The sequence below is a fragment of the Pipra filicauda genome, unplaced genomic scaffold (genome assembly GCF_003945595.2).
Source record: "Pipra filicauda isolate LSUMZ 115617 unplaced genomic scaffold, ASM394559v2 scaffold406_size631624_pilon, whole genome shotgun sequence".
Taxonomy (NCBI): domain Eukaryota; kingdom Metazoa; phylum Chordata; class Aves; order Passeriformes; family Pipridae; genus Pipra; species Pipra filicauda.
The window spans coordinates 561,465-631,580 of NW_024104539.1; the positions used below are offsets into that span (position 1 = coordinate 561,465).

The window sequence follows — 70,116 nt, forward strand, 5'->3', positions numbered from 1 at the left end:
TAAACTCTCTTTGAACTTGATGACCAAAGCCCACCAGAGTAGTTAAACAACCATCTACTGCAAACCTGCGTGCAGGTGGGGAGTGTCTGTCCAGCCACAGGGCAGGAGCAGAGCTGAGCTCTGGAGCTGCAGCAACAGGAGGAAAAGCCTCATCCCGACAGGCAGAGAGCTCTGCACAGACTGCCAGTGACTCCCCTCTAACCTGTGAATGCTCACTGGAGGCTTTTAACCCTCTGCTACAGCCCATCACCCCGATCCATCCCTTCCATCAGCTGCCGTGTGCTCCTTTCCCAAGGGCTCCAACACAAACACATCCCAGGTGTCCAGGCCTCCTGTGCCTCCTCCTGGGCAGAGACTGCCCAGCCACCGAGTCTGGCTCTGCTGGGAGCTGCTGGAACAAACCTGCCCTGCCCACCCAGCTTTGGTTTAACAGCACACTGCGGGGGCTCCGGGGACTGCAGCCACTGCAGGACCAGCCTGAGCTCAAAGCCCTGAAATGCAGAGAACACCAACAGCCTCACCCCGCAGCTGAGCCCCCACTGCCCCACGGCACCTCACAACCCCCTGACCCCTGCCAGCACCCCGGGGAAGGGACAGAACAGTGGGCATTTATCAGCACTTCCTCTGGTTTAAAACCAAAACTAAACCATCAAAGGAGCCTTCACCTCTGTCCCAGCAACTCTGACACACATCAGCCACCTGCAGGCACAGAGCCTCCCCAATCCCAGCAAATGGCACAGGAGCAGCTACACACCCTCCTGGAACCTCACAGCCCCCAGAGCACCAGGGAACAGAAAATACACCCAGTGCAGAAGGAGCAGAGAGCAATCCTCCTGAAATGACTCCATCATTTTCAAAGCACAGGCCATCGATGACAAATGTTTATTTTCTAATCTTAAACTATTTTATGGTTTGGAACCCTGTTATGTTAACTGACTCAGGATATTTTTATATTAACTATTATCTTTGAGATTGAACATTATCAAACCTTTTCCAGGTATATAATAAACCAATTTACTATCAAAAGAGAATTATCTTCAAATAAGTCCAACAGGGTAATTACAGCTAACAATTAAGCCTGACACCTCTTCACCCGGACCTGGATCTCTGCAGCCCATTTTTCCAACTGAGCTCTCGCAGATTTTTCTCTTAAGAGTGCCAGGGAGCTTTCGTGTCCCTAAGCAACACAAAAATAAAGGGCTCTAAACCCAGTTATTACAGTGTTTTAGGAATATCACGTTAGCTACACTGAAGTCTTCAAAAGTTTCTTCCAAATCTCTATTTTTAAGAACATAAAAGCATCGAGATTACACTAACTTAGTTTTCTTCTATAATATTCACCAGTTCTGGCTTGATAAGCAAAATAAACAAGCTTTTCCAAGCATCTTTAAATTGATTTAATTACAACTGCTTGGCCTTGACAAGAGTTTAAGGTGTCAGATAAACTGAGGTAAGTAACTCAATCAAATACATTGTAGTTAAATCCTGTGTACACAATGCCTTAAATGTTCTGGTAGATATTTCTGCTATCTTTAAATACTTTCTGTACCTTTTGTATACTGTTTTCCCCCTCTGAAAACAAACCCTAAAGCTTGAGTTCACACTATGCTTTCCTTTGACAAGGACAGACACAGAACTGTTCTCACAGAGCTAATAAGGAGCTTTCTCTTATTCTCTTTCTTTCTTAACTCCTGACAGAGCCTCTCCATCGTTTCCCAGCCACACCCAGGGCTGCAGCACATCCCACCTGGACACCCTGGCAGGACAGGACAAGGGGCTCAGCCCTCACCCACAGGATTTCCCTCCCTCCCAGGGGATGGATCAGAATCGGGCGACCAGCCCAAAGGATTACTCCATATAAAAGGAAGGCTGCTGCACCTAAATGAGCTCCCCCAGGACAGGAATAAGAGAGAAGTTTCTGAGAAAGGGAGGAAACAGAAGCATCTAAGGTGGTGTTATCTCCTACAGAAAGGGTATTGGAGAAGGGAGCTGGCACTTGGAGCCAGCCCTCTCCTGCCTGAACAGAGAATACTGCAAACACACCAGCTGTGGGATGGAACCTACAGAAGAGTTTACATCTGGAGCCTGGAGAAAACTACACTGGATGAGGCAAAACCCAGCTCAGGGGTAAGAAATACACGTACCTGTGCTGGTCTCTGCTTCAGCACTGCAGCCCCTCTGTGCTGAGCACAGACACCCAGTGCCCCTGGAGCTCTGTCTGGACCAGGAAACCTGTGCTGGGCTGTGCCTAAACAGCAGCTTTCCCAGTGCAGTGCTGTTGGAAAGGTAAAGGGAAGCCCCAGCCAGGGTAAGGAGGCTCCAGAGAGGCCTCGTGCAGCCGTGCTGGCCAAGGAACCCCCGCCTGGGGTTCACCACTAACCAGGCTGGGGCTGCTGTGCCGGGGAAGCCCTTGTGGTACAGCCTCATCCTCGGATCGAATTACCTCCCTTCCTCTAATTAGCACCTCCTAAAATACAGGGTGAATCAAAGCAATCACGGGTTGGAATGGCCTGGAGTAAACTGAGTTATGCTTTAGACTGAAGTCGGTGCAGTAAAGCGGAATTGCCCCAAACAACTGCTCTGATTTGATCCGAGTTCCCGTTCATTTATTAACTTCAATTAGCTATTCCTAAACACAGCCTAAATAAGGACAAGTTCCTTCTCTTCCCTCTGAGGCTTGGAGGATGCTAATGTGCCCTACAGCATCACCCTGTTCTGTTGCTAATGACACTCCTGCTGTGTTGTGTGTGTTTATTAAAGTAATTTATTTACAGGTAAATTCTAATCCAAATGCTTTAGAGTCTTAGATTCCCTTCTCCTACTTACACTTGGAATACTGGCAATGACTAGTAGGATATATTTTTTAGCACTGTGCCATGTTAAGTATCCACAGCTTATTTTCCAGATGCTGTGGAGTTAACAGTTCCTTTTAGTTAAACTTATTTTCATGGTAGTGTTACAACAAAAGCTACACCGCTACAATAAATACTATGAACGGAGAACTAGAGATGTTTTGTGACTCCTGATTAGATTCCTCACCCACCAAAAAGGACTTGTGAAGTCAGACAGGAGGTAGGACTGTCAGGGATCACTTTGATTTCTGCCACCTCTTTCTCTGTCATTCCAGCAGCCACATCACTCGGCGGGCAGGGGATCCTCACCGATCTAATGCAGCAGATGGGCAATTCCTAAATGTTGGCTTTAGGGTTATGTTCAGCAGCATGCACAGAAACCTCACTGATGGGGCTGGACTTTCCAAAAACTCTCCCCATGGTGAGCTGTATTTTTAATGTGACAACAGAGCAGAGCTCAATGTGCTGCTGAGGGAATCCTGTCCACCTGCGGCTCCTTCCCCTGGGCTTGGCCACAGATCCCAGGATTACCATGAGCACTGACCCATCAGATAGGGAAACTGAGGCAAGAAAGGCCAGATCTCCTCAGCTCCCACAGGGGACAGTGCTGGCAGAGGTGGAAGGACACTGGGATCATGCTCAACTCCGTTTCCCAACAGCAGCTTGTCCTGACAAGGGTTTTCCTTGGATCACAGGATGCGACGAAAGAACTTCTCATTTCAGAAGTTAAGAGTACCTTAATCAAAGTAATTACTGCAACTGATCTGATTGGGAAGTAATCTATTTAGAAAAAGTTAGGAGTGCCAAGGGGGAAGCTCCGACCCGAGCCCTGAGCTGATTGCGTTAGATGTGGATGATTTCCCACTTAATTTTTCAAGTGCCATTGAAAATGTCTTCATCTGTGAATGTCAAATATTTATTTTTCTAAAACACCAAATAATGGCCATCCAGGCATCTCAACACGTAAACAACATGTTAGATGGGCTTTCAAGTACCTGGTGCATGGGAGTTTCTCTGGAGCAATCGGGAGAGCCGCACTGAGCTGAGCTAACGGCACTCCAGGAATTCCCCCGGGACAGAGCTCTCTGGGCTGGCACTGTCACATCCTGCCGGGGAGAGCTCCTCTTAAACCAGCTGCTGAGAGCTTGCTCTTCCCTCCCAGCATCACAGCAATGATCCCACCTGAAGAGTCTGCCCCTAACAATCGCAATCCACCGTGGATTTGATTAATCAGCTCTGCCCTCGTGGGGTGTATCCGCATTTTCTCAACATTTCACTGGGATGGACAAACATCAAACCCGAATCACAGAATGGCCTGGGTTGGGAGGGACCTTAAAGCCCATCCAGTGCCAACCCCTGCCATGGGCAGGGACACCTCCCACCAGCCCAGGTTGCTCCAAGCCCCGTCCGACCTGGCCTTGGACACTTCCAGGGATCCAGGGGCAGCCACAGCTTCTCTGGGAAACCTGTGCCAGGGCCTGCCCACCCTCACAGGGAACATTTCTTCCCAATATTCCTTCCAACCCTGGCCTCTGGCAGTGGGAAGCCATTCCCCCTTGTCCTGGCACCCCAGGCCCTTGTCAATAGTCTCTCTCCATCTTTCCTGTCGGCTCCTTCTGGCACTGGAAGGCCACAACTGGCCTTCTCTTCTCCAGGTGAACAATCCCAATTCTCTCAGTCTTTCCTCACAGCACAGGTGCTCCATCCCTCTGATCACCTTGGTGCCTCCCTGGACTCTCTCCTCCCTGTGCTGGGGACCCCAGAGCTGGAGGCAGCACTGCAGGAACTCTTCACACACAACACATGGAAAACAATTTTCCTTTCAAACGTACAGGACGTGGTGCCAAGGCTGCAGTGCCGAGGTGAGCTGCCAGCAAGTGACGGGATTTCATTCACATTTGGTCCTTGACTTTCTGGGCTGAGAGGAGTAAGAATCATCATGTCTGATCTACTCACGCTAACAAATGAGAAAGGTACTTGTGGAAAGGAATGATCCCGAGAAAGGATGGAATAAGGATGCAGTCACAGGGGGAGTGTGTGCGGGAGGGGGCTGCCTGTAAATCTGGGATGATCTTAGTGGTCCTAAGCTGACAGCAAAGCCCAAACCCCATCATACACAGGAACTGGCTTCCCTAGGGAAACCAGGCTGAAAACACGTGGATGGGGAAGAACTTGGACAGGGTTTGGACAGGGAACAGCTGCAAACCCATAACCTGGAAAAGGTGGTTTTAGGGTTATACAACTACACTGGCTTCAGCCGCGACCCCAAAATGACCACAGTGATGCTCTGGAACCCCAAGTTACTCTCCCAAAAGGGCAAGAAGTCTCAAGCTTCTGCCAGAGCACACACATGTCTAGAAACACACAGTAATTTAAAATTCCTGTCAAATTCCAGTCCTATTTGATGCATTCTTCTTTTACAGACTCCCAGAATGGTTGAGGTTGGAAGGGAACTCTGGAGTTCCTCTTGTCCAACCCCCTTGCTCAAGCTTTTCTTGCAAGTTCTTGCCAAAATACTTCAGTTTGACTTTCAGAACGGTTTTTACAAAAATGTGCAAGTGTTCCAGGTTATTCCACCACTTACACCTGCGAAAAAGTTTTTTCCATCGGAACGAAATATGTGCACAGAAATTTATCAGAAGAGCACATGTGACTCCTCAAGTCTCCTGCAAACACTATTTCTGTTGGTGTCAACCTCACAGTATCACAAGAGATCAAAGAAAAGAAAAGCCAGTGCAATGTGGAAAATCTTGGGACGGCGAAGACTCAGTTTCCTTTTGAATACAGATCACTTTTTCTGGTTTTTTAACTGCTTAATGCTCCTGAGCCTCTGCCAGCATCACATCCCTGTCCTGGGGAATCACCACCATGGAAGGGAGTTACCAACACTTGTGGAGTGAGGCTGAGGATGGAAAATCACCTTTAAATTATGAAATGCACGTACAGCCCCAGCATGTGTGGAATGTTTACATTCCTAGAAAAATGATCCAACTGTCCCATTCAATCTCTGGGACGGACTGACAGGGGAATTTTTTCTTTAATAAAGAACTTTGATGGAACAGGAATGTCAGCTTTAGTTCATGCTGCACTGACTGGAACAAGATCAAGTCTTAACTAAGTTCCACACGATGTTTTCAGGGGAAAAGTGGAGAATGTTTCATGGAATTTAAGTCGGGATTTGGCTTGCATCCTAGAACATATATCTTGTTATGAAAACTGCTGAAACACTTTTAAGTGGGCAAGCCACAAGTGTCCTTGGAGCTCTCCAGTCAACTGGAAGTCACACAGGCAGAACCTCCTAAAGTAGAAAAGCCTGAAATTGGGAGGGGGATGAGGGAGGGGCAAGTAATCTTGGAATCCTATCTGTTATCCGGAACCGTTTGCTTGTGCCTACAGCATGAAGTAGTTACAACTTGTTTTCTGCTATTGTCACAGATCCAGGACGTTACTCTGGCTAAATCATAATCTCTTCCTGCCTCAGTTCATCCATGTGTAAACCTGGCTCGCTAACTCTTACCTTAATGTGTCATGGGGCTTAATTAATAACACTTAGGTCTTTTAAGTCCTCTACAAACATTAACTACTTCTTGTAACAACTCTCCAAGGTATTATTATCCCCATTTTACTCCTGGAGAAACGGCAAAAGAGGTTGTCACTTGCCCAAGGCAACAGGGTAATAGTTATACTTAGAGATCCTCTTCACGGACTAGTCTAACAGTGGAAACGGATCAAGAAAGGCAAAGACAACAATGACAAACTCGAAATTACTTTTAGAAGCGCACCATAAGCAACTGGAAGATGATGAAAAATCCCTCCCAGAAACAATAGGCTTGGGATCATAAAAAACACCACAACTGTCACCGCAGAGAAAGAAATACCCCAGGCAGACCTAGGCTAGAGCTCCCCAGCACAGCCACACAGAAACAGCCAGACCTGTCCTCTCGAGTGCTCTCAAGTACCATAAAATTGAGCAACAGGCTCGTACGGTGCTCTCCAGTAACACGGCGCGGGCAGATAATCAATGTGGTATGCAGCACGCTAATTCCTCCCGCCGCCGTCCCAGCAGGGGCCGGCAATGCCCAGAACGGCTCCGGGCGCGGGGGTCCCGCTCGGTGCCGCCGCCCCCGCCGCCGGTGACAGCCACAAACTTGGCGTCCCCCGTGCCCGGCGCTGACACCGCCGAGCCGCCCGCGGGGCCGTGCCCGGGCAGCCCGAGCGGGCACGGCGGGGGGAGCGGGACGCGCACCCGCCCCTTCCCCGGGGCCGGTGACAGGCGCGTCCGGCGGCCACAACAACACCAGCAACAGGCGCGTCCTGCGCGGGACCCGCGGGCTCGGCCCGCGCTGCGCCCGCAGCGCCGCGGCCCCGGCCCGGCCCCGGGACCCGCCGCAGGCCTCGGCCTGGCGGGGCGGGCGGGGGGTGTCAGGCGGGGTGACACCGCTCCGCCGCTCCCCGCGCCAGGGCCGGCCCGCCGGGGGCTGCGGCCGGGGCTGCCCGCGCCCCGCGGGGCCGCGGCGCCGGGCGGCGGCCGCGGGGGTGGTCCGCGGGCGGCGGGGCCCGGCGCGGGCGGGCCCCGAGGGGACATCCCGCCGGTCACTCGGGGCGGCCACCCCGCGCCCCCCACCTGATCCCGCGCCGGGACCCGCGGGGGGCTCCGGCGCGTCACTCACCTGCGGGAGCGGGGCCGGGGAGCGGCGCGGCGGGGCCCGCGGGCGGGGCCGGGCGCGGGCGGGCGGGGGGCGCGGGCGGCGGGTCCGCGCTCGGGGCGCTCGGCGCTCAGCGCTCAGTCGCCATTTCCCGCCTACCGACCCGCTGCACCGCACCGAGGGACCCGGATGGCAGCGCCAGCGCCGCGCACGCGCACCCACCGGGGGGGCGGGCCGGGGCAGGCCGGGAACGAGCGGCGCGGGGCCGGGAGGGGGAGCGGGGCCGGCACCGGCACCGGCACCGGGAGCCGCCTCGGGCGCCGCGGCCCAGGGGCCTCGCGCGGAGGAGGCGGTGGCGGCCGCTGCTGCGCGGTCTTGGCTCCGGGCCGGGCCGGGCCGGGCTGAGGCGCCGCGCCCTGAGGTGAGGGGGGAGCGGGAGCGCTGAGGGGGAGCGCGGGACGGGCGGGGGGGGCGCGAGCGGGGGAGAGGAGGGGGGGGAGTGAGGGCAGGGCAGGGCAGGGGGCGGCGAGAGGGGGAAGCCGCGGGCGGACCAGCGGTGCTGCCCGGGGCCCAGCGGCGCTGCCCGGGATCGCCGGCGCTGCCCGGGGCCCAGCGGCGCTGCCCGGGGCCCATGGCGCGGCGGAGCCTCGGCCCAGCCCGGCCGCCCCCTGCCCGTGCTCCCCGCGGGCACCGCCGGTCCCGCCCCGGCCGTGCCGGCCCTTTGCCCGGGGCCGCTCGGCTCGCCCGGCCTGACCCGTCCCCGGGGCGCAGGGCACTGCTGGCTTGTGGTTTCGGTTGCTGTTTTAAGTCGCCCGGTGCGAAGTTTTATTTCCACTTTCTCTTTTCTTTTTTTCTAGGCGGCCTCTTTGGGTGCGAAATGCTGAGGACGCTGCATGTGCTAATATGTGAATGGCTTAATGAAGCAGCGTGACCATCTCATGCAGTATAGGAGGATGTAGTGCGGTTACATTTATCGTTTCTATGCTACTGATCTTGGATATCTTGACTTTGCCCTTGATAATCACTTTTACTCACCAGTCTCTTTCAAACAGAAATCTTCAGTTCTCAGGTTAACCTGTGTTATGACAGGATAAGTTCTCACAGTATTGCACAGAACAGAATGTTTTTATAAGAGTAGCTGGCATCCACATTCTCTAATTTAGCAGTAGAGAAACCCACACAGGTGGTGTTTCCTTTCCTGGTACCTGTTGACTACCTGCTTACCTTTTGAACCTGGGTCAGATTATAAAAGTCTCAGCTCTCTAGTCACCGAAAATATTTACTGGTTTGTTAAAAAGAACTACATCTGCTGCTGCGAAGCCAAGATCTGTTATAGAATTCTGTCACACGACTCTAGTGGTCTGTCTTTAGCAGAAAACACTGTAAAGCTAATTTTACCATCGTTTCTCAAAAACAGAGGTCATAGAAAGGCACTGGAAACAGTGTAGCCCTCCTTCAGAACAGGTAATAGTTATTCCTTTAGAGCATTCAGTTATTTCTAAACACTTAACAACAGCACCCGAATGTTTAGCGAATGATCAGTGAATGATCAGCTGTGAAAAAGGTCCATTTGGACATGTTAAAGCTTAATTAACACCATTTGGCAGTTCCTTAGGAGGAACTAGTATGGCAGGATAACTGTGTGATGTCTCACGCTGTGAGCCCAAAAGGACATTCACTGATACTTAGAAAGTGGGAGTTTTGGGAAGTGGTGGGTGGAAATACTCTCTCAAGCCATGTAATTAAAATGAAATGAGCTGCCAGAGGAAATCATCCAGCAAGAGTCAAAGCAAGCAGGTATTTGTGAGAGCACCAGCACGGCCAAAAACACACTGGGAAGATATTAAATGTGTGACTCAGGGTTCAAACTGATCTTTTTGGCAATGAGAACTGTACTTTTCTGTGTTACAGGATATCAAAATATGTTTTTCACAGTGTCTTGTGCTCTCCCCGAGTACCCTGGTGCTGAGTTAGGGAGGGGGTTGGACTGGCAGGAAAGGGAATATGTAAAATGCTCTCACTGACTGTGTTGCTGTGCAGGCAGCAGTTCAGAGGTCCCCTGCTGTCCCCTGCTCCCAGGGTGGCATGTGCAGGTACCTGAGCAGAGCCTCAGCTGTGTGTGTGCAGTGTAAGAACCGCAGCTGGTGCTGTGTGTGCCGCACACACGGAGCACTGGGAGCTTGGAATGTGGGTCTGGGCCAAGGAAAAAAGGCCCATGTTGGCAGCAGTGGGTTCTCCCCTGCCAGGGCTGTTGGGCTCCCTGTCACACCGAGTTTGCCTCACTTCAGAGACACTGAGGGAAACGTGCCATTGCCTGCTCCTGCAGTGGGATCCTCACTGCTCCTTCAAAGGCCGTTCCTCCTAGTTTAGGATTTCCTTCCCACTCTTCTCTCTGAGCCTTGCAGAGCCCTTAGCTCTGTGTCCATACACTCCTGTAAACCCACATGCTCAGGAGCGAGTTCCCTGCTTGTGCAGAGCTGAAGAGCTGGGGGTTCCCCGGTGTCCTGGGGAGCTGTTTGCAGGGTCTGCAGCTCAGGGCTGGAGTTTATTCCAGTTTAACTTCAGCATCTGGCGCTTCCCAGGAAATTCAGGAGTTGTGCACTGCTAGAGTTGCTCTCCCGTGTGTCAGGACCCACATGGGATCAGGGCATCCCTCAGAATTCTGTTTCATAAGCTAAAATCCCAAGTCTTGCTTTTGCAGGGGGAAAGGGTTTAATTCCCTGGATAATTTGGGGAGGAGGGGTTCTTCCCTTAAGTTCCTTAAAGAGACCTTAGAGCCCTTCCCAGTGCCTAAAGGGAGCCTGCAGGAAGGCTGAACAGAGACTTTGGACAAGGGCCTGGAGGGACAGGACAACGGGGAATGGCTTCCCACTGCCAGAGGGCGGGGTGGATGGAATATTGGGAAGGAATTCTTCCCTGGGAGGGTGGGCAGGCCCTGGCACAGGTTGCCCAGAGAAGCTGTGGCTGCCCCTGGATCCCTGGAAGTGTCCAAGGCCAGGTTGGACGAGGCTTGGAACAACCTGGGCTGGTGGAAGATGTCCCTGCCCATGGCAGGGGGTTGGACTGGATAAGCTTTGAGGTCCCTTCCCACCCAAACTATTCCATGATTCCATGATTCTCGCTGGTATTCCAGCTCCTTTCTTGCAGGTAACACCGTGAACCCCGAGCACAGGAGCTCAGTGAAGTTTATTTTGCCAAAGTGAAAGCAACTGTGACAGGACTGTAGAAACAAACCAATTCTTGTTTGGGTTTATATTTTACTATTGCCCATTTCCAGTGTTGTTTCTTTTGCTTATCTGAAAGGAATCAATTCCTGGATGGGTGACCAAAGCCATCCATGCATGTGAGTTAAATAAAAAGCAGCTCCCAGGCTCTGCTGCTCCTCCATCCCCGACGTCTGGGAGCCAATCTGGCTGTCCAGGAGCAGCTCCAGACTCACTGTTCTCACTGCTGACACTCCAGCTGACAGCAACAGGGATTCGTCTGCTCCCAGATCCCCACAAGAAACACACGGGAATGAACCTTGTGTTTGATCTGGCACAGTCAGCACTGAGAGGGGCACGAGACCTTCCTCCAGGGATGGAACTGCACGGCCACGAGTGGCCAAGCCCTGTTCTGGGAAGTTAAACTGTAGATTATCCATACCAGTAATCCCAGTGTGGCTACTTGGGGTTTGCTATAGGTTGAGGAATTGGAGTGTTATGGTTTCCATGTTGGCATGAAGAAGTTCAGGCATAAATATGATTACTGTGTTTCTGGCAGGCCTGAAAATTCCACTGTACTCTCATAAATAGGGAGAGATGCCCCCAGTTGGTTTTGTGGGTTTGTTTTCCTCTTTTATTTAAACGACAGGAATCTGGTCTCCTCAGTCCTGGAGCCAGCTGGAACAGCAGGACACTGTGCTCCTTCTCCATATAAAGTGCCCAATCTCTCATTTTCTAGTTCATCACAGCAAGATTTTTGATCCTATTAAATATTTTGGTCAGTCTCCTCAAGGAAGGGTCTCAGGTTATTTTAACTGGAAGTTCCATACTTGGGTCCCGTGTTACTGAAAGCTCCTTGGAATAGGGATTGCAGCAGACAGATTTATGGCAGGCTGAAATTGCCCTTTAATAGGGATAAAGGAGAAAGGTGTCAGATAGAGAATTTCTTTACAGACTTGTGTGAACAGTGAAATGGGTCCTGATGAAAATTTGGGATATCAATGCCCTTGTTTTAAGTAAACTAGTACTGATCAATGCAGCTCTTCCCCAGGGTGCAAACTGTAAACAGGGGGAGTAAACAGATTTACAGAGAAGAAAACCTTTTGTCTTTTCTGTAGGTTCTTTTGCAAAACACTCACTCTCAAGCTCTTCTGTCCTGCAGGCTCTGGGTTTCCCACTGTTGCTGGGTTTGCCTACATGAAAATGTAGAAGAACATTTAATAAAATCCACAAACCATTTCTCTCATGTCTGTTTGCATCTTGTCACTTTGAACTGGCTCTTTGCAGCCATTAAAACGATGAAAAATGTGGACTTGGTTTCATCCAGAACTGGGGTTTCCCCTTTGGTGACATCCTGCCCATCAGTTTGGTTTTCCTCATGTTTAATCTAAAATGGGTTCATTGATGAGTCTTGGCTTTTGTGGGGGCCATGTGACTTTGGGAAAGCTTCGGCAGAGTCTGTTTGCCACAAACCTCCAAAACTGGGCAGCTGGGACTGGCTGGAATAACTGGAGTTGTTTCTCTGGCTGTTGGGTGCAGGTGCCTGTGTTTCTCACAGTGGCTGAACTCACCCCTCAGCCTTGGCAGCTGGATCTCAGCTCTCTGCTCATTGTTAGAAATCCACGTGGATCCAAAGGGCTTTCTCAGTGGAGCCTCAGCCCCAGGACTGGACGCACTGTGGAGCTACCTGGGGGTGTTGGGTGAAGATCTGGGCTGGGCTGAGGTGGGAAGGGCTGTGCTGGATCCTCCTGTGAGCCCCAGAATGTGGGAGCAGGGTTGATTCCAGGCTCGCTGGGGCTGAGGGAAGCAGCTGTCAGCGTTGTGTGTGCTGCCATTGCCATGGAAACAGGGACTGGCTCCGCACAAACCGCACAGGGATGTCAGAATTGCATTTTCAAAACAAACCCGAGCTGGTTTGTCATTTCTGGTCCTCAGAGCCCGAGTGGTGCCACACAGCTCGGGGCAGGGGTGGCCTGTGAATCCACAGGGACTCATGTTTTCAATTCATGTTTGGAAAAGTGAGCTGGTGTTTGATTAGCAAAGTGCATTTATTGTATTCAGTGCATCACATGCTCTTCCAGACACCTGAGGCCATCCCAGAGTTCTCCTCCCTTTGCCCACCTTCCTCCAAAGAAGAGGAAGGGATCCTGGATGAGAACTCCAGGTGTCAGCCAGTTGGCAAAGTGTCCTGTTCTTAAAAAGGCTCATGAAACACACAACTGAAAATTTGTGAGTTTGTATCATAAGCCACTTTATATTTTTTACTCATGAAAATGAAGGGAGATCCATTTTGGGGCTCCTTTGTTTGCCCTGGGGGACACTGGCTTTGGGAACAGTGCCTGAGAGCCAGAGCAGCTCCCCAGGTCAGCATTGCTACAGCAGGAAACAGGATTACACTGGTGGGACTTGGTGCTTCCCAGGGTATTGTACAAAGAACAAATCACACATGAAGTTCAGAGAAACCTGGAATGACTTGGGTTGGAAGGGACTTTAAAGCTTATCCAGTGCCACCCCCTGCCATGGGCAGGGACACCTTCCACTAGCCCAGGCTGCTCCAAGCCCCGCCCAGCCTGGCCTTGGACACTTCCAGGGATCCAGGGGCAGCCACAGCTTCTCTGGGCAACCTGTGCCAGGGCCTGCCCACCCTCCCAGGGAAGGATTCTGAGCTGTTTTCATGGATCTGTCAGAGCAGCTGGGCAGTGTCACACCCACTTGAGATGTGCCTTAGCCGTGGTACTGAGCGAGGACAGCAGGGCAGGGAAAAGCAGCTAAAGCTGTGAGTGCAGAATGGTTTCATCTCTACATTTAAGTAGCTCTTTAATTTATCGGTCTTCCCAAGCTGTGCCACGTGATGCTGCACTACAGAGAACACTGGCTGGTACTGAACCAGAACACAGCACTGAGCTGGACCTTCACTTTTTGAATGCAGCCGCTTTTTTTGCCATTGACACCTGAAGCAGTAATAAATTGTCTTAAAGCCCCGCCAATAATTGTATGAGCGTTGAACTTTATTTAAGAGGTTCACTGAGCTGGCAATGAGCAAACCTGACCCGTTACTTCAGCCCAGCACCTGAGCACAGGGATGGGTTCAGTCACCCTCATCAGGGCCTACAGCCTGTGTCCCCAGGAGCCCTTTGAGGAGCAGGCAGGACAATCCCCATTATTCCCACACTGCAGAGCCATGGAATCATCTCCATAAATTCCGACGGTACTTAAACACAGAACACAGAGGAGGGTCTGACTTACAGATCCCATGGAGAAAACCAGACCGTGGGACGTGGCAGGTGTTCTGAGCTGTGTAGCAAGGATCAAACTGGAAATGGGCTGCAGTGGCTGGACCTGGGCTGGACAACCTGGGACAGCACACCAGCAGCAAACCCAGGAAGGGCTGGTCCTTCTGTCGAGGGCAGACAGACGTGTCTCACTCACACCCTTGCTGTCTTTAACACAAAGATTTCCTACAAGCTGTGAATTATTTATAATTATTTATACCAATTTATAATCTTTTAAATCAAGCTATTAGTCGCACAACTTTTTGGGGATGAACCAAATTACTGAAGTCCTACTACAGATTTGCAGCTCTAGCTATGAGATGTGGTCACTGTACAGGAGCTCAGTGGTGCCGAGGGCTGCCCCAGCCTGGGTCACAGTAGAGGAGGGAGCAGCTATTGAACCGTTCAGTTCTCATTCCCAGCTCGGGGCTCACCTGCTGGACAAACCCAGCACTCGGGAGAAGCAGTTCTGCCCACACAGGTGGGACTGTAGAAAAGGAGTCCTTGGCTGTACATGGCTTCCACAGCAGCTTTGTTACATCAGGTACAAACTGTACAAGTCCTCCAGGTTCCAAAGTGTTGTACATGGCAGAAACAGTTCAGCCTGTGTTTATAGACTGGGCTTAAGTATAAAGATTATTTCAGATAAGGACCAGGCTGAGTAACCGGCTCCATGTGACAATGCTGGTTTAATACAACCTGCAGCAGTACAAGTATGTACATATGTACAGTGGCTCCTCTTCACCTGCTGGCTGAGCACACTCGGCACTTTATTCTCAGCTTCCTTGGAAGTAGGATACACTGGAGTAGAACTGGTTCAGTTTTGCAGCACCTCAAGTCCTTGGGTTGGGCTCTCTGTGCCCCGGGCCTACAGGACCCCGTCGCTGAAGCGGGACTTGTAGTCCCCCAGGTCGTTCTGCAGGTCTCGCTCCTCATCATCTGCAATAAAATCACAGTTCAGTTCCAGCTCAGGCACTGGATCAGAGCTGATGTGAACACTGACTGAGCACCCCGGTGCAGTTCCCCAGGACATGGGCCATGGGCCCAGCAGGGACCAGCCCGGAGGAGCAGCACGTGGTGCCAGCGCTCGGGGTGGCAGCTCTGGCTGCAGTGCCACCCACCAGCTCTGGCTGCAGTGCCACCCACCAGCTCTGGCTGCAGTGCCACCCACCAGCTCTGGCTGCAGTGCCACTCGCCCCACAGGCTGGCTGCCCCCAGGGCCTGCACCACTTACACTGCTGGCTTTGAGACTCCTGCTATCAACACGGCAAACTCTCCCACTGAAACCCAACTCCTGTGGAAAGTCCCATTCCCAGGTTTCACCCATTCCAGAGTTCACTCAGTAAGGCTTCACAGAACCTCTGGGACTAGCACCCCTTCCAGACCAAGGGAATAGTTTTCCCACCTACTTCCCAGCTGGTACCTTCCACACGGACATGGCATGACACATTTTTCCCTGATGGGATGTTTCCTGATGCTGGAATTGACTTTGCTGTCAGTGTTTTTCCAAACTGCTGTCTTGTATCTCAGACTCCTGGGTAAAATTTGGAGAGGCTTTGGAAAACCTTTCCCAGCCTTTTATCCACAGAAATCCCTGTTCTCTCTCAGCACACTGGGCCAGGGAACACAGGCAGGGGCTCGGCGGGCAGGGGCTCTCTCAGCCCCCAGCTGCCTTTGGTTCCTCTTCCCAAGGGAGTCCCAGCTCTGTCCTGATGGGCAGACGTGGATGTTTCACCTTCCCTTCCAGCCCCACACACTGTCTGTCTGTCTCCACATCTCTCCTCTGTCCTGCTTCCTGGCTTTGCTGCTTGGGGTTTGGCCTTTGAGCCTCCTGAGAAATGGTAAAATAACCCCCCCAGAGTTGTGCCCCCTCAATGTAACCACTGACTGCAGCACATGCAGAAAATCCACAGAGAAAATGCACATTCAGTATTATTTTATGTGATATTTTAAAATATTCCACATTCTACCTGCCACAATCCAGCTGTCCCATGTGGCTCCCTGGCCTCCTTCCCTCAAAGAGTGAAAACCCCACAAAACTTCCATTTGTTCCAATTAATGAGCTTCTCCTGCACCTCAAAGCTGTTCCCTCATATTCAGGAGATGGTTGTTCACAGGAATGGAAACCACAGTGTGAGCTCACCCATCTCTCACCAGCTGCCTGGAGCTCTCCACACACCCACAACCCATCGCCCCTGGGCCAGGCAGGGACCCGCTGGGCACCTGCTCCAGCAGCAAAGGGCTGGAGTTTCCCTGCATGGCACATGAGAAACTGCCACACAGCACCTGGACATCCTGGAGTTCCTCCCCCTCCACCACCCGGGCACCACAAACACCCTTCCTGCAGCAGAAGCCGCTGCCTTCAAACACACCCTGGCCTTCAGAGGGCAGGGACACCAGGCTGGGGCTGCCCCTCCCCAGCACATCTCCCACAGGGGAGGATTTTCCCTGGATAATTTCAATCTAAGCCCACACATTCCTAGTGGTAACAGAAACCACGTGGAATCCAGTGGCTTTGTGGCACGTGCTGCAGGCTTTGTTCAGCCTGATGCAATCCTGGGTGATGTTTTCCTGACAGTTTTTAGACAGAAATTCTTATTTTTTCCCATCCCTAAACAACTGTAACTAGCCTCCCTCCAATGCCACCAGTTCTCCCCTCTCCTGCCCTGCAGAGAAATCAGTGTAATGCCTGAAGCAGACACTTTTCCTGGAATGCTGCCCCTGGAAGCACCACTGGCCGCATTCAAATCACAGCTCAAGCCAACTCAACAAGTTATTAGGGAACAACAGAACAAAGGGCTTGGGAACTGCAGTTGGAGGTAGTAACACACTCTGCTCACACCATCCCTCAGTAAAAGGCTCCCAGAAGTCACCCTTTAACCTTCACTGACTCTCATCAACCCAGTCTGTCTATACAGAGACACAGAGGGGTTCACCAGGAAAAGGATTTTCCCCAAGTCCAAATTCCAAGCCACCAGAGCAGGGACCCCATGCAGATGGGAGATGGTTTTATGGGGTCATTGTCAGTCAGAGCACTGCTTTTTCAAACACCCCTCACACTGCAAGCCACACAAGCACAATCTGTTTTTTAACAACCTGGCACCACTTGTCACTGCCTCACACCCACCCTTTCCTAAGTGGCACATGGGAATGCTGTCCATGCCACTGGGAACTGCTCACAGCACACCTGGCACTGACTCCTGAAGCCACACTCCCTGGGAAGGCCCCCCAGCCAGGTACTGGTGCTGATGGAGCAGCAGGAGCTCCGAGGGACAGGGCCAGGGCACTGCATCCCCACAAGGGCAGCCACCTCCAGCCACCTGCCAGGAGGGGGGAGCCACGAGGGGGTCGGGCTCTGATTCCAGGGAACAAGGGACAAATGGGGAAACGGCCTCAAGTGGTGCCAGGGGAGGTTCAGGTTGGATACTGGGAACAATTCCTTCATGGAAAGGGTTGTCCAGCCCTGGCACAGATGCCCAGGGCAGGCATGGAGTCTCCACCCCTGGAGGGATTTAACAGATGTGTGGATGTGACACTTGGGAACACGGGTCAGTGGTGGCCTTGGCAGTGCTGGGGAAGCTTGGACTCAATGGCCTTAGAGGGCTTTTCCAACCTCAGTGACTCCGTGGTCCCACGACCTCCCCCCACCCTCCCGGTGGGCAGCACAGCCGGGCTGTGGGCAGGCACAAGTGCCAGGCTGAGCGAGGCAGAGGGCACAGCCCAGCACAGCCTCTGCAGCACTTCCATGGCCTTGGTCAGAACTTCCAGAGCTGCATCCTGAAGCCCAGGAAAGGAAGCACTGCAGTGAGGAGCTGGCCATGGCCCGCTGCTGACTGAGGGCAACGGGACTAAAGCAGGAACCCCCCAGGCACTGGTGGGGTGTGCAGGGCACAGGGACACACGGGACACCCCCACTCCCGGCTCAGGACACACCAGAACCGTGAGGAACACGGCTCCCACTGCCCCAGCACCAACAGGAACACCGGGAATCACAGAACCACGGCGTGGTTTGGGTGGGAAGGGACCTTAAGGCCCACCTCATTCCACCCTCTGCTATGGGCAGGGACACCTTCCACTACACCAGGTTGCTCCAAGCCCATCCAACCTAAATCCTGCTGTGCCTTCCTGCAGCTGCCAGCTGGGATGAGCAGATGACAGCCCAAGGATCCCCCTCTGGAGGGACAGGGGTGAGCACACAAACCCACTGTGAATTCTGAGCACAAGGGTCACAGAAAAGGCCTCAGCTGGAGCAGAGGGTTGCAGTTCATCAGTCAGTTAATTAATCACTCGGGGTTCTGATCCATCCTTTTCTTTCCCTTGTTCATGAGTTTCACACTCCCAGCCCAGCCCAGCCCAGCCCAGCCTGCTGACACTGCACTTAGTACATGCCCACACAGCTGCTTTTTAACAGCTTTGCCCATTAATTATGCTTAGATACCAATTAAATACGTGTCTGAAAAACCTCCAGCTAAAAACTTACATTATGAGGGTCAAAATCAGGGGGCTGATTTACCATCTCCTGTTTTTTCCCCCTCTTTATTTTACACTTTCATTTAACTGGAAATACTCTCTATGTACACAAACATTCTCCCCCTACAGACATGCAGGCCTGTCCCAGATGTCCCCACAGCTGGATGGAGAATGGCAGACAAGGCAGGCACATGGCAGACAGCGGCAGGCACAGGCAGGGACAGGCAAGCGAGGGAGGGGATGCAGGAGCCACATGCAGGAGGGGTGGCCATGCACACACAGGGGCATTAGGCAGCACTGGCTCAGGAGCTCGGAGGCTGGTTAGCAAGAACACCACAAGCCTGTTGAATCTGTGTATAATGCACAGGAGTGACACCTGGAATCGCTGCCTGAGGCCCCACTGCACAACAGCTCCAGGCAGGTGTGACCAGAGCAGCACCCAAAACACCACATTCCTCTGTTGGACAATTTGGGAATGTCAATGCCCACGGGCCACCCAGCCAGGGGCCAGAGCTGGGGGTTTGGGTAAAACCATGGCTGGAATTTAGTGCCTTGCTTTTCCTAGCAGGAACTATACCCAACTGCAGTGAGGTGTCAACACCCTCTCCCTGAAGACTGGTGCTCTGTCTGAGCAATTTGTGATCAGCTAAACCAGCGAGGCTTTACACAAATTCAACAAGTAACTCAGCGTGGATTTATCACAATGGGATGGAGATAAGGCCCAAGCTCACCTTGGACGTCTTCTTCTCCACCATCACCATCCTCTTCCTCATTGTAAGCCAGCTCAGCCTGTTTGTCTGCCTCATACTCACCCACGTTCCCATCATCCCCATTATAATCTGCCAGTTTAGAACCCTGCTGCGGGTCCACAGGGGATTCATTCTCATCAAAGAACCGGCCTGTGGAGTAGGAAAGGAGTGAGTCAGCAGCAGAGAGGAAAGAAACAGGGAGATTCTACACGAGAGCAGGTCACGGGTGGAGGCAGTTGGGTCTGGGGTAGTTCCAGCTGGAGAGAGAGGAGGGAGAAGGGAGAGGGCTTGGACAGGGGGAGAACAAGGCTTATGGAGCACCCCCGTGTGGAAAGGACACGCTCTGTCACCCAGCACTTGGACCTCCTGGAATCTGACTGTCCCAAGCTCCTCTCTCGGTGGAGAAGGGCTGCAGTGAGCCCCCAGACAACCACCTTGCATTGCCTATGGGCACTGACAGGTTTTCTCAAAACTCTGAAGAGCATCGCTCCGTGGAAGGTTTAGTATCCATTTTTCCTGAGGCCTGGCATTTTCCACACGCTGCAGGGATCCACTGCTGATGTGGTGCCTGGCAATGCCTGCAGGGTGTGCCCAGCTGGCACAGGGGAACCCAGCAGAGCCCTGCCCTGCAGGCTGACCTCGGCTTGTAACCACCTCATTCATTTGGCTTTACACTCTGCTCTCCTGCTGAGCTTTAACGGGGTTCAAAATGTCCCAAACCCAGTATTTTCACCTCCCAACAAAAAATTAGGAATAGTTCCAGATCCTGAAACAATGCACAAGAAAAACGGGAATTAGCCGGAACTATGGAATGAGCAGACAGTCAGCCAGGCATCCAGAGAGACCACTGGTGTGATGTCCAGTTCAGATGCAGGGAGAGCTGTTCCAGCCCAGCACAGTCTGCTTGAAGGGAGCAGCTCTGAGTCTGTAGAGGCCACAGGCCTGGAGGATTGGGTATAAATGAAAACAATGCCTTAAAGTGTGATACAATCCTTACAGACTGGGCACCAAGGCTGCTGGGGCAGGTGGTGAGAGATCTGCACTGGGAGTAATTAACAGAGAAGTAAACGGGAGGATGAGTTCAACCTCAGGATTAAAAGGGGACAGATATGAAAATGAAATTATTTCCCAAAACAATGAAAACTTTTCTGTGTGGCAGTATATAAAGATCAAGACAGAAGCAGTACTATGGTTCTTCTCTGGATGGGGAGAAAAGCAGCAGAATCACACCCAGTGCAGCTCATATGGACAGAAGCAGCAGTTTCAGGTATTTTCACAGAACAAGCAAGAAAAAACCATCATCTATTTAGAAATCCCAAGTTCCATACATTATTCATTCCCTGTTCATGTCTAATTGAGTGATCCTGGCTATTACTGTTGGTATTTTTGACACTGCATTATATGCAAAACCCAGGCAAGGACAGGAGGATTTGCACATGTCAAACCTAAACCGAGCCATGAAACACAAGGGAATGTATCCAACTTCCAGCAAAACCTGTGGATGTGCCAGAGGTAGTGACACACAAGCACTGAATGAACTGAAGCTGACAGAAGGAAAAATCAAAATGATGAGGAGATCCCAGGAAATGCAGCAGGTCCACACAGGCTGTGAGCTGAGCTCAGTGAGCCCCTGGTGTGCAGGACCCCCCATAAGCCCAACCCACCCCATCCCACCCCTGCCATGGGCAGGGACACCTTCCACCAGCCCAAGTTGCTCCAAGCCCCATCCAACCTGGCCTTGGACACTTCCAGGGATCCAGGGGCAGCCACAGCTTCTCTGGGCAATCTGCCAGTGCCTCCCCACCCTCACAGGGAAGAATTTCTTCCCCAAATCCCATCTAACCCAAATATGAAGGAGCAAAGAGAACAGACTAACCAGTGACAAGTCCTGGCTCCCAGGTACCCCCTCCTAGCCTACAATGGAGACATTTCCTGCACAGCTCCTGCCTACACAACTAGACCCCCCCATCATTTAAAACATGGCCAAGGAAAACAGATAATCCATTAAAAACCCAACAACTTCAATAGGAAGGTCTCTCATTCCTGAAGCTTCTTCAGGAAGCTCCCTTGATAAACTAAGCAGCCTTGAAGATCTCAGAGTGCAGAGGGGAAGCCAAGACTGCCCAGGTTCTGTGCCAACCTAATACACCTATCCCTGCTGCATCACAGAGACCCACGAGTCATGTTAGAACAACCACAGTCTTCCCAAAAGATCTGTTTCTTCACAAAAATCTTATTTGGATAAAAAAACCCCAAGAGGAGATGTTTCAGCAGTAAGTTTTCCCTCCCAAACACCCTTTCCCACCCAAGCACTAAACAGTCAGAACTGGGTCTTCAAAAATAGTATCACCCACAACACCCACGCCCATGTGCACCTGCCTGGAGGCTCCTGCCTTGAGCAGATATGGAAGGGAAAGTTCTGGAACCACGTTCTGTCCAACACACATTGCCCCCACCACAAAGACCCCTGGTGTAGGGGCTGAATTCTTACAATATTGTCCAAAACACAGTATTTAAGTCAAGTAATACAGTGAGTAACTCAATATCCTGTGTGTACCAAAGTCCTGCCTTAATCTATTTAATTGTGCAGTCATTTCCAAAAGCATTCTAAACTCCAATAAGGAAATAATTTTTTAAATAACTGAATATACATGTGAAAAATAACACATTAAAGCATATCTTTTACCTAGGAACACATTACAGTCCTTCCCAGGCTCCCTCTCCAAAGCCACCCTCTGCAATGGTCCCTGTTTCCCAGACAGGCACTACCACAGACAGAAAACGAAGGGATTTGTTTAATTTACTGAAGTGTGTGATATTGGCCAACTTACTTTGCTTAATCTTCTGCAAGTCGCTAACTCGGCTCTTTGGGAGTTTTATCTGGTCTGTCTCAATTTTGTGCTCTTTCTGGGTTTCCACCTTTTCTTCAAAGTTCAGGCGCTGGAGGGAATTTGGAGGGATCTGCTTGGCGAGGTCGGCGTTTCCATCACTGTCGCTGGGCAAACCTGCAGTGAGGAGCTGTCAGTGCCTGCAGGTCTTACACGGCTCCACAGAAGGCACATTTTAATTCCTAATCAATCCCACCTCATCACCTCCCCAGCTGACTTTCTGCACGTGCTTCAGCTCTCGAGGAAGCTCAGAACAACACATTCATGTATTTCCTTTATCCTCCTGCTGATTCTGCTTTTCAAGTCTACCAAACATCATTTATTGTTTAGAGGTCTGATCTGAGGACAAGGGTGTGGCAGGGCACAGAAGTTATGCTAAAAACAATAACCAGAATCACAGGACTCCACAGCCAAGGAGCCAAGAAAACCTGATTTCCCTGAAATTCCCATCAAACTCCTGTCCATAAACTCCAAGTTCAACAAAGCAAGCTTTTCGCTTGCTGCATCTTATGTTTTCTCATCAATAAAAGTGAAAATGAAGGACCACCTTTAAAGGAAACAAGCTGTTAAAGATTTGGCATTTGGAAACAACAATCTTTAACTGTGTATGCAGCCTTTGAGCTCCCTCATTTTGGAATTCTGCTCACACATCCACTGCAAAAGGAAAGAAATAAAGAAAAACTTCTGTTGTCTTTTTCCAAAAGAACCAATAACGGGCAGAACAAAAACTTGGAGCTGTTTTGTCATCTTGACAACTTTATATTTAATTTATTAATATTAAAGTTATATCACTGCAGGAGTTCCAGTTCTCATGTCCTAAACCTCCCTCACATCATTCTCAAGTGAGCTGTTCCCAGGGGCAGGAGGACTCTGAGCAAGAGACAGGAACATTGGTTTATCTCTGACTGTGGCCACCAAGAGATCAACAACCAACCCCTGAGGGTGCAGCCCTAATTAGTACCCTAGGGAGGAACAGTAATTTCAATTACTCTGTCCACTGGAGGACTCTCCAAGCACTTATCTTTGAAACTTCTAACTCAGATTTGGCTGAAATCGGCCAAAAGGCCCAGGAATTCCGGGTGTGGAGATCATACACCAAGCAGCCCGAGTGCCTCAGCCAGCCAGGTAAGAACACAACTTTGGATCCTGCAGGAAGTTATCTTTGGTTTTCCTCTGGTAACCAAAATATTGCCTTGTCACCTGCTAACAGGAATTGTACCTGGTGCCAGGTTTGGAGCGTGGGGCTGCTCAGTTGGAAGATTCACAACAGGTGGATGACCTTCACCTTTAGGAGCTGAAATAAGTGTCTTCTTTAAAGCTAAAACAAAACACGGGGACAAAAGCATTAACAGCAAACAAACAAGACACTATTTACCTGGTCTAACTCTAACAACCCCGTAAAGTCTTTGGTTTCCTTGTTTTCTTGGTTTTAAACCACCGATGAAAATATAAAATACAATAATATTTCAGGAGTGGAATTATCTGAAACATTCAGTTTTGAGCATTCCAACCTCTAAAGCACAGCAGAAATGATCTGATTTCACATTGCACTTGAATTTTATTACCACAGAGATTTCAAAGCCCTGCATTCACTGTGAACCACATGGTGTTCACACACAATATATACGTCACCAAGACCCCAAACATGAAAGAATTAGAGTATTTCTCCTCACCAGTGGGAGTATCTTCAGCTTTTGCTGGGTCATTATCTTCTATTTCAGGCATGCCTGCATCTCCTCCTGCTTTGATTTTCTCTGCAAGACAAGAACAGGATATTCTGCCTTACTAACCTTCCAGTCTGAACAGTGAATTTCCCCCTTGTGGGAGGCTCTAACTTAGTAAAATCACTGCAGCTAATCAAGTTATCTGAGCCAAACAATTCCTTATTCTACTTCAGAGAAATGCATAGTTCTGGAGGATGGCAAAGGATGCAACGCAGCTGGGCCATTCTCCATCAGAAATGCCAAAAAAGGGAATACCTTTGTCATTTACAACATGCTCTGAAGGCTCCTCATTCTTCTCTGTGTCTTTACCTTCCCCCTCTGCAACAGTCTCAGGTACTGCCTGGCCATCATTGCTGGGACTGACTTCAGTGTCTTTACTGGACTGAATTTTTTGTGTGGCCTGTTAGAACAAATTCATAAGGAGCCAATATTAAGCACATGCCTGGAAATTACAAAACAAATGCCCCCGAATTTAAGATTACTTTGGGTAAGCAAAATTGCATTTATGACCTCACTGATAGGCAAAGCAAAGAGCAGAGTCCTCTCTGTACAAACCTGGCTCCTGGGGTATGGACACACAACTGAACAGACAATGCACAGAACAGCACAGCTGCAGGACATTTCTATTGCCAGATCAGCTGCTAAGGACAACACAAACAGCTTAAGGCATGGTTGGTCTCAAGCCTCAGGTCAGATCCCTGAAGGAATTCTAGACCGTAAGAAAAGATCTGTTGGAAATCTGCTCTCAGTCTGCCTTATTATTTGAGATGTTTATAGACAGACAAAGGAAGAAAACAAAATTTTAAGCAAAGCGGGTTATTTCATCAGTTTGCAGGAAAGAGGCCCAAAGTCTACTGGCAGCTTCATGTAATCCCAGCCTTGACACCATTCCAACCCTGTTATTTCCATCACATTAGCACCTTGAGGCCTCAGCAGAGCTCAGGTTCCCTCTGCAATAACCTGGGCAAGGCTGTGGGAACACAGATCCCACCCTGGAGAGCTGAGCAGCAACATCCACGTTCCAGGAAGAACTGAAACCCTCAGCAATGCTGGATGGAGGAAGGCTGGAGCAAAGCAAAGAATCTGTTCTCATCTTCCAGCTCAGTCCACTGGCTGAGCAAACAGGCAGATTTCCTTCATTAACACCCATTTAGGGCTGCTCAGGGGGATGTTTAACACAGCATTAGGAGAGAACTGTCCCAGGCCTCCACATTCCTGAGGCAAACAGCAGACTTTGGGCTCTTCTCACTCAACACAAAATTCCCTGGCATTACCTTTTGTTCCCGTGCAACCTGGTCCATTAATTTCTTGATGTTCTCTTCATGCTGCAGCCTCATTTCCTTGATCTGCTGCCCACACTGCAGGCTTGAGGAGAAACACACCGTTAGATATATTTCATTTGTTGTACCTGCTCTCCCACAAATCAAATAAGGGGGAAAATATGAAGTGGCACAAAAAGCCAAACCTGAGATATAACTAGAATAGTCTGTCCAAAAAGCCTGGTCCTGGCATGTGTATGGAGTGGGAATGGACTGAATACAGAAAGAAAGCAGAACTGGAAAAAATAGGGACAGAGCAGAAAAAAACAGTAAAACAAACAGAATGGCCTTGAATATATTTCCTCCAAAAGCTGGAATGCAACCAAAAAGTCAAGCTCCACAGTTAATCTGCCAGCAAATATTAATTCTACCGGGAAAGCAACGTGTCTTTCATGGCTGTCAACAGAGAAGGTACACAACTACCACTATCAGTTACTGCTCCCAACTCAAATAACACAATCTGAATACACAGCCACGTGTCCCAACTTCCCTAACAAGCCACAGACATCAGCCTGAGCAGCAGAATTCCCATCTCCCACAAACCCTCAACAGCACAGAAAGAGCATTTTGTGTTTGTGAAAGCTTCCAACACTTCAAGTGTTAAACCTCCCTCACTCCTCAAAGCTGCAGGAGTATATTCTTCCAGTTTCTCCATCACCAATTTAAAAGACTGAGGTCAACTTATAATTTTAAGTTTAAAATTTTAAGCAGGGCTGCTTTCAGCTTCAGTTAAAACAAATGAAATTATACTGTTAGAAAGGCAGCAATTAACAACACTAGTGACACAGTTTAATGGACACAGTGTCCATTAAACTCTGCCATGTGTTTGTTAACTAAATCTCCATGTCATAAAAAATGCATTGACTTAAAAATGATGAATAATTCCAGAGTAAGTCAAGATTCCCCTTAACTCCTATCTCACTTTGAGGGAGGAGTAGGACACCACCAAGAAACAGAACTTGAAAGTCAAACAGCTACTACTGTGCATTGCCAAGTGAGCAACACTCAAGCTGGAGGATTAGCAGACACAGGATTAATTAGCACTTTTTAGTAAATACAGACCCCCATCACACGCACAAACTTGCAGTTCCCAGCACTCCTGAGGACACACCTGTCATATTCCAGCCTCCTTGTAAGGTAGGTGTTGTTCTTCTTGTACTCGTGCAGCTGATCCTCCTGGCGGATGAACTCCTGCCGTAACTCCGCCAGTTGCTCTAGGCCAGAAAGGGAACACCAACGTGAACTGAGAAATACAGGAAAAATGCCCTGGGGCACACACAACTTTCAGTATTGCTAAATAAGTAAAAAACTGCTTGAGTTTTATGTTAGTTCATCTAGATATAAAGATTCTTACACTAATTTGAAGAAGATGCCACTTCAGTCATGTAAAGACAAGTGCCAGATGGCAGCACAAATTAGAGAGGTTCTTCTGATGCTATGGCAAACCCCCTAAATTTTTATTTACCTTAGCATTGTGTAAGGCTTCTGAATGCAATTTCACCATCTGTCAGGAAATGCAATTTCCTGAAAGATTCTGTGACTCTGAGTAACACAAAAGCACTACCAGGTTACTTCAGGCACGATGCTCAAACATTGTCTGTAGTGACTGTACGAAAGGAGGCACCTTCCCGCTATCCATAAAATCAACACGTATTTCCTGTCTCCACAACTGCTCTGGAAGTTCTCCCTGCTCCTCAGGCTACAAGTAATTAAACTTTCTGCTGGTTTAAGTTGCAGCTGCACAGATACAGGCAGAAACCACGTGTGTTGCTGTGTGCAGGCATGTTCACGTCTGGACACTCGCTGCTCCAGCTCCCTCTGCAATACTCCAGACACAGTAAGATCACAGGCATTATAATCATGTCTGTACAGAACAGCCTTAAGAGGTGTTTTCTGGAGCTTTTCTAACCCAGCATAATCATCACAGTGTTTCTGATCAAACTATACTAAACTGTGTATTTGGCCATGGAAACGGTTCTACAGCCTTGGAGGTCAGCAGTGCCAGAGCACACGTTCCTTCTGCAGACAGCCACGTCCACAAGAGCCAACCCTGCACTTACCCACAACAGGTAACCAACAAATACAATGGGATTGCACATTATGGGATGTTCCAGCACAACCTGATCCTTCCTTTAAACTGCATTCTGCAGCACCTGGGCAGCTAAAGTGCACAGCTCCAGCCTGCCAAGCGAGTTTGGCCACGAATCGCTCACCCTTTAGCCGATGTATGTCCGCCATCTGATACGAGATGTTGTTCTGCAGCTTCACCTGGAAGGAAGAAAAGGCTGGATAAATACAGGTAACAGGGGGTTGGTGAGGGTTTGGGCTGCAAACACTCAGGTGTGTCTGTTTGCTTTTAAAGCCAGTTATGGAGAGGATTACGGGAACGAAAAAGTTCTGGGAAATCCAAGTCCTGTGTATTTAGTGACATCACCAAACTAACACTGTATTCAGGCTTTGCTAACAAGGGCTTAAATTTAATTCCAGAACACATTTCTATCAAAAAAGTAGATTGTCAGGACTAAAATAAACACGCTGCATCCTGATACTGCAGGAGGGACAGTGAATGGCCAATGTCAAAGCACAGGTGGGTAAAACTAAACCCGCAGCATCAACAGCAAAACCAATTGTTACCTAAGGTATATCATATAATAGAATTGTTATATTTAAATAAATCTCTTATGTGTTGCTACTTAATATTCCTAACACAAATTTTATTTTAAGAGGGAATCTGACACCAGTAAAATTCCACAACAGCTTTTAATTTGGTATTTTCAGTAAGGAAAAGAATACCAGTTACAGTAAGTAAGAAATGCATGTACACAAAGTCTTGAAGTAAAGATGCTTTTTCCTGTTGTTACATAAAGACAAAACCCAGCAGGAATGAAGAGGAAGATGCATGAATTGACTATGCTGAGAAAGGGTGGAAAATCCCCACCTGCAGTGAAGCACCCCAGAGGTTATTCCTCTTGCAGTTCCATGATGATAGAAAGGGTAACTCTAGGAAGGTGCTGAGTGGGGCTGTCACTCGTGGGGGACAAGGTCAGCATCACCTCTGGGGACAGCAGTGCCAGCACAGCCACTGGGCTGGCACACCCACACCCCCCCCCCCACACAGGGGCTGTTTCAGTTCCCCCAGCCCTGCAGTGTCTGAGTCAGTCATCTCCACTTCCTGCCAAAACAAACCCCAAACACACCTGCCCTGGAGGGCTTCCTGCCCCCACCTCGCCTTCCCTTTGTCAAATCATTCATTCATTTCAAGCTCTTTCCCGTGGTGTTTTGTTGTCACCAGAGGCCCCCGGACTGGGCTGATCCCTTTGTCCCCTGTGGTGTGATCAGGCACTCCTGCCCTGGGACTGCAGCCCTGCAGGAACTGCTGCGGTGGCGCTTTGTGCAGCTCCCGGTGTACACGGAACACCATCCGGCAGCTCCCGGCACACAGCACAGCTTCCTTGGGATGCAGCACAGCTTCCTTGGGATGCAGCACAGCTTCCTTGGGATGCACAGTGCTCCAACCAGAGCCTCTGGGCCAGCCTGCAGGATCCTGGCTCATCCCTGGCAGCAGGACACATGGGGGGGCTGCAGGCCCTGTCCCATGCCCAGAACAAAAGCCAAGAGTTCTGGAGTGTGGAGGGACACAACCACAGCTCCCACCTATGAGGGGACACAGAGCTGCTTCACAAGGCTTTTCCCAAAAAACGAAAGCAAGTGGAATTGAAAAATTAGGGACAGAGCAGAAAGAACAGTAAAATAAACAGAATGGCCTTGAACATATTTCCTTCAAACCCCAGAACGTAACTGAAAAGTCCAGCTCCACAGTTAATCTGTCAGCATTTATTAATTCCACTAGGAATGTGATCTTTGGGTAACCTGAGCCCCCTGATCACACTGCTCTGGAACAGGGAGAAAATACCCCGCCCCAAAGGACCCTCAAGGAGCCTCCTGGCATGTCAGAGCCATGTTTGCCACATGCTCTGCCCACCGAGGCATTCAAGGCTCTCTACTTACAGGATGCCCAAAGCAACACCCCATCCAGGGACGGCCTGGCTTGGACTTGCAGAGCTTCACTTCAAAAGCACAGGTAGCCCTGTGGTGGGGATTTCACAGGGAAAGAGGAGACACAAGTCATCACCAAGCCTTTCCATGCCCCAGGTGCCCACCATGCCAGTTCCCCCTCCCACAGACCCAGGACAGGGGGAAGGTGCACACAGTGATTTGTTGAGCACTAATGAAAAAGTATCTTTCCCTATTTTGCAAAACCACTGACAATAATCACCACAATTTTCTGTTTTCCACTCTAATGCAGCTGTTTCCCAGAACCCAGTAAATCTACAAACGAAGGAGACCCTGGGAAGTAGTGGGGTCTGGTTTCAAACCCTCATCTCTCAGAATTCCTTGCAAGTAACCCTTCCCACTGGCTCCTGCTCATCCCATAACCACACGGCCTGGCCTGTGAGCAGGAGCAGCAGTTTGATCACACACTCTTTCATTTTGGTGATTCTGAGTTTCAGAGAGAAGTGACAGAATTTATATCCAGCTCAGCTGACAGCAAATGTCCCTCATCTGAAGGATAGAAAGGGAAGAAGCTTTTTTATGATTCATGGGATCTGTTCCACCTACACATGCAAATCCCACAAGCCACGGTGCAGGTCCAGTTCTTCCTGAGCCACATCCTCCTTCAGTCTAGACCTGTTTGTAGTGCTCAGGGCTCTCAGGGGCTCCTCAGGGCCTGTCCAAGCACTTGGGACAGAGAAAATAAACCCTCTGCAGCCCAATGAGCCCTGCACAGCAAAACCCACCAGAAATCCTGTGCATGGACCCATGGCAACCCTCCAGCGCTGTCTGGGTTGTAAGTCTTGTCATACAACAACTCCACTTCGCTGCTGTGAAGCTGCAGCTTTGCGGTCTGGGGAGTTATCAGGGAGTTTTGGCAACAAGCAACAGAGCCAGCTGCTCCCAGGGGTGTCTGACCCAAGCATTGCTGGGCAGCAGGGAAGGGCCAGGCTGTGTTCCTCCCTGGCCTGGTCCCTGCAGCCAGGACCCTGCCACCTGCAATCTCTCCACACCAACTCCTGCCAGCCACGCCTTTTACTGACCCTCTTGCAAACGGATGTGGGAAGCTATGGAAAAAACCCACACCCTAATGGTATGCTACAAAAAACCATGGAATACTCAGGAAGCTGATGCTACCTGTGCATGCAGCACCTCCCCAAACTCCAGGCAGGCACTACCCCTGTTTGCCTCTCACAGGGAGCTCCAAGAGAGAACTCCTGGTTTGTTCCAAGGCACAAGAGATCACCAAGGAGCTCATCACAGGGTGACAGAGCAGAACTCCCAGGAACTCAAGTTTTTTCTCTTTCTTTTTAAACACAAGACACCAAGGTCATGGTCCCACATTTGCTCCTAAGAGCAAACATATCCCAGCTCATTCCACACCCCGGGGAGAGAGGGGAGAGCCAAGAGTTTGGGCTTGACTCCAGAGATCCTTGAGCCAGGGGACTCCAGAGATCCCTGAGCCAAGGGGAAGCTGCTGCAGAAACTGGAGTTGCCTCAGCACTGGGAAAGGCACTTGATTTATGTGACCACAAAGCAAAGAACCTCAGCTAAGGACAAAGGAGCACAAAGCAGAACTGACACTGAGAACCACCAGAGCAACACCTTTCAAACCCGTTTTCCATGAAATAAGCCTGGATTTGTTGTGATCACTTGATACCCTGGGAATTACCAGTGCTGGGGTTTTATTTGAGCTCCTGCATTTCATAAATGGACTATGATCACTGGTAAAAAGCAGTTTAGTCAAATAGACTTGCCAAGTTCTGTTTCGAGACAAAAAAAAATTATTCAAGTCTTTTTTGGCTGGACACTTTATATCTGCTACCATTTTTGGTGACAGATCTTTACTCTCTAAAACAAAGCTTTATTCTCTCAGAGAAGTACAGTCACTTAAACACAGTCACTTAAAAGGGGTTTTTTTTTAGAGAAAGGTTAGAATTGTTGCCCCTGAGAAAAGACAGTGGCTCACATGGGAGGAAAAAGGCCAGTGACTGCTTTTTGATAAAATCCTGCTATTCTGGCCTTTTAGGGTACAACAAGCATTTTAAACACAAGAGAGGGGATGGTCAAAGTCCATGAGCTCACAGGGCCTTAACTGGCAGCCTCTGGAACAAAGAAGGAAGACACAGGGTACACGCTGCAGGCGATGAACAGTGAATTTAACCTCTGGGGTCCCCCTGGCACGTTCCTCCTGCTGCCCTCCCTGTGCAATGTCCCACCCCCAGAGCACCCAAACCCCAGGCAGATTTATGGGGAACACCCAGTGCTCAGCAGGCAGGTGCAGGCCAACAGACCCTGTTTGTCTCCTGTGCATCCAGGGGCCCTGGCTCCCAGGAGACCATCCTACACCCCCAACAGCACCTGCACCTTCTGTTCCAGTGTCCTACAGTAACACATCACAGAGTTCCACAAAAACACACATGTCTTGTACCCCTTGTCACAGAGCCCAGAAACTGGAGCACAGAATCCCTGAGGCTGGAAAAGCCCTCCCAGCCCATGGATCCCCCCTGTGCCCCATCCCCACCCTGTCCCCCAGCCCAGAGCACTGAGTGCCACGGCCAGGCCTTCCTGGGACACCTCCAGGGCTGGGCACTCCAAACCTCCCTGGGCAGCCCCTGCCAAGGCCTGACCACCCTTTCCAGGAAGAAACACTTCCTGAATCCTTCCTGATAGCTTACCTGAACCCCACCAGGGCAGTTCTACGCCTGCAGGCAGTTACACTAACACACCAAACAAGCTGATTGCCCCTCTGCAGACAGAAGGGAAGTGTCTTGGCTAAAACCCAACTGCTTTAGAATCACTGAATCACTGAGGTTGGAAAACACCTTTAAGATCATGGAGTCCCTTCCATACCTAATTGGGCTTTTTAGTCCAATCTCGGGGGGAAAAAAATAAATTTGCTGAACACACAAAGGGCTTAATTTTAATGGTTCTGTAGGAAACTTTAATACAAACTTAACCATTTTGAGGGAGTCTAACTCTGGAATGGGGCATGCAAGTATTCAGCTTTTTCTGACAATTAAATGCATTTTTTATGCGGCTCATCCTCTGTGTGATATAAAGGGCCAAAAACCCAAACCCAGCCAGCAATAACCCTGAGAGTGTGGCATTTCCACAAATCCCACTGTGAGAACAGTGTTCAAGGAACGGAGAGATGACCTGCATGCAAATACTCCCCGCACTCACCCTCAGCAGGAGAACTTGTGTGCTGAGCCCTGGGAAGCTCTCGAGATGGTTATGAAAGAGGAACAGTGAAAGTCGAGGCACTCACTCATCCTCCACAACAAAGAGATCCCCAGGCCACCCCCACTGAAAGGACCAGCTGAGTTTTGTATGAGCTTGGCTGCTCTAAGCCAAGCAAAATGACACGTTATGTCAGCAGCAGGATTTTTTTTCCCCAAGCACACGCTGGCAGCATAAAAATCAGAGTGTGCTGTGCCAGGCATTCCGAGAGGCAAGCTCGGGGTGCCACCGAAGAGCACACGGGTTTCATTTCCCTTGAAACTGCAGCTTTACGGCTCTGTCTGGGTTTTCTTGCCTGATCACAAAAGATCAAATAACCTCAGCAGAGACAGAAAGCTCAAAAAACAACAAACAAATTTAAAACAGCCTTATGGAAAAGGGCGAGCTCGGGGGGTGTTCATTGTTCGCACACACCCCGGACGTTTCCAGCCGGCTTTAGGGGTGTTTTCAGAAACCGGAGCGCACTGCAGTTGTCCCACAGCACCAGCCCAGCGCCTCGGGGTCCTGTTTCACCCCTGAGGAGCAGAGGCTGCGGGGACACCTTGGGCGGGGGAGGACCGACAGAGCCGCCCCAGGGCAGCGGGGACCCCCCCCCCTTACCTTGCCGTCCTCGCAGCGCTTCACCTGGCCGTCCCTGGCCTGCAGCTGGCTGCTCAGGTGGCTGTAGTCCGCCTCCTTCTGCTCCAGCTGCTTCCTGTGCGAGTCCACCTTGCCCAGCAGGTCGGAGTTGCGGCGCTCCAGGCGGCCCCGCGCCACCTCCGTGCGCTGGGCCTGGCTCTGCAGCTCGGCCAGCTCCTCCCGCAGCAGGGCCTGGCGGGACGCCGCGTTCCAGCAGTGGAAGGCGAGCACGGCGATCACGGCCAGCAGCGCCACCAGCACCAGCGAGGGCAGGCGGCCGCCCCGGCGGTTCGCCCCGAACCCCACCATGGGGGAGGCCGAGGGGGCGGCGGCGTCCGGGCACCGGGGGGGCCGCGCGGGGGCCCTGAGGGGACCGGGGGCGAGGGGGAAAGGGGGGACCCCCGGGGGGGCGCTGAAGGCGGCGGGGAAGGGGAGCCGGCGAGGCCGGCGCTGTGCTCGAGGGGCGCGGAGCGGGCGGTGCCGGTGCCGGAGCCGGAGCCGGAGCCGGAGCCGGAGCCGGAGGCGGTGGCGGAGGCGGTGCCGGCCGGGCCGGGAGGGACCGAGCCCAAGCTCCGGGCACGGACCGAGCTGGGCACGGACCGAGCTGGGCCCGCCCGGCTCAGCCGCCACCGCGGCGCCCCGCCCGCCGCTCTCGCGAGAGGAGCCCACGCAGCTCTCGCGAGAGCGCGGCCTCGCCGTGCCCTGAGGGCGGGTCGGGCTGTGGGGGCGTCACAGCCCGGGGCGGGCGGGAGGGGACGCGGGGACCGTGAGGGACGTTAAAGGACATTAAAGCTCATCCAGTCCAAACCCCTGCCATGGGCAGGGACGCCCCGTCCAACCTGGCCTTGGACACTTCCAGGGATCCAGGGGCAGCCACAGCTTCTCTGGGCAACCTGTGCCAGCACCTCCCCACCCTCCCAGCCAGAAATTCCTTCCCAATATCCCATCTAACCCTGCCCTCTGGCAGTGGGAAGCCATTCCTTGTGTCCTGTCCCTTTATCCCTTGTCCCTGGTCCCTCTCCAGCTCTCTTGGAGCCCCTTTAGGCTCTGGAAGAGGCTCTCGGGTCTCCCTGGATCCTTCTCCAGGTGAACATTCCCAGCCCCTCCAGAGCAGAGGGGCTCCAGCCCTGGGAGCATCTCCATGGCCTCTCGGAACTCACTCCAGCAGCTCCATGTCCATGTGCTGGGACATGGGCAGGAACCGGGTGGGCTGTTCACTCCTCACCTGGAAGGTGTTTCCTGAGGGAACAAAGCATGTCCTGGGATGAAGTGAGGGGATGAGTCTTTTGTTTTGTAAGAAACACTCACATCGTTTATTGCTGATCATGTTGCCTCACACACTGTTACTGGTGCTGTGGCACAGGGTCTCACAGGGGAACAGGGACACAGAGCTGGGCTGAAACCAGAACCAGCTCCAAGCCTCGGGACGTGCTGCAGCCGCTCCCTCAGTGTGAGGGGAGATAAATCACAGCAAAGTCAGGCCTCCGAGTGGTCACCGACACAGACGCCTTGGGATCTGTTGGTTTTATTCCCCGTGATGGTATTTAGTAGCAGTTCTGCTGCACTGCTGTGGCCAAGCCCTTCACACAGCAGAGGTTTTCAGGGAGCTCCCGGGCACAGCACGTGCATAAGCACAATCCTGCTGCCTCCAGCTGCAAATGGTCTGGGGAGGACGTGGGAGGAACAGAAGGGCATCAGTTTTCCTCCTAAAAGAACAAAAAACCAGCATTTAAGAAATAGAGTATAAAATCCATTCCTGAGATGCACCATGCATTGTGCAGAACGTCAGCTGGGACAAAGGTGTCACGGCATGTACATCCCTGATTCCAACCTTACATCCCCCTATTTGCACTTTGGCACTTTAAGTGCTGCTACACTGATGGCCCATTAATTTGCCAACCTGCTCTCTGCAGATGGCAGTGCAGATTCACATTCCAAATCCAGCGTCGCAAATATCACCTCCTTGTGAAGCTGGACAGTTCCAGGGTTTGAGTCCACCTTGTTCAGTTTGTTCTTTCTGGCTGCACTTACCCTGTGCCATCCTGAACACTCCGAGCCAGGAAATGTTTGCTAATTAACGGAAATAAAATATAAACGTGACAGATTTGAGCTCAGAAGGATACATGGGTTTATTTTATGTGACTTATACCTGGGTTTCACATGCTTTGGTTTCGTACCAACCTGTGCGCCTGCTCAGAAATCTCCTGTTTTCATGTAGCGCTCAGTGATGTTTCCCACTCTCCCATTTCAGCCATTTCTCTTGGAATTTATGTAATTTCCCAGCTCCTCGAAGTTCAGGGGCAGAACTGGTCCCTGCACATTTGCTGTGGTTTCCTTTGCACCTCTGGGAGCTGAGGGAATACCAGGGAGTTTTCTTTTTGCAATTAATTTGCCATTTAATTTCGGCTGTGTTCCAGGCCCCATGATCCTGTCCTAGTCTGTTCTTTTCCTGGTTGGAAAGATATTGCTGTTCCCTCTTCCTGGCTGTAATCTTGCACTGTATGTTGGAATAACATATCCCATGGCATCTCCAGCTCAACCTCTGACCAGGACCTTGGCTGGTCCTTGCTTTCTCTGGCTTGTGACCTCCCCACATTACAGTGGGAATGGGGAGATCCTCTCCCTGCAGCACTCAGTGCTTCATCCTGAAACACAGTGCAAGCACGAGAATTAAGTTTTAATCCTTGGACCTATCATGGAGAAAGTGAAGAATGCAAAGAAGAACGTGTATTTGGGATTGTATCAAAATCTTGCAGATTTTTCTATGTATCTTTTTCCATTTGTCTGCTGCTGATAATATAGTCAATGGCTATTTGACAGAGGAATAGTAATAAAATAGCAAACTCTTATATTCATTAAGGTAATCAAGAAGAAATAATGCAGTCAGCATTTATGGATTTTTTTTGTACATCACAGAGAAGAAAAACTGATTTAATGGAATTAATTTTCTGTTACCATTACGAGGTTGTCATAAAAATGTGCAGAGGTTTGACAATATAAAGTTATAGTGGTTCTGGACGGTGTTAACATTACCCAAGGAAGAATGGTTAGAAGTGGTAGTAACTGCAGAGGAGTGCAAGCAGCAGCATGAGAGCCCTTGTCAAAGAAGAAAACATGCAAAAACATGCAAAACTGCCTCAAAAACTGAGAACCTGCTGGTTCAACCCTGGTGCTGTCACAGCCCGGGACGGGGCAGCCCCCTTGCTTGGTTTGCTGGTGAAATCCATAACACACATTTGATTTTCTTCTTCCCTTCAGACATTACACTTTGCAAAGAAATTGCTGATTATTTACTTCTTTTTTTTTACCTGCTGTGAAGATGGAAAGTTTAGGAGCCCCACGTGTGGTATTTTTAGAACCAGTGTTGTATTGTTGCTGCCCTGGCACTTTTATCAGTTAAAGCAATAAAACATCTGAGTTGTTGTTCTAGTCAAGTATTTTGATCCCTTCAGAATCTGAAGCAGGTTTCTAAATGAAAGATAAATTTAACTATGTTTATTTTTCATGCCTAATTTAACTCAAATATAAGAAGACAGTCTGATTTAATAATCTATTCAGCATTACAGAAAATTGGTGATTTTAAAAGCCTCTAATTAAATATTCTAAGATCCCGTTTCCTTCCACTGCATCAGAAAGAACCTTTTTTTTTTTATGTATTACAAGTTTGTGTTTTTTGCAAACATTCTGAACACAGAACTCAAATTATCCCAGACTTTTAGCATATCCTTAAAAACTGATTAACATACCCCATCTGTTGGTGCGCTGAGCAACTGTCCAAATGAGCAACATTTCCATGGAGATTTATAAAACTACAGTTAAAGCAGGAAAACAGCTCTAGCAGGGGAATGCTGGGGTGTTTTATTTCAATATGATCGTTGCAGCTGGAGATTGTCTTGCAGAGTGGCCACCACATCCTCACTTTAGAGCGGTGTCTGTTCACATTTTGGGTCAGTAAAAATAGTTCATTTCCCTTGCAGCACATTCCATGAGTGCCCAGGGGTGGTCATTTCCCAGGGAACAAGGAGTAGGACAATAGGAAACAGCCTCAAGCTCTGCCAGGGGAGGTTCAGGTTGGACATCAGGAGGAATTTCTGCACAGAAAGGGTGGTCAGGCCTTGGCAGGGGCTGCCCAGGGAGGTTTGGAGTGCCCAGCCCTGGAGGTGTCCCAGGAAGGCCTGGCCGTGGCACTCAGTGCTCTGGGCTGGTTCAGAAGCATCTCTTTCCCATCTCTAATAAATTGTAACTTTGGCTGCAGAAGCCAACTGAGGCCTGTTGACTTCCAAGGCAAATGTTTGCTGTATCTCTGAAGGGTGAGGGTGGCACTGGAGCAGCTGGAGGAGGAGATGAATGGAATCAGTTCTGGGTTTTAGAGCTGAAATGGGGTTATGTTTATTTATGGCCACCTGAGGTTTGGAAATCTTTCTGAGAATAAGTGCTTTGGAGTGAGGTATCAGAATCAATCTCTTAGAACATGTTGCTTTATGAAAACAGACCAGGGAACATCTGGGATCGACTCACCAAATGCCAGCCCAAAGAGCAGACCTGTATCCAGGGAACTGGGATTGGCTTGAAGCTGCATCCCAGGCCGGGAGCAGGGAGCACATCTGTTCCTGGGAAGCAGCTGGGGAGGCGCAGTGCAGAGTTTGGCATTTTGGAAAAAGGTGTTTTCTCTCCATAGCGTTTCACAGAAGAAAGTTTGTTTTCTCTTTTAATAGCAGCTCCAAGGGGCTGGTGGGATTCCTGAAACAGCAAATGACATTTCCAGCCGGGATAAAAGCACAGCTGTTGGCAGCAGCTCCCGTAGGTTATTGTGGATAATCACTGAAAAGGCAGAGCATTGATCGGGACTGCTGTTTGCAGGGAACTGTCCGTGTGGGAATGCAGAGTGAGTGGTGTGCTGGGAATGGCTTTGTGCTGAGCTTCGAGAGGAGCTGACGGTGCAGAGCTCCCGGAGCTCCTGGGGATGCAAATCAGGCTGGGCATGCCCAGAGCAGAGGTGGGGGGATCCAAATGCCCCTTCTCCCTCGAGCAGGAGTGGTTGCAGGAAGGGGAAAGCACTGCTGTGGATTTCCCTGGAAAGGGATGAGCTCCCGAGGAGCAGAGCTGCAGCCAGGTCGCTGGAGCAGCTGATGAAGGAGGCAGCCTGGGGAGAAAATGTGAGGCAAAAAGAAGAATATCCTTGGAGATGGGGTAGCGTGGCCCCGGAGCGGGTGCAGGAAGCCTGTAGGCATTCCCTGCTCCTGGAGGGAAAGGTTCTGTGTGCTGGGAAGAAGCTCAGCTGGAGTGCAGACAAGTATTTTAACACAGTGGGTTGCGGTTCTGTTGTCTCACGTTGTGGTTTCACAAAACATTCACCCTCAATTACTGTTTCTTTGTTGCTGGGGAGCACAGGCAGAGGAGGAAAATAATAATTTAAATTTAACTCTGCTAAATATACATGAGATTTCCTGGGACAAAGAAAAGACTTCTGTAGCTTGAGGGGGTGTTGCTGTGCCAGATTTCAGAGGCTCTACTACAGCCAGTAACATTCTTAGAGCAGCTTAGTTGGAAGCATTTTTATAACATTTTTTTAGGCAACACAAATACAGCCACTGCCTCCAGGAGTGTATGGGATTGCTCTGGAAGTCACACCAAATATATCTGTGTGGTGCTGATTGTTACTGGATTTATTTATGGGAATTAGAGAGAGTCCAGGATGACACAAGTTAAAGATCATGCCCTTAAAATTTAAAGAAAATGTATGAAAATGTATAAAAAGGTATTCCTGGCCTCTCTTGCCCCAGATGGTTATGGTCACAGTACGTACATTTAGATATTCCAAGGGCAGGTACTCTGTGTTTTCACTTCCCCCAGGATAATGAAGCCCTTCCTTAGCTCTGGTTGCTGGAATTGCCTTGTAATAAAGACTCCAGCTGCCAAATGATACCAGTTACAGTAGATTTAATTTAACTGTGTTTCATGGGTCAAACGGGTAGTAGACAATTCTGCAATAAACATGTCCTATTAAAAAAATCTTCTGTCTATTGCTTTGTGTTGTACTGAGGCACTTTCTGATAAATGGGTGTTGGCTTCATGGAGCATCTTTTTTAAAAGCTTAATTTGACAATAGGAGTGCTGCTAAAATAATTGATTTCTGAAGTGGTTGGGATGGTGGCAGCTTTCTGTTTGTTGTTGCCTGCACTGAATTTGATAACAGCTTGAGGCCAACATTTTAAGGCATGTAAGTATCCCCAGCTTCATCAGGGAATCTACTGCTCTATACCAAAATCAACAGTTTTGCCATAAAATGTAAAGGTTCATGCAAAGGTTCACAGAATGAACTCTCACCCTGTCCTGGTTATGCTCTGGACTCACAGCTGGGAACTGATGTTTCTGCTTTAAAGTTAAATATCCCCAAACTCACATTAGAGTAACAAGTGGAAGCTCATCGGCTGCTGGGGGACTCTTCTCCTCGGGGGTGAAAGGTTTCCACGAGAGAGATGTTTTGGGGGTCAGAGCTCAGACCAGTGAGCTGGTTGGGAAATGCCACTGCACCCATTCAGCCTTTCCTCAGAGCAGAGGTACTCCATGGCTGAGTCCTCAGGAAACCTGCAGGAGTCGAGAATATTCTGGATTTTACACCCTAAACCTCTTGTTGTCAAGCTCAAGTTGAAGTTTTCCTGGCCCCCTCCCCAGATCCCTGTCTCCCAGGGGCTCTGGGCTGTACCAGGGCAGTCTGACCAGGAGCTTTGAGAAGATTTTTCACTCCAGCTCCTGAGCTCTGGTCTGACCAGCACCAGCTGCTTCCCACAGAGACGATTTAGGAGTTGGGTTCGATGATCCCTGTGGGTCCCTTTCACCACAGGATGTTCTGTGATGCCATGATCCGAGGTCTGGGTGCCCAGCTCTGCGCCCCAGCCTGGCATCCCAGCACTAGATGGTGCCAGGTACCGCCACGCCACGCGTGAGGGAGGGAGATCCAATTCCACAGGCACTGGAGCGAGGAAGAGCCATAAAACTGCACTGCAAACAATGCTCATCAATTCTGGCAAAAGTACTGGGCTGCAATAAAATCAGCAATTAAGGCCAAATGCTTATTAAGGACTGGGAGATGCACGGAGAGCTCAGTGGGCTGTGAGCAGCAGGGTGAGCCTGGCTGGTTCCTCTGCTTCCCCAGTTACACAAATGTCCCTCTGCTTCCCCAGTTACACAAATGTCCCTCTGCTTCCCCAGTTACACAAATGTCCCTCTGCTTCCCCAGTTACACAAATGGCTGCTGCGATTTCCCGCTCCGGGGGACAGCTGGGAATTCCCAGGGAACAGCTCTCACGAGGGAACAGCTCTCACATGAGAGTAATTTGCTGTGAGCAGGAGATGCTGGTTCCTGTACCTGAGTGCAGGAACACCCTTGTCTCAGCCCATCTCCTCGTGCACTCTGTGCTCCCTGGTTAGCCCACAGCTATGATTCTCCTAGTTTGGGTGGGCTTGGTTTTTTTCCTGTAGACTGAGAAAGCTGCAAATTGAACATCAGAGACTGTTGGTGTGTGTTAAACCCTGACCTGAGCTGGAAACATGCTTTTGTATTCCCAAGTATATTTCAAGAACTCTTTCCTTTGTCCTAAACAAACAAACAAAAAAAATTAGTTATTATTGCAACACCTGGATTGAAAAGCACCTTTTATCATACTTGGGAATCTCCTGCGTTTGTTTCTTCCTTCACAGTAGAACCCCAGGATTTGAATGATAAACTCCTGGTCAGAATTTGGACAGATTTCCTTTATTGCTCTAAGAGGAATTGGCATTTCAGAGTAGGAAAAGCAGCAGCTGATGGAGCTGAGGCCTAGGAGAGCTGTCCATGTGCATTGTGCATTAGCACAGTTTCAGTTACATATGAAGTGTGCATTTCTAAATTGCTGTAGATGTCAGTGAAGCAGCAGCCCTTGAACAGGGGGATATTTAGGGCCTCTCTCCACTCCCATTATGCTCCTCACATATACAGGAATCATCTTCCCTGGGACTTCCTTGGGAATGTTCCAGAGAGTGCTGAGAGCTCAGACAGCCTGTGCAGGGAAGAGGAGGGACAAAAGGACACCCTGGGCAGTCTCCCAGCTCACTGGCACACCTGGATCAGGAAGATGGTTTACAGAAGCCAGAAAACCTGGACATGCTGGGTCCTTGCTCAGTGGGACAGTGTGCAGGGTTGAGTTTGGCTTTATTGTGGACTAGGTGAATTCCCAAGTCTCTTCCAGGTCTTTGACCACAAATCACTGCAGTGACATCCTGGGCTCTGATCTTAAAGGGAGTGAAAGCAGACATTGTGTAGATGTTCCCCCAAAGGCAAAAGGAATATTGAGCCAGGATTAGGAAAAGCTGACATAGGGCAGTAATGGGATACGTTTTCAAGAGGAAATGATTCCATTAAGTCCAGGGAAGTGCTTGTGTCCTTGGAAATCAGAGCTGGCCTGAAGTACTGTGTCCATCCAGAACACACAAAACCTGATCAGTCCTTGATGTGCTAAATTAGGTTACAAATAATTTAAATAAAATTTCCAGAGAAAATTCATGTTCTTTACCCCTCTGAGTGTGGTTCTCCCTGTTCTTGCCTTTGCTCCTCGTCCTCTTGCCATGCTCCCGCTACAGAATTTGTGTTGCTCTCTAAGTGCCAAATTGTTCCCTCCAGTCAGTGGATTTTTTTTAATGTTCAGTCTAATTAAGGCCTCGGAGCCAAGACACGCAGAACAAGGGGGTCAATTGTGCTCCCACTTCCATGGTGTGAGCCCGGAGTAACTCCGTGGAATGCACTGCAGTAAATTTCCATGAGCCTCACAGAGCTGCTCTGGGGGGGCTGCCCAAACCTCCCAGAGCATCCCAAGGGCTCTGGAGACAATCCATTACCACGGGGAGCTTCTCTCAGGGAGCTGTTCCACGGTATGGGAACGAGCAAAGGAATACCTGGGATGCAGCCAGGCCTCAGTGCCAGGGTGTCCTGGGGAGCACTGCTGGGGGGGCTCCAGGAGAGGGAAAAGGAGGGTGGGTGGGCACAGGGGAGCATCCTGAGTGGCCACAGCTGCTTTCCCTCTCTGGGAGATCACAGAGTCACAGAATCACAGAATCCCTGAGGTTGGAAAAGCCCTCCCAGCCCATGGATCCCCCTGTGCCCCATCCCCACCCTGTCCCCCAGCCCAGAGCACTGAGTGCCACGGCCAGGCCTTCCTGGGACACCTCCAGGGCTGGGCACTCCAAACCTCCCTGGGCAGCCCCTGCCAAGGCCTGCCCACCTTTTCCAGGGAGAAATTCCTCCTGATGCCCCTCCCCTGGCACAGCCTGAGGCCGTTCCCTCTCCTCCTGTCCCTTGTTCCATGGGAGCAGAGCCCGACCCCCCCCCCGGCTCCCCCCTCCTGTCAGGGGGCTGCAGAGCCAGAAGGTCCCCCCTGAGCCTCCTTTTCTCCAGGCTGAGCCCCCCCAGCTCCCTCAGCTGCTCCTCCTATGTCCGAATGCTCTGTGCCAAATACCCCACCAACCTTCCCCCGTGCCCTCCCGCCTGCCCTGGCGGTACCTGTTGCACACACAGAACATTCCATCACAGCAGCTGCTGACTGGGAGAGACACGAGGAATTTCTTCCAAACTCAGCTTCTCTCTCCCTAGAGGTAGAGTGAGGCTGGTGCCTCTAACCACACTCCTCCTTCTTGCAGGGTGTGTTAGACGTTCAGTTCTCGTTCCTCTGAGGAGGAATAGTGATGGACCTTGGTTTCCTTTTCTGCCTTCTAAATGCTTTTTCCACTGGACAGCAGTTGGCATCAGGAGCATTCCGGGGGGGACAGAGAGATCAGGAAGAGGAGTGATTGTCAGGGCTGCTTCAGCAATGGGCCCAGTTTAATGAGATGGCTGCAGCCCAGGCTGGAGGTTGAGTAGTGAAGTGATGCAAGTCGGGGAAGAGAAGAGAGGTCACGTAAATAACATCAAGGAGTGTTTGCTGTGAGCAAGCAGAATGTGAGTCGGGAGACATCTGTCTTTGTCAGGGAGTCCTGATGATCCATTTCTCCACGGATCAGCCGCACGTAAACTTAATCTGCTTATGCAGCACAGAGTGACTGAGGTGCCCTCAATGCCCTCATCTCATCCCTGCATCCAGAGAGAGTCTCCAGATCCCAGGGGAGCACGGATTCCATCCGTGTTTGGGGTGTGACCACCCCTCATGCCTCTCCTTTCCTCTTCTCCTCTGCAGGGCATTGGGTGGGACAGGATGGAGGGCCAGTGAAGTCCCATCTGAGGACACTTCTAGTGGAAGTTGTCCCTGAGCTTTAAAGTCCCTTCCAACCCAAACCAGTCTGGGATTCTGGGGTTCTATGATCTGGGGTGGAAGCCTGTGGCCTTAGAGCCTCAGTGTCACTTCAGGTTGTCTGGACTTCTGCCCCAGGTGGCCAAGGGAGTCACACATATGTGTGTCCTCCAAGCCCTGCTCTGGGCTCCGTGGGTGGCTCGTTGTCCTCGCCAGCAGGGACAGTGTCAACCAGGCTGCTTCAGGAATCTGCTCTGACCAGCAACTCTGTGTGACCCCCGGTGCAGCCACAGGAGCTCACATGCCACAATAAGGAAAAGAACAAAACCTCTACTTTGTCCTAATTTAAAATCAACCAAAGTGTGTAGGTTGGGAGATTCAGTTCATGTTTGTAAACATTAGTAACAAATGTGTAACTTCATCTGCATCCCTGTTTTATTTGTTTCATTTAGAGTATCATTCATAATACCTCATCCTTTATTTTATAGCAACATTTATCGTCACATTGCAAGGGCCAGTCAGAATTAATCCATGATGCTTCCCTCTGATTCATTTTCAGATAGAAACCCTGGGAGATAATTTACATTAAATACCTTGGACCCCTGTTCCTTATCACCTTGCCTGATGGGCCAGCACAATTACTTCCCTTTGGTATGTAAGTGCTGCCTCTAGGGCCACCTACAAGAAGATCCAAGGGTTGTTGGGTTCTCAGGGAGCTCCTCAAGGTCTGTACTCCTGTAATTTCCCGTAACAAACGTGTGCAAGGTCATTGCTGTGGGGATGATTCAGGCTGGGCTCCCAGGACACTGCTCCCTGCTCCTGCAGAGCTCTGCAGCACCAGGCTGCACGTTAGGCACGTTCCAGCTTCAGTCTGGAACACCCATGTGAGCAAAACAGCCCATGGTCAGGACACTCCTCTTGTGCTTCATCACAGCAATACAGGGAGAGCTTTGAGGGAACACTGTGTTTCCATGGGGAAGCATTTGGGATGGGGAAGGGATGGGGTCAGCCCGGGCACGTCTGTGTGTCCTTGGCTTCCCTTTTTAGCTGGATTTCTGAGACCCCAATCACATGCACCCCCTTATTTAGCTTTTCTCTCTGGAGGAGCCCACGGCCAGTGCAGTCTGAAAGTGCTTCTTGCTGATTGCTCTCCCTTCCCAGCTGCATTTTAGCAGAACAACAGGTCAGCCAGGGAGCCCTCCCGGCCTCTGAACTGCTGTGTCCTCAGAGCACCGTTTTTCCAAGCCCCCTCACCCTCACAGGGAGTTCTCTCCTTGCTCAGCACCACACACAGCAACATCCCATTCTCATCACCTGAGCGCCTTCAACAGATTCTCAGACTCAACAAGTTAATTAGATTAAAGTGTTTAAAAAAATCACTTTCACAGCGAGACATGAGCAGAAAGCAGGATGCTTCTCCTCATCTGAGAGAGCGAGAGCCATGTATTATATCAGTTAATTGGTTCAACTAAAACCTGGGTAATTCAGTTACTCCAGAGTGAGTGGGATTTAATAACAAACCCTTCAGTGGAGAGCAGCCCAGTGCTCGGGGTGTGTGAAGCTGTGCAGGCAGGGCTCTGTGCAGGCAGGGCTCTGTGCAGGCAGGGCTCTGTGTGATGCTGTACAGGGCCCTCTGGGGTGCTGCAGGTGGCTTCAGCCAAAAACCAGCCACCAAGGGCATGATCCCGCCTGGATAAATGAGGAGCAAACAGCAGGCACCCAGAGAGGAGTAATTATTCCTGGGGACCTTTTCACAAAGGTCATCCTCAGATGGTTTTAGTGCAGCCTCTCAAGCCTGTGCCTCAAGACTGTCTCTGTTACAGTGATCTACATTTTTAGCCCAGTTTTTCCCAGAATGAAGTGTTTCAGTCACACCATGGGGATGTCTGTACAGCTCCCTCCCAGAGCCTTTGTGCCTCCTGGAGTGTGCAGGGCTGGAAAACCTGGATCCCAACCCCCAGAAAGGGGTGATGGTTGTGACACAGGCACAGGGTAATTGTCTCATCAAGCTGAAGGGTGAGGGAGGACTGGGGACCCATCAGAAGGTGTGTGCAGGGGCAGGACACATCACTTTGGAAATCAGGTGTCTTTGCTTCTGCTGTTCACTGAATTGTTGTTCTCCCTCCCCAGAGAGACACTCTCAGCTGTTTATTTAGAGATACTTTTGCAGGTAGGTAGGGCTGTCCCTGTAATGCAGGGATTTCAGCCTTTCTGAGCCTGAATCCTGCCTCTCAGCTTCCCACAAGCCCCTGTGCTGGGACCTGCTGTGCTCTGAGCCCGGGTCAGGCCATGGGCACTTCCCCTGCTGGAGATCCAGCTCAGCCCTGGCTGTGCCCTGTGCCCCATGAGCCACCCCACACCCTGCCCACAGCCCCCTCGTGCCCTCTCAGCTGTACCCTCACCTCAAGTGAAGGGCACTGTGAATCCCTTTCTCCTCCCAAGCAGGGTTTTTAATTCCTTTCTCTCCAGGGCTGGATTGAATTGCAGGGAGCCCTCGGGTGCAGGGTCAGGTGGCTCTGACCTTGCCATGTTTGCTGAAAATGAGCTCCTGAGGTGTCACAGCACCCCGGGCTCAGAGGAGCTGGTTCTCAGCTGGGTGAAACACTGCTGACAGATTTATTGCTCTTCCCTGCAAGGCTTTTATTCTGCCCATTGCACATTGTTCTTTCAGTGTCTTCGTGCCAAGTTTGTTCTTGAGGCCTCTCTTTAATTTGGGCCAGATAGTAGAAGTTCTGAGTTACACCAACCAATTTAGATTTGTGTGTGATTTCAAAGCAAAAGTCAGTTGTTCCACAGTGCTTGGAAGGACTCTTTATTCAGATGTACAAAAAGATTCATTTTTAACACTAAACAATCAACTTCTTGTTTATCAGTTTTCTATGGAGAAAAAATAAGACAATTCCCCACCCCACCCCACCCCTTACATTAACAAAAAATCCAACATCTACAAGACTGGAAAATGCTTTGAAATGTAGTATTGTGGGGGGAGGGTGTTAACAAATTGGGTTTGATATATTTCCAAAAATTTAAAAAATTAATACTACTGAAGTTTGCTTTTAAAAACATTTACTCCAAAGACAGTGGGGGGATAGGACAGAATGGGAATAGGCTCCTGAGATCCCCCCAAAGTGGTATCAAGCATATGAGATTAGGCAGAAAAAGGTTGTGATTTCTCAGTGGGGACCTTTCCATCCAGTGAGTTACAGTCACAATGTAGTTGTGTTCATCTCACAAGTGAATCCTCACCTTCAGTTCCTACCCATGGGACGGGTAAAGCTTAATAATTACTGGCTGCAAACATTGGTGAGGACTGAAATTAGATGATCTTTGAGGCCCCTTCCAACCCAAACCATTCCAGGTTCATTCCACACGTGACCGTGACATGCAGGGATAGGTGGATTTGGGTTTATTTGTCTTCTTCCCTGTTTTGTCCCGGTTCAGAGTAAGGTGAAGGCACTTGGAGAGGGCTCTGTCTCTCCACCCCGTTCCCCTGGGAGGGTCAGTGTGCAGAGCAGCTGAGCAGTCCCTTGGCTCACACTTGGCTCCTGGATGGCCGGGCAGCAGGAACAGCAGTGCTGGCTGAGCCACGGCTCCCAGCCACGGCCCTGGTCCCTCCCAGCAGGACTGGAGTGCTTCCCTCTGTCTAGACTATCTCATGTCCTTTTCAGTGCCTTTTTTATGCTGGGAGTTTTATGGCAGCAGCCTGGGAGCACAATTCCCTTGCCCTGGAGAAACAGCCATCAAGACAAGAGAAGTGCTGAGGTTGTTTATGCTCTCATGCAACGTTGGACCCACACAGGACAACTCCTGCTTTTCTTAATGGCATCTGTCTCATGCAGAGTTCATGTAAATATCCTGAAAGCTTTTATGTCTAGCTGCTGGTGAATCTACTGGAAGTAGATCCACTCATTTTCCTTCTGCAGCTCTGGAAAACAGAATCGGAAGAGTTAAGTTCTTTGCCTGGTAGAGGACATGCTAGAAACTGCTGGTTCAAAAAGATTAGGCACAGTAATTAAAGCATAATTGCTATTAATAGTTGTCTTCCTAATCAGACTTATCTCTCTATTGCTCCTTACCTCAGAGGATTTTTCCTTCTTTGTGTTTTTCTGGAGATGTGGTTGCTCACCCCAAGGAACCAAGCTGCTTTTAGCACTGTATCTTACTCTCTCATCCCTTTCCAACCCGCTTTCAAGCAGTGCAGTGGTTTGGGTGACTCTTCCCTCGGTGTTTGTGTGGTTCACCTGGCTGGAGGGGTCTGCTCCGACCAGAGCGTTCCCACTGCGGGAGCCAGAGCAGGAGCTGCTCCTGCCTGATGCACTTGTGTCTTCTGCCAGCCAGGCTGGAGGGAGGACAGCTTGGGATCTGCCAATTCCAGCCCTCGACACAGCGTTTGGGGAGACTTCAGAGTCCGGCACAGCCCCGTCTCGTGCCAGCTGTGTGCTCTGAGCTGTGCTGGCCGAGGGCAGGGTCGGGTGTGCTCAGTCAGTCCTTTCTCTGCATCACTTTGTGCAAAGAGAACAGATTTTCTTTGTCTTGCTTTTATCTCTCCTGCGCACCGTCTCTACCCTCCTCCTCTGTGCTTCCTCGCTTCCTGTCATTCCCCTCTCTGCTTGCTTCCTTTCCCTTTTTTCCTTTCCAATATTCATATTGCCCCCGAGTGCAGCCGTGCAGCTACAGGAGAAATCCCCAAACAATCTGCCAGCCCTTTGAAGAAGGGTTGTGTTCTTCCATGTCAGCTTAATTACTGTGTCCCACCGAGGACACCCAGGCCTTCTGGGAGGGCAGAGCAGAGGCAGCTCTGAGCGCTGGATTCAGGCTGGGGCTGTGCCCGGGGCACTGCAGGGCTCCCGTGGGACACTGCCTGTCACCTGCCCTCCTGTCACCCTGTCTGTGCCTCCAGCATCTTATTGTGTCGTGTTTGTGACGGGCTGGGTTCTCACAGGTCTGTCCTTCCAGCGCTGAGCTCTTCACCTGTGATCTCCAGGAGTGCTGAGCAGAGTGCTCAGCAATAAGCACCTCATTTAGTGCTTGGCTGAAGTGGGTCAGGGTTGGCTGTGCCTGGCAGGAACAGCCCTGCCCTGCACAGCACTCAGGGGACACCAAAGGAACAGGCCCTGGGAACAAATCCTGCCTGGGTGAGCTCCCTGCACCCCTGCAATCCTGGCTCTGCCTCTCTTACCTGGCCACTGCCAGTATTGACAAACTGGACTTTTCAGAGCTTGAGTTTTGTGGAAAAATTTGTGTTTTTCACAGCTGAACACCTTTCCTGTCTAAACATTGTGATTTCCTGGAAATAGCATAAAGTTGTTGTTAATGGGCCTGACCCTGTGAGAAACTGAGCTCACTTCATTCCCACTGACTTCCTTGGCAAGAGAATATATTCATTTATAATCATATAAAATAGAGTAAATATAAAATATTATACAACATTCATAATATAAAATTAATATATTGGTTTATATGAGATATTGAACATATAATGCATTAATAAATATTCATATATTCATTTTGCTTTCCCAGCCTACCATCACGTCTGCCCTTGTTATGCGGGCTTGCTTTAGTGATGGAGAGAGGCAAGGGAAGTGATACACAGGGCTTGGGCCAGGCTTAGCTCACTCCCCGTCCCAGTCAGGACAAACCAGAGCATCCCCTGCCCCTCTGGAAGCAGAGCCCACAGCCCCTCTGGTGCCTCAGGAGAGAACGTGCAGCTCTGTTACCACTGGGCTGGAAGTCTCAGTTGTTTGTTGAAGGCAGTGTTTTGGGCTGGCCTGTGGGTGCTGTGTGCAGCAACCCGGCGTGTTTCTGGAGCAGACAGGGTCACATCAGCCCATGCTTTTACAGAAATAGCTCCCAGATGTAACCATTGTGTCACAGCACATTTAGGAAATCTGGCAGAATTGCAGGGTGTGTGGGGTTTGTGTGCAGGGTAGATCTGTGCCCCAGCCTCCTCTCTGACCTGCAGCCCTGCTCTGTCCTGGCCTCGTGGGCTCCGTGTCCCTGCATGGTTTGGGGACGAGACAGAGTCAGGGCCCGAGTTCTCCTCTGCTGGCACAGACAGGGCATGGAAACAGAGTCAAGGCATTTGAAGCCTCCCAAACACATGGAGAAGGGTGTTTAGCAGCCAGCATCTCCTCAGCCAGCCACTTGGAAGTCCACAGAAATACAGAATTCCAGCTGGGCATCAGCAATATCCGTCAGAGAACCCGGTGGTGGAGCAGCATCACCTCCAGTGCTGGGTGGGCACAGAACTCCCGTGTGCTGCACCATCCCCACCCCCAGGGAGGGTCAGCTCTGCTCAGCCCAACTTCTGTCACCACAGAGACCCACTCATGTGGGGCTCTGGCAGGGCTCAAACATCCACTGGGCAGTTCCCTGTCCACACACAGCACTACTGCAGAAGCACATCAGTCTGCTCTACTGTTTACCTGGGATTTCCAATCTCAAGGGAAAAATGAGAACAAAATTACTTGCAACTATCTGACGTTTTTTCATGGCCTTCCAATGCTGGTAGATGGTGTTACAAAAATCCAAGCATGAATGAGAGCAGGTCTGGTAAATGCCTTCATTCCTTCAGCTGATGGGCACCAAACATCTCTCATTGCCTGTTTCTGTTGGATTGGAGTTACTGGTTTGGTGCACAAGTTCTCTCAGAGTTGTCCTGAGCCATGGCAGGATGTGTCCCCTGTGTCCCTCCCTGGTGTCAGCCCCGTTGGGCAGGATCAGGCTCAGCAGTGACAACCGGCTTCCTCTGCAGTGGGGTTTTGGCCGTGACAAGACATCCAGGGAGTTCATTGCTCCCCTGGATGTCAAACCTGCCAACCCTCTAAAAGTGGGGAAAAATAATCCTAAGCCTTTGCAAAGCGCTTTCTTTTTTCAAAAAGAGAGAAAAGCCCCAGAAGAAAAAGGGCATCTCAGGTTCCTCCTGGCCGTGCACATTCCCAGCACCGGCTCACATGGTGAGTGATGAGCAGTGACACATCACAGCTCTGCTCCATCCCCTGGCACAGGAGCAGCCTCTGAGGGGGGTTTAATCATAAAACTGAGTTAGGAAAGGTTTTTCTCCTCGTGGGAGTGAATAACCCAGCTCGCAGAGCCTTGGGAAGCGGTTTCCAGTGGGGATCCCTGGAGCCCTCTCACGGGTCACCAGACGGGTTTCCAGCTCACCAGAGCTCATCCCAGCGTGCACAGTGAGAGGCAAAGGCCAGAGCTGGTGGGGACACCACGCCCTGAGCTCTGCCACCAGCCAGGGTCACCTTTGTTGGGCGTGGCAGGAGCAGAGCAGGTCCCTGGCATGGTGGGCTCTGTCCCGGGGGCTGGGTGCTCATGTTCCTGCCTCCCAGAGAACAGGGGTGAGGCTGGGTCGCTCCAAACCCCAGGAGATGTTGGTCTCCACGTCTTGCCTTGCTTTGGAAGGAACAGATGTAACCTATTTGTTAGATGTCTGAAGGGCATTAGGAAAAGGTCAGTGGTTAGAATATGGATGACGTGCTCCAAAAGTGCATTAAAATAGCACAGTTCATTAAACTATGAGGAGCAAAATGTTTGGAGTTAAGGAGGAATTGCCTTTGTAACCCCCTTCATGGCCCATTTTGTGTGGAGGAATTTGAAATAGTTTGATACAGGTTTGCATGGGGGTTTTTTGGCCTTGATATAAAATATTCACACTGTAGTTAAGGGGACTGAAGTCAGCACTTGTAGTCTGCTCCTGTGACTGACAAGTGTCCATGCCCTGTCTCTATTCCTCTTTTTTCCAATACACAGGCAGTGGTGGAGCAAACACCACCAGTGACAAGCAGAGTCTGTCAGCACATCTTCAGAGCCCTGTCTTTGGGAAGCCATCCTTGGAAAGAACAGATTGTCTTCAACAATTTGTCTTCAACAGATTGTCCTCAGCTGCCTGAAGGAGAGAGGAGTGGATTTGCTTCTCCAACTCCAGATTGGAAACTGTGCCCCTGAGCCACGAAAGCAATGGCAGAAAACAGCTCCCTCTGTTCTTCTGAAAGTAAAAGAGGGTTATAGCCTAAGCCAGTCAGACAAATAAGACCAAATAAGACTTGTACTTTAACAAGAGTGGTGGGGAAGCAGCCAAGAGACTCTCCCTCCAGGAACAGTCTGCAGGGCAGGAGCCCCTGTTCAGCCTATAGTGGAGTCCGAACGATGAAGACAAAAGAACTCATCCAGTCTCCTCCAGCACAATCAACACAGACAGCAAAAGCATGGCAACCATTTCCCTTGGCCACGCTGGAGATCGGGTGCTCCAGGCACCTGCCTGTCCCACAGCGAGCCCTGAGCAGCACCCTGGCAGGACCTGCAGGAGGTTCCACGTCCTCCTGTCTCTGAAACACAGAGGGGTGGGATGGGAACTCCCTCACCTGGAAGTGTCTGGGTGTCAGGACTGTCACTAATTCTTCCCAAGGGCAGCCACAAGCTGCTGTGCTGCAGGGGGTGGTCAGTGGTGAGGGTGGAGGAGGGAGGGCACTGCTGGGTGCAGCCTGTGCCAGCCTGTGCCACTGGTGGTTCTGCAGGAGCCCCCTGCGTGGCTGTTATCCCAAAATGAACAGAGCAGTTCTGGAGCTCCTTGCCCTGTGTTCCATCAGAGTGCTGCCAGCAATGGACTCAAAATGGGCACGAGGGGCTTTACCACCACTCCTTCTGCTGCTGAACTCCCTGAAGTACCACAAGTGCAGCATTTGCTGTCCTGTTTGCTCCCTCCCCGTGAGACACAGGTCAGCTCTCTCCGAGGAGGCCAGGGGTGCTGGTGCCCCGGGATGAGTCAGTGCCTCCAGGCAGGGACGCTGCCCATTCCATGACTCACCGTGCCTCCCTGGGAACTGCATCCACGCAAACGCTGCAATGATCCAGGTGTCCTGTGGGTGCTCCTGCGGGGGCCCTGCGGGGGGAGAGGCTGCCACGCTGCAGGTGCTCTTTAGGGTGGCTGTGTGGGTCTGTCTGGGGGTCTGTCTGGGGGTCTGTCTGGGGGTCTGCAGAGCCCCCCGGCCGGCTGCCCTCGGGAGCACCCACCGAGGGCCCTGAGCCCGCGGGGACACGGGGGGCAGGCTGTGCTCCCACCCTCCTCCAGTGCTTTTTTTAGGAGCAGCTTTGCACGGCATCGCTAAACCTGCGGCTGTCATTCAGCAGTCACGAAGTCAGACGGAGCCGGGAAGGCAGCGCGGGTGGGAGCAAGGCACGAGCTGCTTTAGCAACCAGCTCTGCAGCAGCCGGAGCTGCGCGGCCCCCCCGAGCCCGGCAGTGCTCAGGGATCCCCGTGGCCCTGCTCTGGTCAGAGCTGCGCTCTCCTGCCCGGCAGCAGCACGGCCCAGGTGCCACCCAGAGGCTGCTGAACCTTTTCCAGTACACCGTGGATGAGTAATTTGTCCCCCCCATCATCTCCCACTTCAGTGCCGGTGCTGGAGAGGGTCCTGGCTGCCCAGAGCCCCTCCACGAGGAGGAGGAGGAGGAGGAAGGGCCCCGCTCTCACCTGGATACTGTTGCTTGGGAAACCACTCCCTCCACATCCGCTTATTCACTACAGTGGTTCTGCCTTCCAAAAAGGCGTTGTGGTGATGGGGCAGCCTCAAACCCAGCATAGGTGCAAGAAAGAGCACAGGGAAAGACTGCAAATATTCATGAATGTCTTGTGAGAACAAGTACGTACAAATATTTATGTTTTTATGTGCAGCAGCAGAGAAACAGACTTGTAATTGTGTGTGTGTGTGTGTGTGTGTGTGTGTGTGTGTGCTCCAGCTGGAGTCTGTTGGGCTCTGGAGATGAAATTCTGACCCCACAGAAATAAGTGATGAACTTTCACTGGCCTCCCAGGACCAGGGTTTTGCTGGGGACCAGGAGGAGCACTGGGAGGGCTGAGCCAGGCTCTGCTCCTCACCCTCCCTCTGCTCCACATGGATCCTCCAGGCACATTTATACCTGGGAGATTTTAACTGGTGGATTTGTGAGAACAGGCGGCTCCAGGGCCAGGTTAGAGGGAGGATGCCATGTGCTGGGAAAATGTGAAAAGGTGGAGGACACGGAGGGGTCCCTGGCTCCACTCTGTGTGCAAGGGAGAGGGGTAAGAGGAGCTGCCTCCTCCCACGGTGCTGGGGGGGACCCCTCCTGCATCCCACCGGAGCATCTCCTCTGGCAGTGGGATGAGGGACTTGCATTTCCACATCAGACTTCCCAGCAGGGCTCTCTCCTGCTGGAGCAGAGCTGGACAGCCTGTGGCACTCTCCCTGTCATTACAGAAACCTGTTCCACCAGGAGAGAAATCCAGGCTTCCTTTAAAAATTCATGATTTCCTCTTAATAAAAGTTTAGGAGGAGTAAGTGCCTGTCTCAGTGGGCTCGGGGAAATGGTCTGTGTGTGATTCATCAGGGCTTGCCTTGGAAGCTGCTCCCTGACGTGCAGCTCGTGGCTGCCACAGGAGATCTGGAAACACTGGGAAGGAGCTTGTCCCAGGGTTTGGTGTTTGGGATGGGGGGTGGGACTCTGGACACCTGTGCTCCAGGAAAGCTTTGCTGAGCACCAGAATCTCTCCTGCCCAGCAGCTGGATCCTGTCCTGGAGGGGCTGCAGGGGATGGAAGGATGATCCCCTCGGCTCCAGCACTTGGCTCTGGGGGTCAGGAGGAGATGGAGAGCCCGTGGGTGCCCACAGGACTGATCTGGCCTGGGGACCACCTTGCAGGAGATGTCCCCAGGCTTGCTGGGTTGGGCACAGGGGACCTGGACCACACTGCATCTGTTCCAATGCACCAGCCCTTGTGCTCTGGGGGCAGCAGCTGCAGCTTCCTTGTAGAGTGTGGGGCTTTATTTTCCAGAAAATGCATCATTTCATCCATTCTTTTATCCATATGAGCTCAAGGATGCTCTTGGCTTTCTATCTTCAGAAAAACTGGACACTTCAGTCAAATTTTCTTTGCCTTTTCCTGGGAGATCCCCTTCTGGTCCCTGGGGAATTAGATGTGGCTTTTTACAATATTCAGATTTTCAAATGGGAAAAGTGGCAGTTCATTGTGGAGCCTTTGGGTCCTGCAGGTCTCCCTTCCAGCTGGCAGCACAATCTTCCCTCCCAAATCACTCCCTGATCACAAAAATTGGCACTTTCTGATATTCTTAAACGATGACATTAATAATTTGCTGTTTTTGTTCACTCTGTCAGAAACATTTGCTAAAGCCTTTTTGTTTCTCTTCCCTTCCTCAGGCTGCTTTCCAGGCACTCACAACCCCCTCTCCTGGGCTAGAAGCATCCTCCCTGCCCTCCCAAACTCCGTGCTGTGGGATGGACTGGAGTAAGTGAACAACCAACACCTTCACCGGCTTCTTCTCTTGGTTCTGCAAAAACCAGGTTTTAAATGGCAAAGCTGTGCTGTGGAGAAGGGCTGGGATGGCAGCAGCTCTTCCAACCTGTCAGGGACCAGCTGCAGCCGGGGCAGCTCCGTGTCTGTGTGCCGGAGAAATGGGTGTCCAACGTCACCGAGTCCATCCAGCGCTAACGTCACTTCGATCTGACAGAGGGAGAAACATCTCTCTGAGCTAAAGACCTTTCCTTCTGAACTCCAGGACACGTAATTACCACACAGCCAGCACATCTCATGTTGCCATTACAAGTAATTTAGCTACAACGATATGGCAGTTTAATTTGCCTTATTTATCTCAATCATTTTGCATGAGGGAGATAAATGCCCCGGCAGGATTTCACGTGGATGCTCCGTCTCCTTTAATGTGGTTTCAGGTAAAGCTGCACAATACATCCCTGCATAAGAATTCATCTTGCAGGCAATTGGCCTGAATTAGAACACCCAGAGCAGGTAAAGAGAACTTTGCCTCATGGCTCTGAGCTGAGCCAGGGCTCTGATGTGAGGAGGTTTAGAAGTATCTTAGCTTTGAGCCCAGGAGAGGGGAAAGGCAATACAGATCCCCCACGTCCACGGCCACGTCGTCCTGCTGAGCACGTACTTTGCTGCTTCTTTCTTTTTTTAGTTTGGAAATGTCAGCACTTTCTGTTCCCATGGGAACGCTGCCTTTTCCCTTGGCACGCCATTGCACTGAAAGCTGCTGGGACTGGAGGGGCTGTGGTCTCTCTGGAAGTGTGTGCCAGCCATTCCTGGCTCCTGCCCAGCAGGGAGGGATGGATGTGACACCCCAGTCCTCTCCTGGCTCCTGCCCCTCTGACTGCCCCGGATGGGGCTGATCCCGGGGGCTCTGGGCTCCCAGGGGCAGCTGCAGCCACGGTGTGACTGGGAGAAGGGGCCAGAAGCTGATGGAGAAGTCATAGAATCATAGAATCATAGAATCGATTGGGTTGGAAAAGACCTCCAAGATCATTGAGTCCAACCCTTGGTCCAAATCCAGTCCATTTACTAGATCATGGCACTCAGTGCCACGTCCAATCTGCGTTTAAAAATCTCCAGGGATGGTGAATCCACCACCTCTCTGGGCAGCCCATTCCAATGCCTGATTACTCTCTCTGTAAAGAATTTTCTCCTGATATCCAACTTAAATCTCCCCTGGCAGAGCTTAAGCCCGTGCCCCCTTGTCCTATTGCTGAGTGCCTGAGAGAAGAGACCAACCCCCACCTGGCTGGAACTTCCCTTCAGGTAGTTATAGACGGTGATGAGGTCACCTCTGAGCCTCCTCTTCTCCAGGCTAAACAACCCCAGCTCCCTCAGCCTCTCCCCATAGCACTTATGCTCCAGTGGGCCTGACTGCAATCTCTTACTACAGTTATTCTGATTATTCTAATTCTCTGAAAGCAAGGTGGAGGTCGGGCTCTTCTCCCAGGCAACAGGTGACAGGACAAGGGGAAGTGACCTCAGGCTGTGCCAGGGGAGGTTCAGGTTGGACATCAGGAAGAATTTCTTCACAGAAAGGGTTGTCAGACTTCAGAAACTTAATAATTCTGTGATTCTTCAAAGTACCCAGTGACCTCATGGGAGAGTATGGGATCTCCCCAGTATGGAGGGAGCATGGTGGCTACATAAGCACTGTGCTGAAATCCCCTTCTGATGGTGAAACTCACGCTCTTAGAGTGATTTTGCCACAAATCTCCAAGTTAGGGGGGATCTGTTTGCTACTGAAATAACTGGTGATGTGATAGAACATCAGCAACAGGCTTTGTGTGGCTCAGGGGTCAGTGCTGCCGGGGGGTCGTGTTCTGAACCCCTGGAGTTAATGTAGGTCACCAAACACACCCAGCTCGCTGCTTTACGGGTGCCACGGCGCTTTCCTTCACTGCTCAGTTTTCAAATGCTGCTGCTTAAAAAAGCTCCTTTCAGAGCAGTGGGACATGTGAAACAATGTGGAGCTGCTGACAGGTACCATGGCAATGGCTCTGCCAGGAGCTGCTCTCTGCTATTGACTGAGCTCAGTTCCACTCCATATTTATGAGTATTCCCACTCCTGAAGGATGCTGACAGCTCTTCCATGTATTGCTAATGTCTTGGGCTGGGAGGGTGCAGAGGGAATCTGGCCACAGGTCTGTCTGTGCCTGGAGTCAGGTCAGGGATGGTGGGAGCTGGGACAGGCTGAGGACAGCCTGGGAAGTGACCCTGGGCTCAGGGTCCCACCAGAAATGCCCTCACATCCCACTGTTCCAGCTGCCTTCGTGCCCCAGCCTGTGCCCAGACCCTGTGCCCAGACCCTGTGCCCAGACCCTGTGCCCACACCCTGTGCCCAGACCCTGTGCCCACACCGTGCCAGCTGCCCTTGCTCACTGCTTGTGCAGGGAACCTTTACCTCCTGCTGTCTGTCTCACCTGAACTCTCAGCTCCCTGTGCTTTACCCAGGTCTGTTCTGGGGGTCAGGCTGTGCCACCTTGCCCCAGCTCAGGTGCTTTGTGCCAAGCAGGCACTGGTGAAAAGGCTCCCCCCTCCTCCTCCTCCTCAGCTCCATGGAGCGGGGACATGGACCACTGTGTCCTGTTCCCAGTGGCACTGTGGGTATGGGGGTGACATCCCTCCCCAGGATGCACGTGGCAGTGCCCATGGTGGCAGCAGAGCCGGCAGGGCTGTGCCATCCCTGTGCCCATCCAGCCCATCCCAGCAGGGCTGTGCCCAGTGGGGCAGGTGCTGCTCCCTCCCTTAGTGATGTGCTGAGCTCTGGCAGAACAGGCTTTCAGAGCAGGGAGGTTAATTGCTGTTTGCTTTCCAAGCCTTTATCTCGTTTTTAAGTCCTTTCCCTTTCATCTTCCCTCTCTGCTTTTTGAAGAACCACATTCAGAAATCTGTTTCCAGGGCCCAAAGCAGCTGCAGGTTCAGGGCCAGGGAGAATTAGCAGAGGAGGCTCCTCTGTGGGCAGGAATCTGAGCTCCAGTGAGACAGATTTTGCAGGAATGGGGTGTGGGGGGGTAGGAGTGTCACCAAGCCCAGATCCCAGGAGTGGCCTGGCCTTGAGAGCCCTGAGTGCTTCCTCTCTCCTCTCAGCTTCTCTGCTTTGACTCCCAGCCATCAGCACCAGCTCTACCTTTCTGTGTGCAATAAAAGCACCTTAAACCATCAGGTACTTGCCTTACAATAAAGATATTTTTACACTGTAATAAAGGCAGCTCTCTGGATCCCATGTAAGTTAAGCAGATGGAGCTCATGGGGTGTTTTTGCAGCCTCTCAGGGATTTCACTCGTTCTCTCTGTGCTCTCTGCACATCTCTGTTAAACACTCAAACACCAAACCTGAATGTAGATCTTCAATGTTGGTCTAAACACTGGGTAATTGAATTTTCCATGGACAAATTCACTGCCCTGCTCCTCTGGCTGGTGGCTTTGTTTGCCAGGAAGAATTCTGGATGCTCCTGGTACATTTTTTTCCCCTATGTACTCCCAGGGCTTTCCAGGAGCAATCTCCAGCATCCTCACCATGGTCCAGTGCCTGGGCACAGCCAGGGTCTTGCCCTCACATTTCCAGTTTTATTCCCAGCCATATTCCAACACCCTCTGTGTGGATGAGTGGAGCATTTTGGAGCACTGTTTGCCTCAGCTGCTCTTCCTTGTTAGTGACTCTCCTGCCAGGCTCTTAATCATCCATATGTTTTATCAGCAGTGATCTTGCATTTGCTGACAATTTGCTGATTAGAAAAAACTTATCCCCAGTCCCTGGTGAGCCCCTGCCCAGGCCAGGCTGTGCCTGGTGCTGCTGTGCCTGGTGAGGCTGTGCCAGGAGCACGGCACAGCCCTGCCAGCTGCCAGTGCCACCTCACTGGGACCTTGAGGGGACCTCGTCCTCACAGCCCCATGGTAGGGCACATCTGCACAACAAAGTGCCAGAGGCCAGGGTTAGAAGGGATACTGGGAAGCAATCCTTCCCTGTGAGGGTGGGCAGGCCCTGGCACAGGGTGCCCAGAGAAGCTGTGGCTGCCCCTGGATCCCTGGAAGTGCCCAAGGCCAGGCTGGACGGGGCTTGGAGCAACCTGGGCTGGTGGAAGGTGTCCCTGCCCATGGCAGGGGGTGGGAATGGATGGGCTTTGAGGTTCCTCCCAGCCCATTCCAGGACTCTGTGATTCCATGATTCTATGAATGTCACTGAACTGCCCAAAAGGGCAGAGTGACAAGGATCCAGGTGCTGGCAGGGCTGGGTGGGCTCATCACCCCACCCTCAGCCTGTGCTCCCAACGTGCCAAGCTCCGGGTTTGTTATCCCGGCCTTGAAATGCTCAGATGGGTCTGAGTCATCCAAGGGATGGCATCCAAGGGCACAGGAGTGTCCCAGGGCCTCTGCTGCCCTTCCAGGTGTTCCTTGCACAGCTCTCACACATCACTTGCCTCTTCCCACCCCAAATGTGCAGTGACTGCTCATCCCTCCGAAATGCCAGGGATTATCCACTCCCTGCTGGCAGCCTCATGACGTGTCTGCAAATGCCCAAATTATTGTCTTTGCTGGTCTCTCATGGCTGCAATTGCCCAAAAGCCTGGATACAGAATGAGGATAATACAGCAGTAAATATCCAACCCAGGCACTTGAAGCTGCAGCTGTAGCAGCACCCCAGGAGTCCATTTTCTCCAGACAAGAGGATTCTACTAGAAGCGTTTTGAAGGAAGTAATTTTAAACGTATTTAAGAGAAAAATTAAAGCAAGTTAAGGACAGCAATGCCCATTACCTGAAACACCAGGCAAATGCACTTTCCTTGCACGATGCCTGAACACTGGAGGTTCAGGAGATGTCTGAGGGTGATGGGCTTCCCCTCCTCTTTCCTGGGCAAACGCTGCTTTAGCATCCCTTGGATTTGTGCAGTGTGAGTCTTTCCTTTGGCAAAATACGGATTGAGTGTGTGATTCTCCTGCAGGTTGGTGGGATGGAGCTGTCCTTGGCACAGCACCTGTCAGGACCGTGCGGTGGCACCGTGGCAGGATGGGATCCATGGGCTGGGAACGTGCCAGGGGGGCACCTGTCATTCCATCATTCCATGTTTGTCAGTGGAACCATCACCTCCAGCGGCACAGAGGGCTGTGGGAACATGTGCCAAGGAGATGGGGGTCTCTCACCCCATGGGGAGGCTCCACGAGAGCCAAAGGGACAGCCCCCACAGCCACCACGGGGAGAATCAGGCAGAGGCCAAAGCAGAAATGCCAGGAGTAGTTTAGGTTAAATCCAAATTAAATCCAAGGCTTGTCAAACCTTCTGCTCTGCTGTGAACAGGGCCAGACTGTGCTGGGCAGGCTCACACCCCTCGGGGCACAAACCCACCTTCCCCAAGGACAGAGGGGTTTCAGGAGGGCTCCCAAGGGCTTGGACCTTGCTGTCCCCTCACAGAGGCCAGGGAGCAAGCTTGAGTTATCACTGAAGCTGTGGTTTGTTCCGTGGGCAATGTGCCAGCTTGGCTGCACTCTGTGCACAACCTGGAGCCGGGATCAGCTTGGAATGTGGCCCCTGGGCAGCTGGGCCTGTGCCTGGGGCTGCTCCTCTGCACACAATTCAGGCTGGGTTTTTTCACAAGGGCTCATCAACAGTCTCACCATGGGGTGGCCTCTCTGGTTAAGGTGAGAATCACAGAACCACAGAACCACTGAGGTTGGAAAAGCCCTCCCAGCCCATGGATGCCCCCTGTGCCCCATCCCCACCCTGTCCCCCAGCCCAGAGCACTGAGTGCCACGGCCAGGCCTTCCTGGGACACCTCCAGGGCTGGGCACTCCAAACCTCCCTGGGCAGCCCCTGCCAAGGCCTGACCACCCTTTCCAGGGAGAAATTCCTCCTGAGGTCCAACCTGAGCTTCCCGTGGCACAGCTTGAAGCCATGTCCTCTTGTCCTGTCACTAGAGAAGGGTCACACCTGACCCCCATCCCATCTCCCAGTGCCATCCTCACTGGCTGACATCCCACTATCACATCCTGTGCAGCAGGACCTGGAATGTGTGCTCAGCCTCTCTTGCTCCCCTGGACTCCAGACCTGCAGTAGGACAGTCCCCCCATACTCCCCCTGGCAGCCACTGTCACTTGCTGCCACCTTCTCCTGCGTGACATGCCACCCGTACTCCTGCAGAGCCTGGGGGCTCCCATCACCCTCCCACTTGTTTTGGTCTGGCTTTAGCTGGGAGGGCTTTTCTGCTGCCCCCAGTGCCTGCTGATGCCCAGGGAGCCCAGTCCCAGGGAGATAGCAGGATGGGAACTCTACACACGTGAGGGCTCCCAGGGGCACTTAAAGGGTGGGGCTTCAGCAGAGCCGTGCAGAACTGGGGACCCCAAGTCTTGTAGGATTATGTGCCCAACTCCCTCAGGCATCCTCGAAAATTAGGTATTTACTTACAGTGAGATTCTTACACACACATTAGGGGCAGCATTAACAAATCCAAGCTCCCATGCCTGAAAATCAGGAGCCAGGGGTGCAAACCCTGGGATGGAGAGTGAAACCCCCAGGACTGCTTCTCCTGCTGTTGTATCTGTGACCCCCACTGAGCTCCCTCTGGGCCATCTGCCTCTCACATTTCCCAGCCTTCTGTGGCAATCAGGAGGGATAGATTATTTTTTTGACTGAGTCTGTGATTACTTCTCAGTGATGGAGAAGAAATGGGACTTTCAGTAAAACACCACTAAATATCACAAGAATGGTAAAAGAAACACAAGTGCTGGTTGGGGTGCACAGTGGTGGGTCATGGCAAAGTTTCACTGGCTCTGCTGGGGGGACACACGACCCCAGTAATGTGTTTGTATGACTCCCTCAGTTCACAGTAGAGTTCCCAGAAGTAGAGACAGAGATCCACAGAGATCCTCTCCTGTCTGCCTGTTACAACATTTACAGAAACAGTCTGTAAATAGAGGTATAGGAATGTTTTAAATGGATTTCTGGGCTGGATTCAGAACTATTCCCTGTTTGCATTCCCTAAATATAAACCAGAGTGCATCTTGCTGGCACAAAACTACCAAGAGTGTTTTCCAGAGTTACCTCTGCAAGGAGGCTGGAAGCTGTATTTGCACTTTCAGGGACTGGGGATGTTCCTCTGCCAAACAATTGACCCGGGGAGAGGAGGAGACCCTGCATGTCCCAGCCAGCCAGGCACAGGCTGAGCTTCCAGCCTGGAATCTCTGTGCAAGCACACAGAGCAAAGCTTTGCCTGACACACTTCTGATCAGCTCTGTGAGCAGGGAAGGGGCTTGGAGCGAGGGTTTGCTGGGAATTACTGACTTCAACAGTTGCCCAGGCAGAGTTAAGTATCTCTGCGGCATTTCAAAGTAAAAACAGTCAGTTACTTTAAAGTTATTTGGTGCAATAAAGGAATCACAAAATCCTGGAATGGTTTGGGTTGGAAGGAACCTCAAAGCCTATCCAGTTCCACTCACTGCCATGGACAGGGACACCTCCCACCAGCCCAGGTTGCTCCAAGCCCCGTCCAACCTGGCCTTGGACACTTCCAGGGATCCAGGGGCAGCCACAGCTTCTCTGGGAAACCTGTGCCAGGGCCTCACCATCCTTAAGAGGAAAGATCTCTTCCCAATACCCCATCTAACCCAGTCCTCTGGCAGTGGGAAGCCATTCCCTGTGTCCTGGCCCTCCAGGCCTGAGCTTTGCCCCTGCTCCTTGCTGGGCTCTTCCCAGCCCTTGCCCATCCCAAGAGCCTCTCTCAACCCTGCAGCCGAAGGAGGGGTGATGAGGTGGATGTGGCCCAGCTCCTCTGACCTGCCCAGCAGCACAGGCTCTATAATTACTCTCTGAAATATCTGCCTCGAGCCAGGAGCTGTGTGCTGGAACTGGAGGAGACCTCTGTCTAATGAGCCTGTCCCTGGATGTCAGCAGTAATTAATGTGCATCGCCCTGCAGGTTCCCACCTCCTCTTAATAAGCTGAAATTTTATCCTCTGGTTATAATTGCAAGTTATGGTTAAAATTCCACATGCCTGGGAGTCGGGGAGCGGGATGCTCCAGCCTGTTCCCCTGTGGGTACACGTGGGGGGGTTGCTGACATCGTTCCAGCCCCTCCTTTCACTCCTGGTCCTCTTACAGTTAACTTTCATCCTCACCACCCTCTTCTCCTCCCTTTTCTTCTCTTTCTCTCTTTGTCTCCTACTTTCTTCACCTTTGCCTCCTTCTTTTCTCTTCAGCTTGGCATGACAAACCCTCCAGGACTGTGGTGGAAGATGATCATCCTTTGTGGCACATGAAGCCACCTCTGGCACAGCAGCCCCTTCCCATCAGCTGTTGCTGCTAGAAATAATACTGGGATATATAGAAATAATAAAGAGACCAAAGGCACACACAGAAATACCTCGAGCTGGGAGAAATCACGGGAGAAATGAGACTCGTGGGGTTCTCGTTGGCACAGCAAGTCCCTTTCCTGGGCTGTCCCACCACTGCTGGTGAGCTGTGTCTGAGGGAAGTGTCTGAGCCCCAACAACTACAACTTATTGACCTCATTTTGCTGGATGAGACAACTCGGCTGCTGGTCCAAATGTTCCCATGGCCATCAGTGCTCAGCTGAGGGTGGAAGATGCACAAACACTCGCTAAAGGGCTCCCACACTCCCCGAACTCGAACTGGTGGCTCAGCCCCACAGTGGCTGGTTGCAATGGCCAGGTGAGCCTCTTTCCTCTTTTCCACACCTTTTCATTAAAAAGTAATTAAGGAATAACAGAGAATCTGGGCTTTGTTCCTGTCAGCTCTCAGTGTACAGGGAGCTGGGAGCAGATGTGAGGTGGTGAATCACGCGCAGGCAGCCGGGAGAGCTGCTCAGGGATGAATCCAGAGGATCTGGGATGGGAATGCCCAGAGCTCTGTTGACCACTCGAATTACGGGCCCCACTGTGACATCTCGGCTGGTGCTGGGCTGTGTCAGAGCTCAGATGGGCAGAGCTGGGGTTTGTGGAATCCCAGCTGCAGGTACCTGGGAAAGGCAGAGCAGAGCTGACAGCCAGGGAAACACCGGATGGATCCAAACACAGGAGGCTGCACTGCAACCAGGGAGAGTAGAGGGCTGGATTTTGGTCATTTGGGCACAATAAGTAGTTCTTGCTTACAGACATTAACACAGTTTAAAGATGAACAGCCATCCTTTCCCACTGTGGCTGAACAGAGGTGTCCAGCTGGACCCTCTGAGCCAGGCGCTTGCACCCCCAGGCTCTGCTCCAGCTTTACCTGGGCAACAGCCAGGTGTTGTTCTCCACACCTCCCATGCACCTGCATCTGCTCTCAAAGCTCCAGCCAGCTGTGGGCGATGAATTTTGATGGATGATAAATAAATAGGTTATGTAGATAACAGACAATGCATGGCATTTTCTATTGAAATAATAGAATCCCAGAATGCTTGGATGGTTTGGGTTGGAAGGGACCTTAAAGCTCATCTTGTTCCACCCCCTGCCATGCGCAGGGACACCTTCCACTAGCCCAGGGTGCTCCAAGCCCAAGCTCCAACCTGGCCTCGAACACTTTCAGGGATCCAGGGGCAGCCACAGCTTCTCTGAGCAACCTGTGCAACACTCTTAGTGAAATTTAACCTGCTGGAAAACACACACAGGGAAGAACTCACTTTGCATTTGGAAAGCTGCATTTTGAATTTTTTAACTCAAAACTGCAAGTGACAGAGAATCCAAATAGGGAGAATTTGTAGGATTTACTGTATTAATTATTAAAAAGGAAAGAAAAAGACATTGCTCATGAAAAGCACATTCTTGTCGATCAAAGCTGGGAAACAGAGAGTACTTTTATACAGTCATCTGCCAGCCTTTGATACGCTCAGTGGAAACCTTGTCAGGTATTTGGAGTGTGGAGTGTGGAGCTGTCTGGCTTTGACGACGTTCCCTGTTCCGAGGACGAAGGCAGCGAGGGGGATGAACTCAGCCAAGGGGCTCCTGTGCTGCCTCAGCGAGGGGCTTTGGAAAAAAAAAAAAACAAAACAAAACAGAAAGCTAGAACCTGAACAAAACCGTTCCCTCAGTGGAGGAGCAAAGTTGCAGCGGCGCCATGGGCCGGGTGAGAGGCTCCAGCACAGCCAGCTCTGAACGTGCTGCTCGCTGAGCCCTCACAGAGCCCTCCCTGAGCCCTCCCTGAGCCCTCCCTGAGCCCTCCTTGAGCCCTCAGCTGGCGCTGCCGCCGCTGCTCCGGCTGAAAGCAGCACCTGCCAAGGCCGAGAGCCCATTCTTCAGTAACAGCTCAGCTGGTTCAGAAGGAGAGCTCGGAGGCAGATGAACAATTTATGCAGAGTGGGATCCATGACAAAGTAGCAGCTCCTTTGGTGAATACAAGCATCTTTGTACAAGTGCCCAGATGGTTCAGGAGCGGGGCCGTGGCTGTGAAAAGCGCCGTTGTTGTTCCGGGCTCACATCACACCCCCTGACAACGTGCTGGGCACAGCCCCTGCTCCCGGGAGCTGCAGGCTTCAGCCTCCAGACAGACATCCCACACAGGCCAAGTCCCTGGCTTTGCTGACGTTTTTTCCTGCAGGATAATGTCCCCTCCAGGGTATTACCCACTGTCCCTGTCCCACTGCTGCAGCACCACTGCCTGAAAGGCCGTGTTCCCACATGATTTGGACATTTGGATCGATTGGACTTGGACACTGAGATAACCAAGGCCAGCCTTCCTTGGCGGTGCCTCCACAGGACACGTCCAGCCTGACAGACAGCCTGGCTGGGGTGGGGGGACAGGCTGGGAGACACGCAGCTCTTATCACCTATCATGGGACAACCCCTGAGCTGTAGGATCCCAAAGGATCCCAACCCCACACACCGGGGTGTGGGCTCCCCACATCAGGGACTGTGGGGGGAGGACGGGAGCAGCACTGCAGCCTGGAAATGCAGGAGGGGATCCCCCTGGAGGGGATGAGGGTGAGTGTCCAGGCAAAGAGGAGCTGAGCCAGGTGATCTGCTGCAGTGGGAACAGGGCCTGTGCTGCAGTGGGATGGACTGGGGGCAGCTTAACATGGGTCCTTCCTGTGGCCTGCTTGATTTGGGTATTTGCCAGAGTGTGTGGAGCTGGGGTGGTGATGGGAGCAGCGCTGAACTCCTCAGTGGGGCCTCGGGGGGGTGACTGTGGACAGTGTGACACCCAAGCAGGGAATGGGCAGGGCCAGAGGCAGAGACCTGCAGCAGAGCTGGCCAGATTCCCATCCCCCCTGGGCACTGCTGATGCTGCCACCAGTTATTTCACTTCCCCAGAGCAGCACCAGCTGTATCCAATAACACTGATGGCTCTTAGAGTCCATTTTGTCCGAGAACCAGGGATTTAAAAGTTTCCTTCCATAGCAAATGAACGCGAAGGGAGAAGCTCATGCCCTGGAGGCTGCCTTGGCACTTGGGCTGGTGCTCAGCTCTGCTCTCAGGGCCACAGCAGCTGCTGCCCCTCCATGGCAGTACCAGCCTAGTGATGGGGTTGGGCTCCAGCGAGAGAGCTGGGCACAGCTTGGTGCTTTGGCAGTGACCTGCGGGCCTGATGGGTTGTGCCTGGTCACCTGCTGTCCTTGGAGTCACAGAGTCCCCGATGCAGCCCCTCACCTCTCTGATCTGGGGGTCTGGGGCGCCAATACCCCCGGCCACGTGTCCGACCTGCTCGACATCGCTCACAAGGCTCAGCGTCACCACGGCGCATAAGCTGGGGGGTGCTCCCACGACCCGGGGGCTGCCCCCCGCCCTGCCCCGCTGCCCCCCGATGTGGGGGAGTCCCTCGGTGGTCGCCGGGCTGCGGGGAGCGGGCGGGAGGTGCGGAGATCTCAGCGGAGCCCCGCAGCGCCGGGTGCCCCGGTGCCCCCCCCCCCCCGCCGCACTCCCCGGAACCTGCACGGCCGCGCCCCGCCGCCCCCCCCCCCCCCCGCCGCCCTCCGCGCCCGCGGAGCCCCCGGACCCCTCCCGCGCGGGGCTCCCGGCGGAGGCGGCGGGGCCGCGCCGCCCGTGCCGCATTGGTTTGCGGCGGAGCCCGTCACCGCCGCCGCGCCGAGATTGGCCCCCGCAGCCGGCGCCGGGCGCCCCCCGGGCCCTGCCTCCTCCCCGCCCGCCGAGCGCCGCGGCCCGGGCACCGGGCACCGGGCACGGGCACCGGCACCGCGCTCCGCTCCGCCCCGCCCGCAGCGGGGGCAGGGCCGGGCCGAGCCGGGCGGGGGGCGCGCCCGCCGCACCTCCCGCACCGCCCCGCGCCGCCCCGCACCGCCCCGGCAGCGGGATGTGAGCGGAGGCTCCGCCGGCAGCGCCCGCCGCCCGCGCCCGCCGCGCCCCGGGAAGATGCTGAGCAGGTGGATGAGTGGCAGCAGCAGGAACCTGGACCGCGAGTACAACTGCACCGTGCGGCTTCTGGACGACAGCGAGTACACCTGCACCATCCAGGTCAGGCTCCGCGGCACCGGCACCGCGCCCGCGCTGCCCCCGCAGCCGCCGCGCTGCCGCCCGGCCCCGGCAGACAAAAGGAGCAGAGCGGAGCGGCGGGGGCGGCCCGGTGCTGCCCCGCGCCGCCAACAAAGGCGGCCCCCCCGCTCCCGCCGCCCCCCGGCTCTCGGGAGGCGACCGGAGCCGCGGCTGCCGGCGGCGGGGAGCCCCGGGGCTGAGCCCCCCGCCCGCGGAGCCCCCGGCGCGGGGGGTGCGGGGATGGCGCGGAGAGCCGCCCGCCTGCCCCCGGCGCGGTGCTGCCCGCGGCTCCCGGAGCCGGAGCGGGGCGGGGGCAGCCGGCACGGCCGTCCCGGGGCCGGGGGAGCCGCGGCCGTGCCCCGCGGAGCCGCCGGTGCGAACCCTCCGCGGCGGGCGCGGGGGCTGCGCGCAGCGCGGGGAGGACGTGGGTGCGAAGTGAAGTACGGGGGATGCTGCGGGGCGGGGATGGACAGGGCATGCTGCGGGGCAGGCACCGACCCTCCCGGCCCCGCCGCAGCCCGGTGCCTGCTGTGCCTCCCTCGTGAGCGGCCGGCTCTGCCCTGATGTGCTCTCGGGTTTTGTAACCGTCCGGAGCGGCGGGCACGGGGCATCCGCCGCGCCCCCGTGCCGGGAGGGACCGGGAGCAGGACCAGGACGCGGGGTCGGGGCCGTCGCTCCCCTCCCGGTGTCCCCTCGCTGCCGGGGCTGCGCGGGGCATCGCTCAGCGCGCAGATGTCGTGGGATGTCGTATTGCTGAAAACTAGGGAAAGGCGCTCCCCGGCTCCGCTGGAACTAGTCCGGTACCGAGACCGCGTGACCGGGGCTTGAGACGAGCATCCCTGGTTCTGGCTGCTCCTGTGCTCCATTCCTACAATCAGCATCATCCCTGCAAGGGAGCTCACGACGAGCTGTGCGGAGCCGCACGCGCAGGGGTTGCGCTGGAGGCGGCTGGCCTCAGCCCAGCCCGGGGGCGATGGAAAATTCGGGGCAGAGTTTTGAGTAAAGGTGACTCAACACGTCAGTAGCAACAGCTCCCACCGCCCAGCTTGGGGGACCCCCAGCTCCTCCTGTCTTGTGATGCCAAGGAGGGGGGAACATCCTTCCATTTAGCGTGCTTTAGGTGATAATGCCAAAGAACGGTTGCCGAGGGTGCTGCAGGCTATGGAAGGCACCGTCATTTTGGCTTAAAGACGGCTTAAAGATTCTAAAATCGATAAATAGGATGGTTTGTGCAAATACCACTGAAGAACGGTGGAAATGCTGCCGGTCCCCCCTCACCTCCCCCACCAGGGTTGTAAAGTGTGACCCAGTAAACAGCTCTAACGGCAGCCCAGTTTGTTTTGCATAAGCCAAATTAATTCGTCTCTCAGAGGTTGTTTTTAATACAAATTAAATGGAAAACTAGTTTGGGAGAGAAAGTGTGGGCAGAACAGTTCAGAAAAATCTGGATTTTCTGCCCTTAAGATAATTTAACAAGGTGTCGTCATTTTGCATGTGTTTTTTTAAAAAGAGAAAATACTACTTGATCCCATATTCCAGCTGATATTTTATGGGTAGCATAGTAAACAGGGAATCCTGGTATTTAGCATGCATGACCTGAGGGATGCAGAATTTGCTCCAGCTACCCTCACAAGCAAGGTTACCCCGCTTAAATATTTGTTCTCTCTTGCTTTCACGCTGCCTTATAAGCCAAGTATTTATAGTCCATGCGAAATTAGGGAGAACATAGCAGGAATGTGTAATGTCTCACAAGTGAGGGAGCCGTCACCGCGCAGGCTGCGAGCGCTGAATGAGTTTTGAAGGTCATTCCTTCACGAGCGCAGAGATTTCGCGTCTTGCCGAGATCCACGGTGTCTCCTCACCCGGGCTGGTTCTGCGCCTCTCGCATCTAATTTATGTCTTTCTATTTTTACTGAAATCTGGAGGAACCGGCCGAAGCACGAGCCGTGGTTTTCCCACGCAGTGCTGTGGCTGCCGGCGCACGGCTGGGGAGCGGAGCTGCCGCCGGGAACTTTGCACCGTGGGGTTTTGCTGCTGTGCCCGGGTGTTCGTGCCACATGTCCGGGGGCATGTGGATGGGCTTTGTACCCTCCCTGAAGCGTGGCCCTTCTGACGTGTCATTTGGCTTCAAGGCTGGGCAGAAGGAAGCAGCACTCAGAGGCAGAGCTGATTTTGAGAGGGTTTATTTACATTTTGGATAATGGCACTGGTTAAACCTGTCACAACATTAACCTCTGGCTGCGCTTGCTGAAGGTGTGTGAGTAGGGGTTTGGTGCTGCTGGTTAATACCTGAGCATTCTGCTTCTATGTAAAGCCTTTTTCATTTGATTAGCCAGGGTTTACTTAGCTAATATTCCCATGTTGAACCAGCAGTTCGTTGTCTGAGCTGGGATGAATCCTTCCTCTTTTTTCCCTAATTTTCACTCCCAAACAGCCCATCCAAGCAGGTGGAGGAGGCTGGAGGGCCCATCCCTGGCTTCCCCCAGATGCTGTTTGGGGGACGGATCTGCTGGGCAGAGGGATGAGGTGCAGTGGGTCAGGGCAGCTGAGTCGGCTGCTCCATGAACGGTTTTGTTGTTGGGGTTTTTTTGTGCATTCCAGCAGTTTGCTGGTTTGGGGATGATGCTGTTCCAGTATCTGTGTCCACTGGATCCTGGGGTCAGTCCATGTCTGCGAGTGAGCAGGGCTGTGGGTCTCAGCCACTTGCTGGGACTCGGGGACTCGCAGCAGCTGCCTGAACATGAAGATGTTGGGCTTACTTGACTGGGAAAAGCTGATGTTTAACAGTATTACAGGCCACAGAGGCACCTTTTAAGGCAGTAAAGGTGGTGGTTTGCAGTGTGGGGTCCATCAGGTGAGAGAAGCAGCAGTGCCCATTTCTGCTCTGTCCCTTGGTGCTGTGCCGACTGCTGGGGACCCCACTGGTGGGTGGCACTGCCCCGAGACGTGTCCCCAGGGAGCAGTGGGGCTGAAGAGAGGGGCAGCCATTCCTGAAGGGGTTTTGCACATCTCCATGGTGAGGGGCTGGCCTGGCTGTATATTTAATTTATGTTTCACCCCTCGTGCTCTGTGTCTCCAAG

The 70,116-nt window shown here is 52.1% G+C and overlaps 1 protein-coding gene and 2 long non-coding RNA genes across 4 annotated transcripts; 2 read left to right on the forward strand and 1 right to left on the reverse strand.

Annotated features, from left to right (window-relative positions):
• Positions 1–7,765: 7,765 nt before the first annotated feature.
• On the forward strand, positions 7,766–8,844 carry LOC113994634. Its single transcript, XR_003543162.2, has 2 exons — positions 7,766–7,919; positions 8,356–8,844. It is a non-coding gene; the product is annotated as an uncharacterized LOC113994634 (long non-coding RNA).
• A 4,844-nt stretch (positions 8,845–13,688) lies between these two features.
• On the reverse strand, positions 13,689–33,577 carry GOLM2 (golgi membrane protein 2). 2 transcript variants are annotated; one of them, XM_027733929.2, is made up of 10 exons: positions 33,020–33,576; positions 27,337–27,391; positions 26,235–26,337; positions 25,079–25,169; positions 24,060–24,204; positions 23,754–23,834; positions 23,300–23,398; positions 22,024–22,197; positions 19,175–19,342; positions 13,689–14,912 (listed from the first exon to the last, which is right to left on the reverse strand). In XM_027733929.2, exons 1-10 carry the CDS (start codon positions 33,344–33,346, stop codon positions 14,842–14,844), a joined length of 1,314 nt encoding a protein of 437 aa, XP_027589730.1. In that variant the 5' UTR covers positions 33,347–33,576; the 3' UTR covers positions 13,689–14,841. The 2 variants fall into 2 exon arrangements, with proteins under 2 accessions (XP_027589730.1, XP_027589731.1); XM_027733930.2 differs by lacking the exon at positions 19,175–19,342 and having other exon boundaries at positions 33,020–33,577.
• Positions 33,578–52,765: 19,188 nt separating this feature from the next.
• On the forward strand, positions 52,766–54,918 carry LOC120324039. The gene is made up of 2 exons (XR_005565037.1): positions 52,766–52,943; positions 54,495–54,918. It is a non-coding gene; the product is annotated as an uncharacterized LOC120324039 (long non-coding RNA).
• Positions 54,919–70,116: the final 15,198 nt, after the last annotated feature.

Bases quoted from the DNA above. Each gene is read 5' to 3' on its own strand.
- GOLM2 (XM_027733929.2), bottom strand. From the start codon at position 33,346: ATGGTGGGGTTCGGGGCGAACCGCCGGGGCGGCCGCCTGCCCTCGCTG. The intron at 23,399-23,753 runs GTGAGGAGAAAT...GTTTTGTTTTAG, and splicing joins AGCTGAAGATACTCCCACTG to CTTTAAAGAAGACACTTATT. The intron at 22,198-23,299 runs GTACAATTCCTG...TCCTCACTGCAG, and splicing joins CGCTCCAAACCTGGCACCAG to GTTTGCCCAGCGACAGTGAT.